Source organism: Argentina silus (assembly GCF_951799395.1).
Source record: "Argentina silus genome assembly, chromosome: 17".
Lineage (NCBI taxonomy): Eukaryota > Metazoa > Chordata > Actinopteri > Argentiniformes > Argentinidae > Argentina > Argentina silus.
This window is the reverse complement of record NC_139671.1, coordinates 6,192,990-6,250,489: the sequence shown is the minus strand read 5'-3', so window position 1 is coordinate 6,250,489 and position 57,500 is coordinate 6,192,990. Positions and strand designations below refer to the sequence as shown.

Genomic DNA, 57,500 nt, shown 5'->3' with positions numbered 1-57,500 from the left:
GTGTGGATGTTTCAATAACACAACCTACCTGCTATAGATATGCCATTTAGCTGACGCTTTTATCCAAAGCGAATTACATTGCAGTGAGTGCATACTTTTCAGTATATATGGTCCCAGCAGGAATCAAATCCACAACCTAAGCGTTGTTAGCGCCATGCTCTACCAACTGAGCCACAGAGGACCACTGCTATATGCTCACAGAAGACCACCTGCTATATGCTCAATCTTACCAACAACATCTTAACCCTATGAATCACATGGATACTTGTAAATATACCAACATTATGTATACACCCCTGTATCAGATTTTCGAATACCAAGATACTGACGCAAGACACTGAGGTATCCAATACATCTTTACATGCCTGAATTTCTCCCAGTCTAACATCCTCAGTCCCTGCCACTGACATAAGTGATGCACTGCTGCCATCTAGTGGTAACATTGATTTGAGAGGAGGTCATGTATGAATCCATCTTAGCCAGCAGAGAGCAGTGTCTTACACGTTTTACATTGTACATTTACATTGTAGGAGTTATTATTTTTTACTGTCAATGGTTATTACCTAGTAGTAATAAGAACACAGTAATAAAACGTGTTTCCATCAAAGATGTATTGAGGGCATTGCTCGCCCATACAAAAGCCATCTTAAAGGATCCAGTATGTTCATCCAATGTAACATTCAAGCTTTTCTAAAAGCTTCCTAATGGTTGTAATGACTATGTTTAATCGGTAGCAATCAGGAAATTAGTAGGAGCAGTTGCATGGCAGGTGAATGGATGCTCACCATCGGCTCCCATTCCTTCAGGTCAGGGAACTCCACTGCTGAGCTTACACAGGTGTGGCTTCCACCAGAAGCCTCAGACTTGACCAGGCTAGGTCTGTAGAGGTTTGGTCCTCCAGGGTCAGGAGCAGTTGCAGAGCAGATAAACTGATGCAGAACATCGGCTCCCACTCATTACTGGAGCCAAAGCACTCCACTCCGGAGCTCCCAGGGAGGCCCTGGGGAACAGTCATCAACCAGCTGTGGTTTTCTCTGCTGTAGGTATCTTTGTTGCCTCTGATCTATGGTAGGTTTCAGCAAAACATTTGCGCTCAAACCTCCTGGAGGGAATTAAAAAAAAAAAGGTAACACAAGGTAAACAAACCAACCATATCTGCACATCAACAAACTGAGTTTAACATCAAAAGCAAATGATAGCTTTTCTCTTTCTTATTCATTCCCTATACCCTATAGCTTTCTCCTTTCAACTATGACAAAGAAAAAACATTCCCATTCATAAAGCCAAAGGATTTAATGCAACTCTTCAACATAGTCATGTTTGTTATACGGTTAAATTTAACAACAACAAAAACATGAACAGCCAACAGCAATTCTAGGCTTATAGGTTTATTAAGATCAAATCGATCATCTCAACCTGCTAACTATAGATGGCGCCCACGTTACATGAAAAAAAGGTCTTCGAATTTCCTCCAAAATTTCTCCAATTAAAATTGTATCAAAATCTTTATTAAGTTACTGCGTTTACACTCAAGAAATCAGCATTTATGCACCCGAGCGAGGTAGCCTATTGATAAGTTAGATAGATGGTAACTATGTACAGTACTTTGATTAATGTATTCAGGTAGGTACATACATTCAGGGGTCCGGCAGTTTCAATAGAAGGACCTAGGAAAGGGAGGAGAGGAGTTTGCTTGTATTGGCATTGCATGGCAACAGCAGTTCCCTCTGTCAAATCCAGCCCTCTTCAAGCTGATAGCAAGATGACAACACATCCTTGTTATCCACAGGAAGATCAGATGGGGTCCACAGGGGTCAGATGTTCCTGCCCTAAAGTGTGCCCCCCACCTCAGCAGCCCCCGAGCAGCGTTCGCAGACCCCTCACCCCCCTGGGGCGCCACTGCTGTCTCCTTGGGACTCGAGTGGACCCCCCTCCGCCCCCTTCCTTCTCCGCTGCTCACCCCCAAGGGACATAAGTCAGCCTACCAAAGGTTTCTGATATAAGATCCAGCATTTGTGATGTCACCCACAGCTGACCTGTCATAAGGCCTTTGTAGGATGGGGGGGGGGGCAGGGAGAACAGGGACAGAGAGAAGGTTTTAAACGAAGAGAGGGCCCTATTTTCAATGACCCTTCAGCAAGAGAGCATTGAGGGTTTTTACATCAAGCTGCAGAGATTACAAACTGAATGACTGCCATAAGAGTGATTCTGTAATCTATTATAACACCATAAGCCAGGGGATCTACAGACTTTGACCCCTCTCGCAGGTGTATAATAAGCCCCATTCACTCAGCTGCACATGATGTGTGTGTGTGTGTGTGTGTGTGTGTGTGTGTGTGTGTGTGTGTTGTAGGTGAGGGGGGGGGGGTGCTCTTTACTAATTCTACAACCCCCGGCATATGTTTACCCCCTCTGCAACAAAGCGTTATATTCATCTCTCAGGGGTCCAGAGGTAGCTTAGCTTAGCCTGACCTTTAGCCAGTTAACTAATTGACAGCTTAAAGGGGGTTTGCGCAACATGTTAAGCCCCAACTAACAGTTTCTTAATATTGGCCTAAAGAAGGAAGCATTGGCTACTTCATAACGTGTGATGGCCAGAACATGCCAGAGAGGGGGTAGATGAGATCGGGAGGTATTAGCCCCTGAGTAGAGCGCAACCTTGTTGAGAGGACGGCAACAAAAAAAGCCATTAAGCAAGACTTAGGAGGAAGAAAATACGAAGGCCGCAACGACAAACAGTAAAAGTCCTCCATTCTATTTCCGTGAACAGTACATCCCCTCAAGGATCCTTTCGTACTAACTACGAAGGATTTCATTTCGGCTGCAGCCGTTCGTTGCCATCTACTCACGTTCTAAAAATGCTCCTTATGGAACGTTCTATGTCAATTTACTGTGTAATTTACTGTATGGCTTGAGCATGGATTCATCAGGTGTTTCGTCGCGTTTCGACGGTGTTACTGTGCTGTGTACAGTAGTAAAACGAGGCCTCGAAAAAAAAAAAACGATGTGCAGTGAACAGGTAGGCAGAGAACCTACTTAATACTGATTAGTAGCATCTGCAGTGTGCAGTTTGTAGCATCAGACCTCTACCAAGTCTTTAGTCAGTGGACTTAGTTACCACAGGTCACAGAGAAGGCCACGTCCATCACAGCTTTTCAAGGAGAAAAACACATTTGAACCTGGGTACAAGAGAGGTCGGCCAAGTACCATTCTGGTCCCTTGCTTCTACTTCCAGTGCAATTTAGTAGTATTTCTAGTGCACAGTGTTCCTGTGTTGTTCCCTTTAAGGTTCATCAAGGTCAACCAACAACACCTCGCACATTACGAAAGCAGAGAGCTCAAGAGGAGTGAAATGTAAGCCTCAGGTCTTATTTCCTTGCTTCCTTTGTTAAGGTCACTCTCCATTATACAGAGATTTTTTCATAGGCTCCACACTCAGTTTGTACAACTAACTGTTATGATACTTATCAGGACTTTCTGTCCCAGATTTAGGATCAACTTTACCTCCAGTTTTAACCTGTTCTGTTGATGAAAGAATAGTAAGAAGTCTGAAACAAAACACTCTGTTCTAAGGGCAAGGGAGTGGAGAATGCTTTAAAATGAAGGAACAACTGTTTCAACTTCAATCCCCCCCAATTTGTCAGCAAAGGGTCAGGCAATTATTAAAAGCTACAGATGGTAGCATATGGAGTCGGTTTACAGAATATTTTTTCCACATAAACTGTCACTAACTGTAGATTTATTTTAAATTATGTACACAGGAATTCTGCCTGGTGGGGGTTATTATGTAGGCCATGAATGCCCAATGTGAAGTTGCATCGTTGTTGCCATTCACTCATTTACAGGTAACGCTTACGTGTCATATATGATCTTTGCTAGGACTTATGGTTGAATGGAAGGGTTGTCTTAGACAATACTGAAGGGGAAACTATTTTTTCTACAGTTGGTTTGAATTACCCTCCTGCTATTTCCTTGTGTGGTCCATGGAGAAAAATGTTTGGGAGCCACTCATAGGCTACTGTACAAAGAGCATATGTCTGCTCCAAAACACAACTATACCAAAAGAGTGCTTGAATGATTACAATTCTGATTACGCAATTTCATCACGGTGGCTTTTGTTTAAAGCCACTGTGCTGATAGGGGCAAAAAACGTGACCTATAGGCCCAAAATACAGCTCGTAGGAACTTCAGAAACGTTGGTTTCCTCCATAGGGTTTCGTCCATCACGTGGCGGTGCCCTGTTCGCTTGCCTGCCCTCAAACGGCTCAGGAGTTCCATGACTTTCAGACCCGCTTAACGAAGAACCCGGTGTGCCTCAAAAAAGCCACGAGGCTTAACGGAATCAAAGCTGTCATTCTCGAGGGCTCGAGCCCCCGGGCCCCGGGTCCCGCACGAGCCGCTTATTTTCCCAGGGCGAGCGCGCGAATGAAAGGCCGTGATCAGCTGTTCTCCGGGGCGCAACGCGATCATATGATTCGGCATATCAGGGTCTAAACGGTAATGCTATTAGACCCCAGTGTGATAGGCAGTGGTGGCTGCTTTCCAGAAGACCAAAAAGCCAAGGGAGTTTAAACGGATGTGTTGCTGTGATTATTCGGCCAAGTATCTTTATCCCATATTTAGATTAGCTCCTAATGACGGAAGAAAACCGGTCCCGTTGCAACCCGAAAACAAGGGCCCTTACTGTGACAATAGCATTTTAACCAGAACACAAAACAGGCCTACTGAAAAAGCAGATCAACATGCAACAGCGCATACATAATTGCTCAGTCAGGGGTTTTTTTGTTCCAGAAATGTCCATTATTGAAAAGGAGTAAATACAATACAATCATTTGAATAAATCGGGCCTGATATTCAGGCTGGATAATTATAAACGAATAAGGCTTAATAAAAACAGAAAACGCATAACAGACATGGTCATACAAGCTTAGATGAATTAATACCACAGAAAGTGCACAAGTATTTTGAGGGCAGTGCCATATTGCATAAGTGCTATAGCACAAAAGCGATATATTACAAACAACTATTATAAATAATTACCTTCAGGGTATCTTCAGATAACAGTTTGACATATCAAAATATATATATATGCTTGAACTACTTCAGGGCAGCATTATCAGCATGGTAATACAATACATTTTACTAACAGTCAAATCAGACAATAGCTAAGAAAGCGCTTAAACCCAAAGCCGCTGAAGGTCTTGACCAACATTTGATAACTTGTTCCAGTTGAATGACTTAATTAATATTTCAGCAAAATGGCACCCATTTCTATGAGGAAATGAAACGGATTTCAAACAAATAACAACACATTTCGAATGTCGCATCTTTTCACACAAAGAATTTTCACATTTATTATCGATTACATCAAAAACACATTAAGTGGACAGAGCTATCGGAGCTCGTCCGGTTGGTAATAGCCATTATAAAAGGACAGAACAAGTCTGCCTGAAAAGAAAAAAACACACATATAAGCTTGAGAGATAAGGCTTGCTTGAGGTTCTGTTCTGTGATATTCTGGAGTGCTCTCTCTTTCTATTTTTATATACATTTTACTCCCATTTTTCCTCCCTCAGCTATCACCCCCATTTACATGTCACTACTAATGGACATCAAGTACCTTCTGTCCGCAGCTTTACAGCAGACATCACACACACTAAAACCCATTTCTCCACCCAGGCATATCTAAATAATACAAAAAGATACTTCAGACCCATATTGTTATGCTATCAGAGGCCATCCCCACTCAAACATGTCGTGTATCTTGTGTTATAAGGTGCAACAAAGTGGGGGGGGGGGGGGTGGGCGGGGTGTTCAAAGGTGGGAAAAACAGTGCAATTGTATTTCATCTTCAGTTAAAAATAGTCTTTTTTTTTTTTTTTACTTTGTACTAATGTCTTGGAAGAAAAAACAAAAACAAAAACACTCAATACTGACGGTTGGCATCGTCCTCCATACAATTCAACCTATAAGGGGCGCCCCTTTGAACCTTCTGCCATTGTACAGATGGTTGATTGACAACTGCCGTAGAGGTTTGACTGCATTAAGGAGAGGTTCGGAACACACCGAGGTACAGGAGGAGCGAGGACAATGCAGTGCTTTCCTCATCCTCATCCTCTTCCATTTCTTCCTCATCCCTCCCTTGGCTCAGCTGAACTTGTCCTGGATGTTCATGAGGCTGTTGTTGGACTTGGCTCTCTTGGCTGGAGAAAGAGAAGTCATCGTGTTAGCCATGATCTCTGTCCGCCATTTCAGGCCACCCCCAGACGCTCGACACAGAAATGAACAATAATGATACAGACAACCTACGTAGGGTTGCTTCAGAACAATCATGTCTGTCTGAAAATTAACAAACGGAAAGCAACTCCGACTTCCCAGGACCATCAGTCGTCCCTAACCAATCAATAACAAGGACACCCCAGAAAAAAACCTTGCCACCCCCACAGAACCTCCCGTCTACAACCCTGAAGAGAACTCTCTGACACTCTCCTTTAGGCCACCCTGTGAAGGCCCCCCCCCCCACAATGACAATTAATCTATATAAACCAGGAGTCTGCAGGAGACAACCCTTACCTACTTCACTAGCACAACCTGCGACACCCCAGATGCCTTACCCGATACCCCAGTCTGTCTATCCTCCCTCTCTCTCTCCTCCTCCTCCTCCTCCTCCTCCTCCTCCTCGTCAAAAAATCTCTACCCCGCAACAATGGGAGAATTAAGCTGGTTACTCACGGTGTATGAGCTTGCGTTTCTTTTGTTCAGAGTGAAGGAAGCTGCTCAAGTAGAAGATGATGGGCAGAAAGAGCATGAAGCTGGACACGGCGATGACAGGCACCGTCTCCTCCCGCGGGAAGGAACAATTGAAGTTCTTGCTCCACAGTCTACGGGTCATATTCATCTGAAACCAGGCAAGCCCCCCCCCCCCCCCCCCCCACACACACACACACACAGACAGACAACACAGGAACTCTTAAATAACGACAATGGAGGACAAAGTCTCTCTAACAACCACACTGGTCTGTGAGTGTGTCTAGCTCTATCATTAGCCTTCAGGCTTCTCTCTCACATCCACAGAGTAGAAGACTTCACTTCTTCAGTTCCGTGTAGCTCTCTCGGATCCTATCACCTTCTCTTGTAGCCCTCCAGAGGGTGCCATTTTTTTATCTCCCAATCTTGGAGTGGTCTCACTTCATTATTAAAAACTTGATTCCTCGTCTCCCCTCTTGTCTTCCACACGCTTTTCTTCTCCGAAAAACACTCAAAGCTCAATTCCAAATAACACGACGGTCTTCTGTGATAAATTGCTCGGGCTATTCTGCATAGACAGCAAAACTAGCACAAAATGGTTCCTTAATTAAACACTCCTGAAATGCATACCCCATCCTCGATGTCGATACACAGGGTGTGGTTCGTCTCCATCCGGCTGTACAGCTCATTCAGACCTCTGTAGGGGGCCTTGCATTCCTTACACAGCTCTGAATGGTTATGCTAATGAATAAATAAATACATATTAAAAAAGGGGACCAATAATACACTTACTTGTCTATAGAATTTGTACAATTTTTACAGTATTTAAGAACGGTATCGCTGGCAAGATTCATACAGGACATACTACTGTTATCCTCAAAGGCATCCATATGCATTTAAATGAAGGTAACAGATTAACATTAACGAATACTGTATGAATATGAATATGGGGGCTGCTGAATCCCGCCTCACTCGCAGGTGTCCAGACAGATTTGGTTACCAGCCAAGCACTCACCGAGTCTACATTTATCATGACTGTTTGGCTGAGCCTTGAGCCTCTCCTTCAGTGACATGTTTTTTCATTAGACCCACCTGTTGATATCTCTCGAAGCAGCTGAGGGATTCATTGAGAGTAGCCATGAAGTAAAGGGTGTCATTGGTCAGGCTGTGGAGTCCCTTGGTTACACAGCCTTGGAGAAGGGAAGATCACAAATCAGTCAGAAATTGTTCAATCAGACGTTTGTTTTACTTTTACTCAAGTAGAATTTGAATGGATGACTTTCACTTTTTCTTTTTGCATTTTATTTTTAAGGGTAACTATACTTTTACTTAAGTATGACTTTCGGGAAGGCTACTTTTTTCACCACTGCCTAACTCTAACCTTAAAGGTGCAGGATGTAACATTTAAGCTTTCTAATGATTCTAATTAAATATGTTAAATCGATAGCAATCATGGAATGAGATCCCTTGAAATAAATATTTCATTGATGAACACCGTTTTGGTCTCGAAAAGTGCTTTCTAAAGTCAAGTGTCTCGGGGCGACACAGGTTTGTATACAATTGGCCAGGGGCAACTAGGGGGGAGTGGCCTTGGCTGTCTCTTCAAATCCTGCACGTGTGCGGAATCGGAACAGCAATGTTGGACACTGCAAGAAAGCGACCAGCTTGTCAAACAGCTTCAACCTCAGCATCTCCTAGGATGTCGGCCCCCAAACCAACATGTTTTACAGATAAAACAATTAAACGTTAATAATAACATTATCGTTGTGTAAGACTGTGAATGAGCATTTGCTGCTCTTCATTCTCATTTGCTAGCTGTACACAGATTAAAGTTAGTAGGACGTGCATAGGGGGTCAGGGACCATGGCGTTGTTTTGAAAAGTAACTGAATGTCACCTCGGTGGCAGATTTCTAACAAACTAATGCCCTGGACCTTTAACCCTTAGTTTTAAATAAGTGATGTCCCAAGCATACCACTTAGCATTTATTTTACAGCTTATGGAGCCTCTACAGCATGAGAATATTGGGACAAATCAAATAGAACATGTTTATGAGTCACAGTCAGCACACTTACTGTCGCAATTTGAATTTTTCCAAATGCCATTCAGGTTGCTAAAGAGCAGGTACACCAGCATCAGCCGATCAGAGCGTAGGAGGCTGTCCCTGCAGCTCATGTTCCCTGGGCCCATCTGGAATCAGACAACCGGCAGAGTTTGAAACAGTGTTTAAGGTCCATATTAGTAACTGGCTAGCTATTCATTCACGTGCAAAAACCTAGCCAGATGTTCATGCATTATTACACTGAGCATGAGTTTAGGTTCTGCAACCTGTTGCTATATATATCAACAATATATACAGCAACAGGTAAACCTATGCACAGGCAAAACAGTGCTCTTGTTCTCATTTTGGCCACACCAGGGTTTTTTTGTGCCTTGATCACCAGAGACGTGTATTTGTCACTGACTTTCCATTCATTTTATTCTGGCCAGTTGGTAGCAGGTCTTGTGATCTCCGATTTCCCCAAATTGTGTCCAGCCTGACTAGTAGGTTAACTGTCACGAGACATGACGCATATGACACTGGCCAAATAAGAGTACATAACGTGCGTATGCAGGGGAAGAACAATAACGCATTATAATGTTCAATAGTGGGGACAAGAAAAATACGAAATAAAAACGTTTGAATATGGCTTTTTACCTGGTCGCTTGAAATGTTTGTGTAGATTTCGTAGAGGTCGCCGTAGCTGCCATAACAATTTCTGCACACACTGAGAGGACGCGCCGAGGACACCAAACAATTCGCATGGGTTACATATCGCTGTCCAAAGATGTGCAGTAGTTGAAAGCAATAATCGCTGATCTCCAGGTCTTCTGGAAAAGCTGACAACAGGTTGAGGGAGAAATAGGAACCGAGACTCGGCTGAAACACGGCCGACTCGGGCACATCTGACCGCTTCAAGCCACCGTCTCCGTTCAGCTCCGGAATGATCGTGTTTTCTCCGACGGCAGACGCGCGTAAACTGCCGTGAAATAAGAACGATATCAAAAACGCGCCCATCCAGGAGAAAGACATGTTGGAACAAGGCAGAGTTTGAAGCATCTCCTTGCCGTCCCTCACTTCATTTAATAACAGTCCACCACTTCCTGGTTCGCTCTGCCGTGGTCATGTGATAAGTAGACCCAGGATCTCGAGAGAACTGCGCCGAAAGAGTGCACTAATGTGCTGACTCAGGATCGGCTGATAGGAGTGCTTTTTCAAACATGTTGGGTTGGGAAAGTTGAACTGATCGCTAAACCGAGGTCATATTTCGAGGACTTGGCGCGTAAGTGACATCGTGGGCCAATTATGAGTATTATATATCAACAGAAAGCTCAAGATGTCTGTCTAATGGCAAAATGATGCGACTGAAATAGAGGGCAAAAACAAAGAACCCATTACAACACCATAGGTTCAGCTTGATGGCAAAAGGGCCTACGTCTATAGACTTTCCATTCAACTCATAGCAAAATGACTTGTTGGTGCGTAAGTGAAGCGTAAATCAATTGTTTATATTTATTTTACAAACCATGAGTCGTTTTAAATTGTTGTTTTAAATGTAATAAACACTAGGCCTCAGTCTCAGTTGTGGTTGTTCTGTAAAATTTGGAAAATTGGACCTGGATGTAATATACCACATGATTACACACTATCTATTAACACAGTAGCTTTATGGCGACTTTTGGACCACGTGATGTACTGTAAATCTCTTCCTCTCTCCAGGTGAATTTCCCTGCTGTGTCAAGGTCAACTTGGCGTGACGATTTGGAGACCGAGGCAAACAGAGAGGTCAGTGATCATCCTCCCACACACACACACACACACACACACACACACACACACACACAAACACACACACACACACACACACACACACACGCACATGTGGATAGTTTGAGGGAAGAGTACAAATAAACCTGATTAATAGCACAAAGGTTGTATGTGTGTGTGTGTGTGTGTGTGTGTGTGTGTGTGTGTGTGTATGTGTGTGTGTGTGCCTGTGTTTGTGTGTGTGTGGGAGAGAGAGAGAGATAGAGAGAGAGAGACATGGGGGGACAGATAATTAGTGAGTGTGTGAATATGAGTGTGTTGGAGAGCGCAATATGGAGATATCACCTTCTGATCCCTCGTCACTCGCCTCCTCATTATTTACCGCCGCGCGGTTTTGACACCATGCAATTTTTAAATGTGCGCGTGGCTCGGCGCAAATAATCACGAAGTCAAGGTAAATGATCTGGGCTCAAATTCTGATTGTGATAATTGTCAAAAACCCTCGAATCAAGCCACTGCAGTCAATGGTCTTTAATGCGAAATTAGTGGCTCTTGATAACTTGCAGTCCGCAGCAATTCCACAGTCATCAGAGCCTAATGAAAATAACGGGGAGAGAATGCGTGGCATTAGGGCCTATTCTAATGCATGCTCAGAAGTCTGGCGGTAAATATGCAGTTTTTAAATGGATTCTGGCCTCTGGTGCACCACTCAAAGCTGTACCACCGTCTGCTCATTAGAAACTCTATCATTATTTTTCGTCCAGTGTTCACTTAATTGTTCAGATGTTTCTCATGACCTTTTGTGATGTTTTCATTTTTGTTTCTGATGAAAGAGCAGGCCTATTGAATAGATTATGTAGGCTTAGGCTAGATAATAATATCACAACTTTTTGAATCATCAAATGTATACTTTATAAGCATATATGTAGGCCATATCAGTGGACGTGCTAGGAAACCATTATTTGATTATAGAAGATATAGGCCTTAATAAAAATTAAATTAAAAATGTAATAATAATAATACCCTGTTTGTTCCATAAGGCATTCATTGCATTATTGATTGATTGATTGATTTTCCATTATTGATTGGCATATTCATTCAGCTAAAATCGGAAAATAATTAGGCTATTTGAGATGACTGTCCGTTAATTTCACGGCGAAAAGGAAGCGATGAAACTGACTGAAGGGGTTCATTAGCGTGTGATAGATAGGCAACCAAACCCGGCTCCACGAGAACAAAAATCACTAATTAGGCTCGCAGAGTGTCTCCCATCGCCTCGAGGGCTCTTCAGTAAGGTGATGAGGCACGAGACTCAACCGGAGAACCGCCTCGTTATTCAGTAGACTACATTCGATACAAATTATTATCAGGCCAGAAAATGAGAGACTGTCAATGTAATCTTATTCTCGAATTTAGAGGCTAGAATTTGATGTAGGCCTTTTTAACTTGCTCAGCCTGAAAGGAAGAGAATGCACAGTGCAAGTGTTAGAGGACAGGCCCACATCATTGGAAATTCGATCTATTTAAATCAACTTTTCATTCTTTTTCGATTAAAATAGATGAATTGTTTAGTTTTCAATGTAGGAGTAGACCTGTGGAGCATCCATAACTTTTTTTTTTTTTTTTAATCTAAATCATTTTAAAATTAGGCCTATCTTTCAGAACACGTTTGTGTAATCCACATGCCTGTATGGCCTATATGCTATACCAATAATAATACCTACTTATATGTCGAGTCATTAATTTTAACATAGCAGCCCACTACTTTATTTGGTAGTCTGACTGGCTTTAGTCAGTCTGGCTTTAGTCGGAACTATGGATGTCAAGACAGTGCTATCCATATGATAAACACATGTTGAAGCTAATGTTTTGAACCCCAAATGGCCCTTTCCTATTTCTAAATAATGTAATTGGTCATTGAACAGCATACAGGAAATATTATAGCTTGTGCATTTAAAGCAATGTCTGAAGAGCTAATTTATTTCAGTTTGATCCGATTCAAATGAAAAATAAATGCGTCAAAAACGAATGTTTAACCTTTTGTTGAATTTGTTACTTTGTTTGGCTTTATGAAATTCTGAGAAACTGGATGCCTTAAAGGGTTAACTTAAACCGGTTTAGCCGTAGCCTAAACTTGGCTCTTGCAGGCGAGGGGGAGAAAATAGCTGTAAAGTTATGCAGAAGTTATTCTTCATCCTTCGGGCCGTCCCTAATCCGCCAAAACCTCATTCTTTCATTGGAAAACTGTGCCTCTTTTCTTGTTTTTCGCTCTCTATACAACATAAAGTCAGTCTGCATTAAATGGTTATGTCGGGATGTGAGGGGGGGGTTTGCAAATGCGAGGGCCCCTTTCACAGAAATATTGCCCTCAATTCGTCGTGTGAGTCTACCAACCCACCGCGACCCTATATTCTTCCCTGGGCATCTGACTCGAATCACAAACTAGCCTGAATTTCACTACATCGCTGGGAATTGCAGGGAGTAATAATAGAGATTTCGCTTTCATTTTTTACGCTTGACTTGGTTATTGTTGCTTTTCTCTTCCCCCGTGATTCCCTTTCCAGGGATTAGCCCTGACTTCGCCCACTACTGGCGGCCAAAGTGGCCCAAAACCCGGGATGACAATTGATGTGGATCAAGGCGAGGCTATTCGGCGCTATTCGGCGCTCAAAAGAAGTGATCTGAGCCGGAGAGAGAACCATCAAGTCGGAGCTCAATGAAGGCGTTCAGAGAGCTGAAACGCACTTTCACTTTCTAGAGAAAAAAAGGACGCTCCCAAACTGCTTCCCAAGACTGCAGGGACTTAACTGCCAACAGATTAATTGTTTTCACTGACTATTTCTAAAGTTAGAATAGATTGTGCCAAACCGATTAAAAATGGTTGTGGGAGGGTTGGGGCAAAAAGTGGTCCTTTTACTTTTAAAGACTCTATAGGCCAGATAAAGGCTTTAACAGAGAATTTAGAACAGTGACTACTTCAGACACCAATGATAATTAATAATGTCTTCTTCATCACCATCATCATCATCACCATCACCATCATCATCATGGGCAAATTGGATTGTTTGGGCCAATGATCAACAGACAACAGGTGTAATCCCTCATTGCTTGCGCGTAAAATGGGAGGAAAACGTGGTTTGACTTGAGAGTTATTTTCCCATTGGATAGCAGTTATAGTTCACACAAGAGAGGGTTTTGTATTGCAGTGTCTTCCCCAATCAGGCATCTCGGTGGCTCTGAGAGAAGTTAATCTTTGTTGACGGAGTGTTGTGCGCTCTTCCGTCGACTGGTTGGTTGGATCACTCTTGGAGCCCAAGTCTGCGCACACAGACAGGATAATTAACAAACACGCAGCCAGCAGAAGCGACACAAAAGCCGCTTTGACTTCCTCACTGCTGGTCGCCTCTAGGGATAGCCTTCCATCCATTCGCTCTCCCAGCTCGCCGCGACCACTTCTCGTCGCTCCCGCGAACTGGGAGGCAGAGACGTCTTGTTTCATAACAAGACACGAAGCTGACTTCTTTCAGCTCCAGTGAACTGGACATAAACCCCGGCTGACAACCTCCAGTGCCCAAACAGAACATGGGGGCGGGTGGGCGGGCGAGAGAGGGAGAGAGAGAAAAGTAACCGGGTGGGAGGGGAGGCGCACTCGGAATAAAGTTGCTGTTCCGCTCAAACATTGGCCTACTCTGTCAGTTATGTTCACTGATTAGAATTTCCTTCACTCCTTATGCAAAAAGTATTTGTAGATTGCCTATAACGTATAACCCTAGGCCTAGAAACTGACCACAGCCTTCTCAAAACCAGTCAGGAAAAAACTTTCAAAGTTAGGTCTTGGCTGGCATAAATTCTTATTTTTGTTTTTCACCAGTGTTTTTTTTACGCACGGCTGGTTCAATGATACAGCACGTCTAAACATGGTGTATAAGGGTTTTTGACCGGAGCAATATGGCAGTACCTTGTTAGTGGCTAACTCTGAACTTTTTTTTCTCTCTGAAGAGTTTTGTGAGAGTCGCTTCTCATTCACTCCGTGGTCTTTGTGGGCCGCCTCCCCTCCTCTCAGCGCATGTGCGTTACACCAATTAAAGCACGACGTGCTTTAAATGTAATGGCCCGAGGAGTGATTGTTTTTGACAAGCAACAAAACACATAGATCCTCCCCTCCGATTAGTCCGCGGGAGGGGGTGGGGTAAGGGGTTCATGTCAGTCCGACCCCCAAGAGACTAAGCATGGGCTGTGTGGACTACCTTAGGGGTCTCTCTCTCTCTCTCTCTCCCTCTCCCTCTCTCTATCTTTCTTTCTATCTTATCTTCAGGCTTATAAAACAATGCACATGCAATGGCCATCTTCATCATCGTCTTTGTCACCATCTCAGCCTGTTGTTCTCTGCCTTGGGTAGCTGTGTTTCACTATGTGGCTCCTAATAAACTGCACATCCGATATTGAAAGCACGGCAAGCACTGCATTTCTAGAAATAGACTCTTTACCCCTGGGCCCTAAATGCTTCTGCTACCTACAACCCACAACAGATAGTTAGTCCAAATTAAATTTGCATCTGAATCACAGTATTTGGATTAAATAACAGTATTGGGTAACATTAGTTTGAATAACAGTATTTGCCAAGTGAAGACATTTTTATTGCATATAAAAGGGAGAATAAATTAAAAAATAAAGTTCCAAATGTGCAACAGGTGCAGGATATGATAAATAAGCTACATTTCTTGTTTGGATTCATGCCCTCAACAAAAATAACACTGTGCAATAAAACAATATTAAATTCAACTGCATGAATGTAAATTCTGACCTACTGACATTGAATAGATTGCCATTTACGCTGCAAAGCCAGCAAACCTCCCTTTGGCCATACATAATAACTCAATAGTGATTTTTCCATTTCACATTTTAACCTCACACATTTAAAGCCCCTAAAATTCATGCTCAATGATTCAATCCTCAATCAGCAGCCCTATCAGGAAATACATCTATACACTAAGGTCAGTATTCAATCTATTACAAATAGCCGGTTTCCAGAAGAACAGAAAAACATTCTTCTTGGGCAGCAATGATGATTTTAATAGATTCCTCAATCAAACAACAGTCATGGTGTAAATCTCAAACCATGTTAACTGCATTTTAAATTGAACATGCTTTCTCTCTCCACAAGAATAATAATATTTTGCAGTTACTGTGGAAACCTGCTATATTGAATAGATTGAATCCCGGCCTCAGTTTCCAGACTGTAAAAAAATCCAAGTTGTTTCAACTTGAAAAAAACAGTTACCTGGCTGCCTTATCATTTTGGGTTCATTTGAATCAATTTAGGATAGTAAAATAAGTCTATTCAACTTCATAAAGTAAGTTGGGCTGACTCACTTTGAATCAGATAACGCATTGAATCAGCTCAAAACTCAAAGTCAAGTCAATTGCTCAGTAAATCAAGAACATATACATAAGTATATATATATATATATGTACCAAGAATATATATATGTATATTTTTATATGTTGGACTCTTTTAGGCTCCATGTTAAACACTCCATGTTAAACACAAGAGCAAACAAAACTTTTTATTTAGCAATTTCATTGTGTTGTTGTTGAGTTGACATTAGAACATGATTTGAAATAACTGAAAGGCAACATTATATTTTATAGTGCAGTTACATGTCAATAAATGTACAATATCATGTAAAAATAGCCAAATGTTTGAGAATAACCCAGTGAATTATTTTCCAGGCTGGTTAATCAATCGTGGTGGGCCATCGGGAAAAGTTCAAAGGCAGTTAGTTAGTTATCTATTTAGTTAGCTAGTTAGCTAGGAGTTAGCCCCAAAGTGGGGCTCTAATTTCTATACAGGGGTTTGGGAGGGCTGGTGGTGGTGGAGGGGGTGTATGCTCAGGAAAGCCTCTCCCAGCTCAGAAGAAAAGGACTTGGCCCAGATGCAGGCAGCGATGTTAACTTTGAGTGGCCCCTGTGGCTTCAGCATGGTGCCCCCCCCCCCACACACACACCCCTGCCCTCCCCCTCCACTCCCTCTTCCCAAGCCCCCAGGTTGCCTTTGCCATGACATCATCCCAAAACTATGTCCCCCATACCCATGTGAATCTTAGCTGTCACAATCGGCGGCTCCCCCCATTAAACTGTACCGCACTGGAAACCCATACGTTTCTTTTTCTCCCCTTTTTTTTTTTTTTCTTCCTCCCTCTCTCTCTCTCCTCCAACCACCAATCCCCTCCCTTCTTCTTCTTCTCCTTCTTCTTCTTCTTTTTTAACCCCCAGAAAAGGCATTGTTTGAGGAAGGGCTTGATCAAAAAACTGTTGCCCGCCAACCGCGGGGCTTTCTGTAAATTCAATAAGGCCACCTTAAAGATTTTCCTAATTAATGGATGACATCGTTGGCTGGAGGAGAGGCGAGGCATTCTGCTCTGGCTCGCTCTTTGTTAACCTCCTAATTAACTTTCGTAGGTCACTCAGGTCCCAGCAACCTGAGAGTGAAGAGCTCCCATTGAGGAGGGAGTTGGAAACGTACTTTTTTTTTTCTGCCTCGGCACTTAAAAGGGGAAAGAAACTATAGGGAACAGAAAATATCCTATTTAAGTCCTTTGTGAGTGAACTGCCTGCACATGTTCCAATAAAGGAAGTCTTCTAAATAAGCTGCCATGTTGCTCTCCGCTCCCCTCTACTCCCCTCCCCTCCCCTCCCCTCCCCTCCACCCCCTCCACCCTCCACCCTCTTCCACCCCCCCACCCCACCCCTTTCTCTTAGAGCTTCACAGAAAAGGTTATGAATGATAGTTCTGGGTTGGGGGGGGGGGGGGGGGGTAAAGGGCTAAAGGACAGCATCTGTGTATTGTTTGCATCTGAAACTTTGAGGGAATTTAAGGATGGGAAAGACATTGCTCCACTGGGTGGTGGGGTTGCATGATTAGGAGAAGGAAAAAAAAAAAGAAAAAAAAAGAGGTGAACGTATATAAAAAAAGAAAAAAAAAAAAGAAAAGAAGAAGAAAGTGCTTCTTTGCCGGCATTATTGTTTGGAGTTTTCTAAAGGCTGCCCCCATCCTTTGCCCCACCCCACCCATATCTCTCTGTCCCAGGAGTGGAAAAAATAAAAGACTACGCACGTTAATAAATTCAATCAACATGACAGTGCCTAACAACAAGCCAGTCAACAACAACAACAACAACAACAACAACAACAACAACAACAACAACTACTGTGTGTTTTTTTTTCTTTTTGTGATGAACAATAGAAGTAGCCTCCCTATCAGTTCTGACCCGTCCTGTTCCCCCCCCCCAGCCAGACGAAATGAAGCTTCCTCACAGAACGACCGCGGTGTTATCTTCCCACAGACAAGGAAGCCTGTACACACTCATGCCAGAATCAACTGAAAAGACACAGATTGAACATGCTTTGTTACCCACTTGTATTGTTTTGTATATTAGATACAATTGTGGTTCACTTGTGAGATCTATAACTGGTTTTTGTTTTGTTTGTTTGTTATATAATCTGCATCATTTGCATATTATTTGTGTAGTTACACCCACAGTTATGGAAATTGAGATGGAGTTGGGGGGGGGGGGGGGGGGGTGAAGAAAGAATAACAATACTTCAAAATGGCACTGCGTCATAAAATTCCAAACTCTGCCAAAGAGCCTTCACTGTGCCACAGAGGAATTTGGACATGAATGAGACTGTCCTCACTCTTTTGTGCTGTCGAAATAAAATGTTCGGAATTCTTGTGAGGAGCGTTTTTTTTTACACACCGTTGGCCAATCAATGAGTCAATCAAGTACATGACATTACAAAGCTGCAGTCTGTAAATGCATATCATCCTCATCATCCTCATCATCATCATCATCATCATCTTCATCTTCATCTTCAAGTCCATTAATCAAATATCGTCACTTCATACAAGGACTTGCAATTTAGAACCTATGCATCAGAAGCATCGCTGTTCTATTTCCATCTCTCCTGAGCTATGGATTGGCAGTCGCCAGGCATCCGGTGGTGACATCCCAGTGACGTTAAACGCTGTCGGACGCGACAACAACAGTAGTAAAGTAACGGTGGTGTCTCTAGACCCCCAGACCACAGACGTCTGGTCTACTCTGTATTAAGACACACTAAGTGATTGTGAGGGCCCCTGGTGACAGTTCCAATGCTGCAGGCTGACTGAAGGGGGTTAATGACAGGGGGAACCGTGACCCCCCCCCCCCCCCCCCAACGATAATAGTTTGACCTGGTCTGCTCCACCAGGCCTGATCTCCGATGCGTCCACGGTGATCTGTGCACACGACCGTTGCGGTCTAAACCATTTGAGGACCACAACCGCTACAGCTGAGCGGTGGGAGCTCAGAGCGACCCTGCGGACGGTGACTGCAGGTGAACCCAGGGACACGGCCGCGACCGTTGTTGTGGCTGAACCTAATGACAAGCATTGTTCTGCTAATTTCTCGGACAACCGCGACCAGAAACGTTAACACAGACAGCTATAGGCTGGTGGCGCTCACAGACAGGAATGGTAGCGATGGTATTTAGACACAGAGTGTGCGTGCGTGCGTGCGGCTTGCCCTAGTGTTTTCCAGATACATACAACAACATATTTACATGTCATGCTTTTTAAGAATAAAATCAAATAAACAAAATGAAAAAACAGTGCCTTTCACAATGCTATCGTCCATTTCAATCCCTATTTCAATATGGAGTTTCTCTCTGTTAATATATATATATATATATATAAAAAAAAAAAAAACTTCTTCTAGCATTGTGACTGCCTACGGCCCCTGGTCTGAGCATTGATGACTTTATCTTATGATGACTGATGGATAGATGATTCACTGACTTAAACAAATGTATTTGTTGGAAGTCGCTTTGGATAAAGGCGTCTGGAGTTATAAGTCAATTGTAACCATCATTGGACCATAACCATTCTCCACGTTGTATAGTTGTATAGTTGTATGGGGCGTTGTATAGTTTTAGCAAATAACACTCTACTACTACATCAGACAGACCACTGTTGTTGTTGTTGTGTACAGTAGAAACACTGCAGCACAGATACTCCGAAGGCACATGCAAAGAGACAGAAACAGCTCCGCGTCCTTCCTGCTACAGTACCTCCGTGGCTCATCGGGCCCGAACGTGTTTGTCTTTGCAGTGTGAACGGCCTAAGCCTCTCTACTCAGCTGTCATAATTTGTTAACGAGCCTTTTCAGGGGGGGGGGGAAGAAAAAGAAAAAGGAGAAGACGGAGAGAAAAAAAAAGAAAAAAAAAGAATGAAAAGAAGAGTCCTCACGAGTGACTGAAAGCAGAGGTCTGTCCAGAGGAGAACCCAGGGGCGACATCAGACCGATTTCAGACCGGCCTGTGATGGCATCTCTGTATATTTTAATATTAATGCCAGAGGCCGCAAAGCCGGCCCTAAGCCTCCAACAGGTGCCATCGGCCCACTCCACACCACTCTGAGAACCCTTCAGCTTGGTGAGGGGGGTATCCAACACCCCACTAACCCCACGTCACCCTGCGATAAAGACCCCCAGAAGAAGAAGAAGAGAGAGAGAGAGAAGAAGGTGGAAAAAAAAACAAGAAACAGAGAAGAAGAAGGAAAAAAAAGCACACACATTAAAAAAAACCAGAAGAGGAGTTAGCGAGGAGTTCGTCGCCCCCCCCCCCCCCCCCCCCCCACCCACGCAAATACGTTTTTCGAGTCACTTTCCCGAGCCGAAACACGGGTCGATATTTTTTCCCCCCCTTGAGAAAGAGATTGACTTTTGTTTGGAGATTGTGAGAAGTGGGAATCAGGAGTGGGACAATGGGACTCCCCACGGTGTGAGGCTGAGAGGAGCCATCTCAAATCAGGCAGCCAGGGGACTGACTAATCCGCCCATTGTCCCTCCCCAGCCACCGGCCGCACATCAACACATTCGCCCCCATTGTCCCCACCCTCATGCAGCGGGATTTGCTCTCCCCAACAGCCAGTTTTGTCCGAGGCAGTTCGAGCGGAAGTTTCTCACTGACAATTTGCCCCAAATAGATTTGTCAGAGCGTCCACTGCACCGTTCCGTACCACACCGACTTGTGGCTGGGTTTAGGGTTCCTGGGTTGGCGGGGTGGGTGTTTTTTTTTACAATATAAATTTGAGGTTTTGCAGATGTGTGTTTGTGTGTTTGTGTGTGTGTGTGTGTGTGTGTGTGTGTGTGTGTGTGTGTGTGTGTGTGTGTGTGTGTGCGCGTGTGTGTGTGTGTGTGTGTGTTATTTCGTGTGTGTGTGTGGTTCGACCATGGTGTTTGAGGGTTCACTGCGTGTTTCTACCTCTTTGTACCATTCCCTAAGACCCAGACAGAGAGGGGGACACCCTGCTCTGATCCCCTGCAAGGCTGGCTTGGGTGGAGGGGGTGGGGGGGGGGGGGACAGTGGGCTGGCTTGTATGGGGGGGGGGGCAGTGGGCTATAGGGAGGGTGGAAAGGTCAAGGGGTGTGCCATCCCACTGTCTGGCTGGTAATGAGGGATAGGAGTAGCCTACCAGGACACAGACATTGTTAGGGTATAGGGAGCGGTAACAGAGACAGTAGTCAGCCAAATACCCAACAGACGCACCCTCCCTCTGATGATGCATACTTTACTAGGCTCATAAAGTTGTAGTATCGTAATGTCTTACTGGAGAATCATAGCCTGGTCACCCAGATATACAGTATGTTATGGCTATGAGCCAACTCCTATGACTGCCATTGTCATAGCAAACAGTCTGTCATGACCGTGATAGTGACACCTGTTGGCTAAAATAGTGCAAGCAGATCAGGCGTGTGATCATGCTAAGAGACTATGTATCTGAATCGTACATGGAATGGGAAACTAGGAATCTGTTTGATACAATAACATGTTTGTGTGTGTTATACTGTATGCTGTGTCTTACTGAAATAGCCCAGGGGGAGGCACAGAAGTCACTTGTTACCCTTGAAATGGTCATTTGTGTGAGAGAGCATCCTCTGGAATGTGGGACTGTATACAGGAGGGCCCACTTGATTTTAGTGCACAGTGGTTTCACATGAACACAAACGTATGACAGATGAACAAACCCCTGGTGGAAAGGCTGACCCTGGGGGACAACCCACCCACCCACCCACACCACAGCACACCACGTCCCACTTCACTCGTAGCCAGGTACGTATCTCTTGCTCGTGTTTAACCGACTCTTCTCTGGAGCTGTCCACGGTGCTGAAATATTACCGATTATATTTACATGTATTTTAGTAATCGTTGGTTTGTTTTCTGATTGGTTATGCATCACGTGGGATATTAAAAGTTGCACTAGCGTAAGTTACAACAATCTCTATGAGAATGAATTCGCCTTCAATTAAGATTAATTTGTTTTTCAATTAATATCCCCATAGACCATATTGTTATTATTTTATAATAGTTTATAATATATTTTTCGATCGGCGTCTGTCATTATCTGAATCCTAGGGATTAAGACCTCTCAGGTCAGTTTTAAGGGATGACTCGTCCCCATTATGTTTGCTCGCTGGCGCTTAGTGACTTCCCTCCAAAGACAATGGTTTTCCATGGCCTTTCCGAGTCTAGTTATATGCCTATACCTTTCCTTTAGTTTTAGATTCAAAATAATGTAGGCATATCGTCGTGACAGTTAAGGACTGGCCTCTGCTACATTTAGGTCGATGCTATCTGCATTGTAGGGGCCTATATGTGAGTTATAATGACTTGTTTGGGACACTTACTCCTCTCGAATTTAAAAGACTATTTAAGTAGTTGCATACTGATGCCGTCAAGCCAAAAACCAGATCCACTGGTCCTTTGTTAACGATTTTTCATTGACTGCTGGAGAAAAAGGGAGTCACTAATACAAAAAGTGAAAGCAAGCAACCCGGGCAACCATGATGTTAGTTATATTTGTGTAAAGGCTATCAGTGAATGACGAGGATTAGAACGAGTTAAGGAGATTATCTCGCACATTCAACCGCCCCCCCCCCACCCCCTTACACATGCACATACACGCACACACGCACACACATACACACACACACACACACACACATATACATACACACACACACACACACACACACACACACATACATATACACACACACACACAACACTCTCCCTCAAATATTATTACAATTGAAAACAAATCTATTAAGCAGAAAATCTAAACGATATTAAGTGGAATGAACGATGCAATGTGTCATAAAGCTATCATGTCATTTGTGATCGTCAAGTGAAGAGAAGATTTCACTTCCACTCGTTATGTCTGAGGCACTAGTATTGCTTGCCAAGAATAAGTGCACTCTTGGAAATAAATGCTATTTGGGGTTCCATTTAGAGGCCATTTGTTTGTGTATTCAAGTGTGCCTCTTTCTTTTAATAACTCATCAATAAACAATACATAGAAATTGTATTATTTGATTATTATTATTGTTATTATTTGAAGTTGATAACTGAAGAAAGAACCTGGTCGAGCATGCATAAAACTGCCTTAACTCTGCTGAAGGCATTTTTTAGGCTGAAAGACATGACAACGACTAATTGCAATTAACTACGCCATTGTACCCCGCCCTTGTCCGTTTAAATCGACACTTTCAACGTCCATATGGCCTCTGGGGTACCGTGGGAATGTTCATAATTAAAAACAGAATATGTATTTCTGGAGTTACCGGACGAGAGCGCCTCAAGCTGTCAAGGTCAGGGTGTCAATGAGCGGTCTACGGGTGCGGTCCCGCGCCCCGGGTACCCAGTATAGGCTGCCCTACTCCTCAGACGGGCGGGTGCATGTTTCCGCCCCGGCGAGCGAGCACAGGGGGCCGAGGGACAGACCACCACACTCTGATCCATAGCGTGTGCTTCCCAGAACCCCTGCTTCTTCTGCACTGACTACAAAGGGACGCTGCATGGGAACCACTGTTTTTGTCTATCACATATACCCGTAGAGGGGGGATCGAAGTCCAAACGGTTTATCGTTGACAAAATGCACTAACCTCCCATCGATCAATAATCATCCCCTTGAGTCATAAAAGTAACAACTCACTTTCAAGTTGATCCATCTACATGCACGTTCGTGAACACGAATCAACAGGTGCGCAAGAAAGTGTGCGCTTTGCGCGCTCAAACCCTCGGGGTAAATGGATAAGCAGCCCGCACAGCAACACGGCTTGAGTAAACCGTTTCAATTGTACCACCTGACTTAGAAACAATTCCCGTTTGAGATCAAATTAAGTTTCAAAGAGAAAGTTGCACACAATAACTGAAACAATTACACGTAGCCCTAATAGAACGACATCTGAGACCCAGCAGTCAGATAGAAGGAAGAGAGAGAGAGGAGAGAAAGTCATTCAATAGCCCACAACAGCCCACATGAATTCACCGAAAGTCGCATCTATGCAGCCCGTGTTTTCTTTCTCCTCCCTGTAACAACCTCTGTGCGAGCCTTTGAAACGATCACTTCACTTGCCTCCCGAGCCCCCCTGAGCTGGGTGACGTCATGCTGGCACAGGAGTTGGGAGTAGAAAGCAGGGAAAAGCTAAGTGGGTGAAGGAAGTGGAGTTCTCCACCCTCCGCCTTCTCTGACACTTCTCATAAATATTAAGCTTTCATCTAACGACTCGCAGCAGAAAGTCACCTCATCTTCGGGCTTGAACAAGCATTCTTTAGTCGTTCTTTACCGGTTAAAACAGACTTGTTTTAGACTTATAGAGCATACTATACGTATAGTGCCGTACTGGACTTGCTGGGTAGTCCGTTTGATTTGGTGCGCGGCTCAGTGTTTAACTTTGTGCCGCCGTGTTGCGCTCCTAGCACCAGAGCTGTGCTCGCGTTCGCCCCGTGCAGACTGCTCTTCACACCGGCTACGGAGAAGCTTTCCACTCGGTCGCGACCTTGTCTGACTCAACATCCAAGAAAAGACTTACAGATACTCCAGAATCCAACGTGGCACCTGGAATTGTGTGATCCTACGGGAAAATATTGACTTGGGGGGACTCCCGGAGAAACTGTAAATTTCATGCTTTGTTCATCCAGCTGATCTTTTTGAACAAATAGCCCACAGGGTATACACCAACCGTGGATTTTCATTCTGAAAATATAGACTACACTGAACTTCCACGATGAGCAAACCCGCCGTTTCAACAAGTGGGTGTTTGGATATTCTGAATGTTAAATCAAGTAAGTGGCAGTTTTCTCTTCTATTTAGATAAGATAGACCTAGTTAAAATTATTTGAATTCATAAACGTATTCATCGAAAAGCATTTGGCTATAACGCAACAAAAAAAAAAAACACCACTGAATGCGTTTATTGAGTTGTAGCTTTAATTTAATGATGGACGGTCGTGTTACCCACATTACAACCTTAATTAGCACAACATTATATTGATTGAATGATTTTATGTCTTATAATAGCCTAGTTTATTTTATTCGTTATATTTCCACTGTATGATAAAACCCGGACTCCATTCATAGTTAGGAGCACTGTGGCTGAAAAGTAGTTAGGTTACATAAAGTCATAGCACTGTGTGTATGGGAGCGCTGTGTGTATCCAGTGTATTTATTTCTGATTAGGCTATGTGGGTTATAGCCTACATCATAATGCTCTTGGAAAGCTGCAGGGTTTATAGTTGTTGTGGATGCAATCAAACATTCCAAACAATTGTTACAAGGAGGTGACAGCGAGAAGAATATTTTTGGGAGAAACTGTGGGACTCTTTGCGAAAGAGACAAATAACATGATGTTTACAATCAAAAAAAGGCTTGTAATCGCCTGGTCTTGGACTGATGACATGCGGGTTATCGGTAGTGAGTGAGTGAGTGTGTGTGTGTGTGTGTGTGTGTGTGTGTGTGTCTGTGTGTCTGTGTGTCTGTGTGTGTGTGTAATAAAAGAATAAAATAAATACATTTTTATAAGCATTTTTATATAGCATTTTGTTTGAATGTATGATTAATTGTGGAAGTTAAAGGAGTTTAAGAGACTACTCACTCACTATATATGAAGTATATATTGAGTAGGCCCAACCATATTCAAGGCCTTGGATTCGTGAAAGCCTCTGTGAAATACAACTTGTACATTTGTCAAATTTGTCTCAAAAGAAAACATTTTTTGAGTTAGGCTTAACTAAGTCGTTCTCAGTTCATAATGTCGAAATATAGCCTACAAATTGGATGTGTATCGTTTTAGTAATTCCGCCATGTGATACAATCAGATAATATAAATGAGATGTAATATTATAGACCACATAATTATTCTATATTTTTCTTAGTGTTGCAAATGTAGGCAACGCTTTGCGTGTTATTATTTTTTCGACTATATTAATAGACGTCAAAGGGCAAACCTCAAGACTTTTATTTCAAACGTGTTCAAGTATAGGCCTACATTATAGCATTCAAAATAGTTCACATCAAAACTCATTAATCAAGATTGTAATTTTGCTTTTCTCCAAGTTCATGCACACATTGTGGGTGGTCACAAAAACATTTCCTTCTGTCAGTAAAACTAAGTCTAACTTCTTTCAGCAGGTTTTCGGGTTGATGGTAATTACGTTAATAGAATATGCCATATATATTTAACCAATTACGACACACAATGGCGACGAATGGGACCCCCATGGAGAGAAGTTAAAGACGTGTTCCCCCCGCACAACAAAATCATGCGTAATTTTATTTCACCTGTTTCCTTATAACATCATTATGAATACTTTCAGCCTATTAGTCAGCCTAAGTGATTATATTTTTCAACGGGGGTGGCATGAGGCTAGAGTAATATGTTTATTAATCTATTTCATATTAAGCTGCTGATTATGCTTAGCCTTTTCTATCAAAGTTTCAGGCGCCCAATTTTTGCACCATTGGAAATTTTTTTTTTTATTGTTTTAAAAATTCTAAAACTGATCCTAATCATAGCCTATTTCAATGCAAAATTTAAATAATTGATTTACAACACTTTACAACACCAACATTGATTTTATCAATTCATTTACTTAATTCACAAGCTAACTTGAGAATTATTTTTCATTCGTTAGTTTTAGCCTTGACATGATTTTTTCTCCAAATTAAAATGTTCCGCCTTCACAATATGAATAGAAATGTATTAGCAAATTCCCATCGTATTCTCCTTTGCGTAGGCTATTTGTTAGCCTGTATTGAAATTCCAGCTCGTCGCTTGTTTTTGCTCCTCTGTTTTATCAGGTCGTATCCGAATTCCCATGCTACCCTTTTTGACGGGTCACTGGTGAATCAATGAGCAGGTGGCAAAACGTCAGTGTAATTACGGCTTTTCCCTCCATAAAAAAGACTCCCTCATATACATACAAATATACTTCTTTTAAATAGATTTGAATACAAAATCTTTACAAAAATCACATTTTTTCATTTACTCCGAGGTCGATTTACATACACTTCATTTGAGTTCGTGAAACGAGTTGGTGAGCATTATTCTCGGTGCCGTGTCACTCCCTAATCCGCGGGCCTATAGACCTGCGGGATAAAGCAGCTGTCGAGTCCCATTATGAAGAGGAGTTGGCAGCTTGTCGAGATCGGGGCAGTCAGACGAGGTTCAATGGGGAAAATCATTAAGTTAACACTTTCCCTAATGTCTCCATTGTGCGCCCCCGGGCATTGTCTTAGAGACCTCAGATATGACGCTTCCCACCGAACTCACCATAAACATACGCGTTGCATTCCCATGGCCGGACGGCCTATGAAGGCGCGGGACACTATTGTCACGTTACTGTGTGTGTGTGTGTGTGTGTGTGTGTGTGTGTGTGTGTGTGTGTTTCATTCATTATAAGGCGGGGAAGGGTAAGGCGGGGTGTACAGTGCAGGAGTATGGGAATTTATTCAGAGCAGTGTTCTTGCGAGACAATTTTGATGACGCATAATTATCCTATCCAAGTTTCGTGATTTGCTATTTGGGTTCTTGGAACCAGTATACACAACATAACGACTGAAATTAGTTTTACCATGCATATGAACCTCAACACAAAAGTAGGCCAAATGGAATTGAATATTGTATTTTCGCCAGGTCGGATATTGGATATCCCATGCAAAGTGTGTGGGGACCGGAGCTCGGGTAAACACTATGGCGTGTACGCCTGTGACGGCTGCTCAGGCTTCTTCAAGAGGAGTATCCGCAGGAACAGAACCTACGTCTGCAAATCCGGCTCCCAGGTGAGTCTTTAGTGTGTTTTCATATCAATCGTACCTTTTAATTGTGTACTTTTTCCAAACACTAACTGTACGCCTATCTCTGACGCGTACGTGGTTTTACGCATGCTCATTATGGTCATTATGGGGCGCTGATGTTTTACGCGTGCATGGTTGGTTTTACGCATGCTTATATTTTGTCATATTTTGTCCTTATTGGCCAACCTTGAGTCTCTGTGTTGTCTCCTCGCTGGGAGGGCCCTGGGCACGTCCAGGCCTAATTGCATCAGCTCCCAGGCCATTGACTGGGGGGCTAAGCACAGTCCTGCTTTAATGTATCAGATGTAATCCAATCTAATGTAATGACACTAACGCGCGGATTTAGCCAACAGTGGGCGGGATAGCCTACTTATCCACTAGGATGAGACGGCAGCCGGAGCCGCAGGGGATCAAGTCAATGATGACAGATAATAACACGATCCTTCACCTGTAGATTGGCGTCCCAGGAAGATAATGTTTAAGAACCTCTCTCACTCTCACACACACGGTGCTCCTTTTGTCGTTCACTGTGCGAGAGCAATTCAACTGAACTGTAATTCTCTCTCTCCCTCCCTACCTCCCTCTCCCTCTCCCTCTCTTCCCTCTTTTCTCCATCGTAGGGGGGATGCCCCGTGGACAAAACGCACAGAAACCAATGCCGAGCGTGTCGCTTGAAAAAGTGTCTCGAAGTGAACATGAATAAAGACGGTAAATAGGCTTAATTGAATTATCATTTTGGCTGTACGCCGGCAGTGACATTTCAGTTTGAGGCGGCCAAATCGGATGGAAAAGTGTATTTAACGGAATCAGCTGACAATGAGGTGAACAGAGGCCGTATTCATAACGTTCTCATGAGGCAAAGTCTTTTACCTCATCCAGTCTCTACAAAATACACACTTTGATAAATGAAGCATTCACAGGCGAGGTATTTACTAAACAATCTTGTCCCTGCTCTCCCAATTGACAGCCGTGCAGCACGAGAGAGGTCCCAGGACGTCCACCATACGCAAGCAGGTCGCCCTATATTTTCGGGGGCACAAAGAGGTGAACGGTTCATCGAACCATTTCTCGGCTTCGTCTCTACCGGGGCCGCCGTTCTTCACCACGGTCACGCAACTCGAGCCGCACAACTTGGAGATGAGCACGGTAGCCAGCACGCCGGAGAGACAGACCATCGTGGGTTTAGCGCAGCCCACTCCGAAGGTAAGCCCCCTGTCCTCGGCTCACTCCTCTCTTACGAAGCAACGCTGTGAAATTAGCCAAGGAGCCCTTTCACGTTGCAAAGTGATTTCTTTCCCCCACCTTTAAGAGGTTTAAAAGTTGACATTCCGGACCCGACTCAGCAGCTTCGAGTCACAAATCTGTCATTCATATTTTCACCTAAATCCAACGCATGCAGCATGACCTCATGCTCATGGGGGTGTTAGTGCATAGCGTTTACGTGGCGTTACATGGCGTTTATGTCACCATGCAATTATAGGCTATTTCGTGATTTTAACGTGAGCCATTCATTCTTTATGATTAATGGATTCCCACTCACTTTAATGGGAAATCTATCATTAGAGTGTTGTGTAACTTATTCCACGTCTTACATCGCAGTACCCTCACGATGTCAGCGGCACGCCCACGTACCTCTACGAGGTCGCGACCGAATCCGTGTGCGAGTCTGCCGCGCGCCTGCTGTTCATGAGCATCAAGTGGGCCAAGAGCGTGCCCGCCTTCTCCACGCTCCCCCTACCTGATCAGGTGAGCCGTTATGTTCAGCAACAACACAAAGGCGTTCAGGGTGTACCAAATACAATAAGGATGGATAGCCTATGACACATCCAATAATGAGAAAGTTAGACATTTATTATCATCATATTGACACGTGATCTCTATATAATTCGTGATATTTAATTGAATGTATTAGTCCTGGTCATTATGGGGCACTGAGGTTTCTAATCCGTTTTGCAGCTGATCCTGTTAGAGGACGCCTGGAGGGAACTGTTTGTTCTGGGCATCGCGCAGTGGGCCATTCCTGTGGATTCCAACACCCTCCTCGCTGTTTCCGGTATGTATATCTCCCAGTTCTGTAGGCAGCTGTCAAGTTTTGGAATTAACATTACTCAAATTGCGTCGATAGCCTTGCGATGTCGGCCAAATGTTGCGTTAGAGAGAAAACGAAAACCTTTTTGTTTAGCCTACTGTTACGAAATGACATTCAAAGTTATACCCCTTCTTGTTATCTTTATATTTGAAGGCATGAACACAGACAACACAGAGTCCCAACGATTGAACAAGATCATCTCCGAAATACAAGCACTGCAAGAGGTCGTCACCCGCTTCAGACAGATGCGCCTGGACGCAACCGAATTCGCCTGTTTAAAGTGCATCGTCACATTCAAAGCCGGTGAGTTAAAGAGTGGCCATCACGAATGTGTGCTAGTCAAATGATACCCTCAAAGTCCACTACGTGATTAGAATGAAGCAAAAATACTAAACAAAACTGTGGCTCCTTCCCAATGCAGTGCCAACACACAGTGGTTCGGATTTGAGAAGTTTCCGCAACGCCAGCGCCATTGCTGCGCTACAAGATGAGGCACAGCTCACTCTCAACAGTTACATACACACCAGGTAACATTTTATTCAAGCTAGACAGTTATGTGGCCTACAAACTCTTTCAAATCAACTCAACAATAAGGCCTACACATTGTTCAATATACCCAAACACTAATGCTCAACAGGCGTATTATATTATAGGCGTCTACTATTACGCACATACAAACTAAGAAGTGGACTAACTATTTCTCTTGTTTTTGACACACTTCAGATACCCAACTCAGCCCTGCCGCTTCGGGAAGCTGCTCCTGCTCCTACCAGCCCTACGGTCGGTCAGCCCCTCCACCATTGAGGAGGTCTTCTTCAAGAAGACCATCGGGAACGTGCCGATCACGAGGCTCCTCTCTGATATGTACAAATCCAGCGATATATGAATTCCTGCCAAATGACGCGCCGGGGCGTAAGACTGTCCCCAAAGGCTCCAAAATATGCGCATGGCGTGCAGATTTCACTTGATTTTTGAAGAACGGAAAACGCACGGAATGCACTCCTCATCCGAATCATTTGACAAATTACAGGTATCTTGAAAAGAAAAAGCTTGATTTCACAGAGTAGACATTAATCGTTGCTTTAGGCTAAGTGTTGAGGATGTAACTTCCCTAATAGATGTGCCTGTATTAAAGAGACATTTCACAATGCTTACAACTGCAATCAATGGCTTACACACAATAAGGAACATCTTCAGTTGTAAAGACTTTTACTAAGGAATGAGCACCTGTGTGTGATTGACGAACTCTTTAACTTCTATGTTTCCGAGTGTCTAAGACCAATGAGCTTTACGACCAATGAGCTTTCAATTTTGAATTGCAATGTTCAATCCGAGCGAATGGAAGAAACCAAAAAAGAAGACGCGCGGTCCGGGGTCGGGGGATGTGGGTCGCTGTCCATGTGACCCAGTGCTGAAACCAAAGGCCGCGGCGCGTCAGAGGCGCATGCAAGGATGAATAACTGTCCCCTCAGGGTGGGAACGCCGACTGGCCCCCACGAGCTCCTGTGATCCCACGCACCGGAGGACTTTTAAAGTGCGGTTTTAAACTGTCTGTCGCTTCGGCTCTGGAAATGAAAAATAAGGCGTCTAATTTGAATGTGCACGTGTCTGTGGTGAAAGCTGACTGTTGCGTTTGTGTTGCTGTGTCCGTGTGTGACGCAATGTTAAAAAGTTTAGGCTACTTTGACGTTAGACACTAACACTGGAAAAGAAATATTCAGCACTTGGATTTGTTTGTTGGCTGTAAACATTTTTCTCTGTTGTACAAAGTGGGAGTCTTAATTTTGTGACAGTTGTACTGAAATATATTAGAATAAATGATATTGATATAATTATGGGCGTCCCATTGAGTTACTCTGAACAAACATGTTTATTTTACTTATTAACATGAATTTTGTTAATTGAATAGGCCACGCCAATTTTCTAAAACATAGCTGTTTCGGAATACAAACAACTCAAATGTTAACCAGAGAGGTTTTAAAATCCCTGAATCTGGTGGAACAAATGCCCCAGGTTTTAAGGCTGATGTGTCTGGTGCATATATCTAACCATGGCCAATACAATGCCCCAGACCTTGGGAGAAGTCTGTTGCAATAATACAACGATAATGCAAAAATAATGCTCTGATAAATGAAGGGCTTTACCCAAATTGTCTTTCATCTTCAGTTTTTTTTAATAAAATACCCAAGCACAATTATAAAACATTCTAGCTGCAGACAGTGCTGCTCAAGCCAATTAAACCTTAGACCACCGAAAGGACATGACCAGGATCAACAACCTCTTTACATCACCAGAAATTGAATATATGCTGAGAAGTCATGATGGTGGTCATTTGGCCCTCAGTAGAGAAAACAGACACACACACACCTAAAATTAGCTCAAATGCAAACAATTCATCAACAATTTACCTAATAAGTTGAACTGAGTCCAATGACACTAGTTCAAAAAACTTTTTTAATGTATAACCTGGCTTTGCAGGGCCCCTCATTTGAACAGGAATCAATTACTCACTCTCTTGATCAGGTTGTCACGACAAACTGAGCAAAGGGAGAGGAACAAAACTGCTCAGGAATGCTACCCTGACATGTGTGGAGACTTAGAAAAAATCTACAAAGTTGAACATGTGTTTTAAGACCAACAGAAAATTGAGAAATATGCTGAGTTGGTGCTGACAGCCTAATCAACGCTGTGTAAATTGATTCCTATTCAGATCAGGGAACCCTACAAAGACAAAGATATTAATTCCCAAATCACATACTAACTAATATCATTGCCCTCAGATGGACTCAACGGACTCAACTCATTGAGTAACTTGTTGAAGAAATGTTTGCATTTGAGCACATTTTAAGGAGAGCCACAGCAAGGGGGGGTGTAGTAGACTTTTGCAAACAGGTCTTCTCTGTTTTTCATGTGTAATCAATTATCGATTTGTGGAGGAATTCTGCTTTCACTTGGAAAGTGTCCAGTAGTGTAGTTGTTGTGTATATACACATTAGGAAAAATGTGGGAACAAATGGGGGGAAAATTATGAATTTAATGCATTTCAATTTCAGGCTCTGGGACAACCAAAGGTGAACATTTTGAAAGGGGGTGTATACATTTTATAGGCACAATATATAGTCCTGATACAGGTGCAGTTTACAAGTGAGAGAAGAACAAATAGACTTCTGCAATAGACTACTGTCCTGACACTGACAAAGTGCTAAATCTCATATACCTTTCCACACAAACCTCAAAACATGCATCTTTAAAAGTCGTTTCTGTTTTCAGAAAACTCAAGTACAACACTGTTCAGTCCTTCAAACGGCTTCAATGTCAACAAAGAAAAACATCACAACACAATACCTCATGCGTATGAGTGCGTTTCACCTGTTTTATTGGAAAATCTTTCTAAATAAACAAAATGGCACAGCAGTATACAAATTTCAAAACGCACATCGGTCGGTAGAAATGTTACGGTTCCCTGTGTGCAATTTTTTTCTCATTAGAAAATCATTTACAGGCTAACAGGAGAAGTGCTGGTTGGTTGGTACACACACACACGCTTCAGTTCGTGGAGGGGACAGTCGACAAAGTGTGATTTTCAGAGTTCAGGGACCGTCCACGAGGTGTGCGAAGTCACAGTTACGGTGAGGACATTCCAATTGGACATTGAGTGGAGACAAATTGGGCCATATTTGCTCAGCATTTGCACCTGATTTCTTTTCCAGATGGAAAAGGTCAAATAAAGTTATAAAAACAAATATGCCAATAAATCAAAGTATAGTTTATTGTTTTAGCTTTCTATTTGGCGTTTTACTCCCTATTGAAACAAAAGGTGCAAAATGGGTAGTAAATCTGGTCCAACTCGTATGGGCTTTAAACGTGAGGTCTGCATACAAGGAACGTTCTTTTGTGTTTCTTTAAAAATGAAAATATCCAAGACATACCTCAGTGATATATATATATACAGATAACATAAAAATACCCAGGTTAGTGGCATTTAGAGACGAAGAAAAACGAAACAAAAAAAAAAAACGATTATAAATTATTCTTTTCAACCACAGTTACACGTAGACCACTCTTAGTTCTTTCCGACTGGGAGTTGAAAACTAGCGCTACATGAGATTACTAAATCAGACAGGAATAAAAGACAGAAAGTGATTGCAAACAAAGAGAGCGAAGATCATTTTTAAATGTTTGTGGTCGAAAGGGAGCCGTTAGCATCAGACAGAGACACAGAGAGAGAGAGAGAGAGAGAGAGAGAGCTTTGGGTTGTGGGCGGGGCGGGGCCCTGCTCTTAAGCTTGCCGTATCTTGGAGGGCGTATAGGTCTTGTCTACAGACTCGTCCTGTAGAAACATGTGCAGACAGCGCTCGTTCTGGGCCAGGGGGTGACCAGCCACTCTGAAATACACAAGACACAGGCAGGTTGAGAACTTTATACACTATATATACACTCACCGACCACTTTATTAGGTACACCTTGCTAGTACTGGGTTGGACCCCCTTTTGTAGCCCATCTGCTTCAAGGTTCGACGTGTTGTGTGTTCAGAGATGGTCTTCTGCATACCTTGGTTGTAACGAGTGGTTATTTGAGTTACTGTTGCCTTTCTATCATCTCGAACCAGTCTGGCCATTCTCCTCTGACCTCTGGCATCAACAAGGCATTTTCGCCCAGAGAACTGCCGCTCACTGGATTTCCCTTTTTTGGACCATTCTCTGTAAACCCTAGAGATGGTTGTGTGTGAAAATCCCAGTCGATCAGCAGTTTCTGAAATACTCAGACCAGCCCGTCTGGCACCAACAACCATGCCACGTTCAAAGTCACTTAAATCACCTTTCTTCCCCATTCTGATGCTCGGTTTGAACTTCAGCAGGTCGTCTTGACCATGTCTACATGCCTACATGCATGGAGTTGCTGCCATGTGATTGGCTGATTAGATATTTGCGTTACCGAGCAGTTGAACAGTACCTAATAAAGTGGCCGGTGAGTGTATACTGTACACCTGTACACAGTATATGCAGGTACACAATACTGTAGTGCATGCACAGGTTAGGATCAGGTCAGGTGCAATATATATATACATTGCTCAAAAAAACTTAAGGGAACACTTAATCGTCACAGTGTAACACCAAGTCAGTTGAACTTCAGGGATATCAATCTGCCCATTTAGGAAGCACAAGTGATTGTGAATCGACTCCATGAGGGTGGCATGAGGGCCTGACGTCCTCTAGTGGGACCTGTGCTCACTGCCCAGCACCGTGCAGCTCGATTGGCATTCGCGAGAGAACACCAGAATTGGCAGGTCCGCCACTGGCGTCCTGTTCTCTTCACAGATGAGAGCAGGTTCACACTGAGCACATGTGACAGGCGTGAAAGAGTCTGGAGATGCCGCGGTGAACATAATGCTGCCTGCAACATCATCCAGCATGACCGGTTTGGAGGTGGGTCAGTGATGGTCTGGGGAGGCATATCCTTGGTTCCCCTGACCTAAATCCAATTGAGCACCTATGGAACGTTATGCATCGGTGCATCCGACGCCACCAAGTACCGCCACAGACTGTCCAGGAGCTCACTGATGCCATGATCCAGGTCTGGGAGGAGATCCCCCAGGACACCATCCGCCGACTCATCAGGAGCATGCCCAGACGTTGTCGGGAGTGTGTACAGGCACGCGAGGGCCATACACACTACTGAATCATATCATGAATTGCCGTGATAAAATTCACACAAGTTGGATCAGCCTGTGATTTGAATTTTTTACTTTGATTTTCGGTGTGATTTTGAATCCAGCCCTCAATGGGTTGATGATTTTGGTTTCCACTGACCGTTGTTACGTCATTTTGTTCTCAACAAATTATACAATGTACATCAGTAAAGATTTTCAACTTGAATAATTCGTTCATCAAGATCGGACGCGTCCCTTAATTTTTTTGAGCAGTGTATTTTTTTTCTTTTTAAATAAAACAGACCCGTGGATAATGCACGCACACAAGCACACGCACCGTACACACAGGAAACGGGGTAGACTTTCCATCAACCCTTTTTTTAATTGCCAATAATACATTTCAATGTCACATCTGCTGGAGAAAGCAGCAAAAAGATTCTAAGCACTTGCTAATAACTAGCCATGTCGATCTGAGGGCAAAAGAGCAAGGGATGGAACATAAAGGGACAGAGAGAGAAGAGGAGAAGATAAAAACAACCCAGAGCAGATAAACGTAGGAATGAACGAGAACGGAGGGAGAGTAGAAGAAGGTAAAAGGAAGGAAGGAAGAAAGAAAGAAACAAGGGGAAAGAGAGCTAAACAGAGGGAAAAAAATAGCACGCAGGAAAGAGAGAGAGAGTGAGGAAGGAAAAAACGGCGGAGAGAGAGAGAGATCATAAAATGTGAACGGGCAAACGCACCTGAGCCCCACAACATCTCATTGGTCTTTACAGTTGCAATTTTTTTCCCCATAATAACCGAGTCTGACTCACAGCGCAGACATATCACAACCAAAACACACTCCACTTATGGGAAATATTTCAGAGAGGCAAGCACCTGTCAAAGGCTACGAGTCCAGATATAAGGGATTTATCCACCGGTCAAACATGGGGTTTTATAACTGGTATTCAAGCTTTACTTTCCTGTGTGGCTCAGTTGGGTAGAGTTGGCAGGTCGCTAGCAAAGCTAAGGTTGTGGGTTCGAATTCCCACTGCGTCCGATATATACCAACAAAAATAATGCACTCACTGTGCTGCGAAGTCTGCTAAACAGCACGTTTCGTGGCGAAAACAACTTTCGTACCCTGCTCCTGTGTGGGCGACAATAGAATCCTCGAAAGTCGATTGACCCAACGACGAACGATTTGATACCGTGATGGCAACCCAGTGGGTCTCTTCAGGCCAGCCTGACCTGACCTGGCACAGACTCTTCTTCCACATGCATTTCCATGTCTTTTCCAACCTCACTCTCATCTCAACCCCAACTTTAGAGGAAAGATGGCCACAGAGACACTCCTTCAAAACTTTGCTGATCTCTACTCTGCCCTCCTCTGCTCTCCTCCCCTCCCGGTTTGTTTGGCAGTGATGATAATCATGTTTACCAGCAGGTAAAGAGATTTCCTCTCCACAATGCTCTCAATCACAGATTTAACAGTAGTGAGAAACCGGCAGCTATTAAGTCTGAACAATGAACATGATCAGTATCGTTTAGGAGAGGAAAAAAAATCTTAATTACCAACGCATTCTCAGCTCCCTCGACAAACCAAGTTATGGATTTTTTTTTTTTTTTTCTCACTCACTGTCTTCGCGTACTTAATATTCTAACAGGTAGCATTGGCGGAATTTGCACATGAAACAAAGATAATAGCCCAAGTCTGCAATCAAAGCAAATAATTACAGTCCCATGGTAACTTTTATTGTTCTCCAAAGGGAGGTGAGGACACCTCAGATCAAAAATAAGCAGGGGTGCACACACCATCCCTCAAGGAACCGCGTGGTGTAATTTGAGACGCAATTATCATAAATTACACATCTAAATTAAAACCAATGTAGGAGAAAAAAAAGTAGTGAAGGGGAAGGGGGGGGGCGCACTTGCGGCCTCTTTGGCTGTTCTTCTCGTTTACGATGTAATTAAGACTAAGAATTAAGGAAGAGAATGGGAGGGAAAAAAGACGTTTACCACGGTGTGTGTTCAATTTGTTGACAACTCTGAAAGAAGAGAGTATATCAAATCTCTCTCCTGATTTATGCCAAGTGTTTCATAAGTTCCTTAAGGTTAAGATGAAGTAGTAGCTGATTAAGGTAAGAGTAGCTGCACTTGAATTTTGGACAAAAACACACACAGACCCCCGCACACACTTTTAAGACATTAAAACATTTCACACTCAGACTCACTTGTTGAGGAACTGCTCCAGACCACTTCTCCTCTCCTCGATGAATGAGTCGTCGAATATCCCATCATCCCCTCGGAACGGAAGCTGCCGGAACAGAGCTTTCCCTGGGAGAGGGGGGACCACCACCTGGGACAGGTACACACACAGGTAGTACGGGTGTTTGTGTGTGTGTGTGTGTGTGTGTTTCATTCAGAATATCAAACTGATTAAGAGCTTTGAATAGTTAGCGATTCATCCAAATGAAACCCTCCATCAACACTACAACCGCCACCGGTAACGGGTCAATAACGGCTGTGGCCTAATGGCCTGACTGACTGTGAACACCCAGATGGACTGACCTTGCTCTCTCTCTCCAGCTCCCCCCTGAGCCACTCAAAGTCGCTGTACCGCCTCCGCACACGAGACTCTTTCAGCTTGAAGATGGGCAGGTTAGTCTGAGGAAGGACAACAGGAGAAGCACACACACACACACACACCGTTAGGACCAGAGAAATAGAAACGGAACACGCCAATGTGTCAGTTGAGTTGGCTGGTTGGTTGGTTGGTTGGCTGGTTGGTTGGTTGGCTGGTTGGTTGGCTGGTTGGCTGGTTGGCTGTTCATGAAGCTGTGAAACTAAAACTTCCAAGTGGAAGGTACACCGAAAAGACGGCCACCGGTACATCCGCCATGGCATGTCGATTCGGAATGGGCACATCCGTTCTCTGCTCGTACCAATTCTACGGTCGGAGAACAACTCAACTCGAAACTAGTTCAAAAGGTGTGCAGACTATACCGAAGGAACCGCGCGCTATATTGGAGTCTCAAGATGCCATGGCTACTTCCACCATACCATCCACTAGCAATCTGTTGCCAGGCAGTCGCTCAACACATATTGGCTATGGCAGTGCAGAGGTGGGGACTGATTGGGTACATGTAAAACTGGGGACTGAGTGAAATCATCCCCCCCCCCCCCCCCCAGGCTGGCTTTTGTGGGGTTTAAGGCCTAGCCTTGTGCCTCTGTCAAATGACTTTATTAAAGAGCCATACAAACTGAATTGAATTGGAAATTGAAAGAGGCCTCGAAGAGAATGCTTTATGATGCTCACCAAGGTCTGATGCACTTTGGACATCCTTGGACTGGTTTTTTATGTATGTGCGTGTGTGTGTGTCTGTCTGTGTGTGTTCACGTGTGTGCATATGCGAGTGTGTGGGCATGTTGTGCACGTGTGTGTGTGTGTGTGTGTGTGTAAACGCTGTTGACATGAGCACTTGAGAGTACATTTCAAATTAAAAGGAGAGACAAGAGACGCTTTGGCATTGACAGAGAAACAGTGAGGCGAACGGAACACAATGTCAAAGCTCTTCACCAGTCAGAAAACCATCTGGACATCTCACCACAATAGCCAGCCAAGGTGGAAAAAAAGAACATTTCCTATAGACGGACGACAATCGCAGAATGTCAGAATTCGAAGCCCCATCGAGCGGGCGACAGACTGATCGATGGCTGAGTAAATAGCTGAATAAATAGGGGGGGGGGAGAGCATGCAGGCATAAAGGAGTGAAGGGGGGGTGGGGTGGATATGTCTGGTTTGTGGAGGACTAATTGAGAAGGGAAAGCAGAAGTGGCCTTTTTTTTTTTCTTCTCGTTCTCATGGTCTCTCTCTCTCTCTCTCCCCCCCCCCTCCTCATATTTTCCCTCTCTCCCTCTCCCTCCAATAATAAGTCAGTTTAATGCCCTTGAGACCCCTCTCGAGACTTTTCACTGTGAAAACCACAGCCCTTCCTCTCTTCTCCTCTCCTCTCCTCCTCCTGCTCCATCTTTCAATTTTGTTCCCCTGCTCTGCGGTAATGAGCAGAAGGAGAGGGAGAGCGAGAGAGAGAGACATTATTTTGACAGGATTTGACAATGACAACAAGATGCATCGCATCCAGGCCGTACCTTTTTCACGACTGGAAGGAACAAAACACGGTGAAGTCAATCCGAAAAAAAAAAAAAAAAAAAAAGAATCAGAAAACGAATCAATAAAAAGCCTAGTGCTTGGAAATTGTGCAAATGAAATAGATAAAAGATGGGAAAGCTTTTCCCTCATCATCACAGTGACGTTCAACTTCAAGTTCAAGTTTATTTGTCGTTCCATCACATACAAGCACACGGCGCAAAAAAAACGTTGAGGCAGAGCAGCTCTACAACATCAACAATACAGCGTTACAAGTAAACATCAATCAAGGGGCGCTCAGTGGCGTAGCACACTAAGGCGCATACCATATCATCACAAGGCCCCTGGTTCGATTCCGGCCATCGACATATCCTGCATGTCATCCCTCCTCTCTCTCACCCATCCTTCCTGTCAATCTCTACTATCTCTATCCCAATAAAGCAGAAACGCCCTAAAAAAACATATTTAAAAAAAATAACAAACAAAAAAACATCAATCATAAACATAAATGTAAACATACAGTACCAGTCAAAAGTTTAGGACACACCTTCTCATTCAAAGGTTTTTCTTTATTTGTTTTATTATTTTCTACATTGTAGATTAATATTGAAGACATCACAACTATGAAGGAAAACATGGAATTATGTAGTAACCAAAAAAGTGTTCAACAAACCAGAATATGTTTTATATTTTAGATTCTTCAAAGTAGCCACCTTTTGCTTTGATGACAGCTATGCACACTCTTGGCAAGGTGTGTCCAAACTTTTGACTGGTACTGTAAATATAAGCACTAAAGTAGTAATTCAAGTTAAAAAAAAAAAAATTGAAATATACAGAATGTATTTTTCTGACTGTTGATAATGATTTGAGTAAAGTGATCATGAGGTTCTACTGAATAAATGAAATGAATCGGAATGCGGTCGGAATAATCCGGATTTGTGATTAGCGCTAAAACAAACAAACAAACAAACAAACATATGAATCTCTGAATACACCCATGCGTCACCTTCGCCTGTGACCTTATACACCTGACACACCACCTGACCCATAACCCAGGTGAGACTGCTCTCTAGTGGTGGAAAGTGACAGCCCAAACAGACAAACATGTACTCTACCAAAATAGCTGTTACACTCTGTTCCCCCCCCCCCCCCCCCCCGCCGCCCCCCCAACACTTCTCTCTCCCTCCCTCTCTGAACTTACTGCCTTTCACAGCCTGCTCCCTCCCTTCCCATCTCTCTCCAGGTGAGGTTGCCACCCCCCTCCCCCCCTCCCTCCTCCCGGGTCACAGGAGAAGTGGATTAGCCTAGCTTTAGCGCCCCTGTGCTGTTAGCTTCAGCTCCTCTCCCTGTGGGCCGTCCCCCTGCGTTCTGTTACCTCTCAGCACGGAACGCTAGGAAGTTAATCCCCCACGACAACAGATCATGGTTACAGGTAATCTGCCACCGCCGCGATGCTAATCCCATCAGGCAGAGCGCCGCAATCCCAGATAGAGTGAAAACACACACACACACACACGAAAGCAGGGCTGTGCTCCACACACACGCAAAAAGGTGTAAGGAGGGAAGGTTCAAACTTGCACTTGCTGACACACACACACACACACACACACACACACACACACACACACACACACACACACACACACACACACACACACACACACACACACACACACACCTGCTTGAATCTCACTGCTCAGGACAAAAGGGGCAAAAGTGAGAGAATAAAGACAGAGGTAAGGAAAGTCACCTTGGCTTACAGCCCACCCCATCCAACCCTGTGATTAAGAGATTGGCATTACAGGCTGAAGCCATGGAAGAGAAGAGAAGGTGAGACTGCTTCCCTTCCCTTCTCTCTCTCACACTCACACACACACACACACACACACACACACACAATCCCCCATGTTAAAGAGGCGGTGCGTGAGAGCTCTACAAGTCAAAGATCACGTTTCCCTCCCTACTGTTCTCTTCACGCCTGATTGGAGGTTAGGGCTGGGGGGGCGTGGCGTGGGGGGTCGGGTTACGGGCTCAGGCCGTGATTGGGACAATCACAGAGGTAATCTTTAGGACAATCTGCGCCACCCTCCCCCCCAAAAAACCTGTCCTGTATTACCCCCCCCCCCCCCCCTTACCTTATTTCCTCCATCATTTAAGAAGCACACTTTGTCTCTCTCCCTTTCTGAGACCAGGGGGTGAGGTGAGGTATGGGGCAGGGGGGAGGAGGGAGGAGGGAGGGGGTTTGTAGTCGACTAGACAGAGACAGAGCGAGGGTAGAGGGGAGGGAGAGAAAGGAAGAGAGAGAAGGAGAGAAATAAAGGTTCTCGGAGAGACACACACAGAGAGAGAGAGAGAGAGTGAGAGAGAGACACAAAGTATCTGGCTTAAACACCCAAGGTCAGCCCGACAGAGAGGTAGTGAAGATCACTGCTCAAGTTGGGAGTTTTAAGAAACACATACGCCTACAGCTGAAGATGTGCTCTATACACAAAATCGAGTCAAAGAGGTATTTGATTGGTTTTACATGTGGCGAAGGGTCACTCATTTCCAAACGGGTTTCCCACCTCATGTAGCTACTTTCTGCAAAGGATTTCCCCGGGCTTTCCCAAACTAGGAAAGTTTGGTCTCAACGATGTTATGTACTGACTCTGACTCAGTACATAACGTTGGACTCTGACTCAGATCCAACGTGATTTCATTAACACTACGAAGTGAAATCTCACACACCTGTTGAATCTCTCCCTAACATGAGCGTACCTGCCGAGGCGGCAGTTCCGTGTACAAGGACCCATGAGGAACAAAATGTGAAATTCATCAGAGCATATCAAATTGGGGTGTCAAATGAAAGCTAAGAGTCTATATTTTTGGGAAATGAAGTCCGAAGTACATTTCTCAATCATCTTCCATCATGAGAATAGGGATAAGCAAAGGCTTTGATTTCTGGTCAAACATATGGAAAAACATCTAGGCTACCAGGAAAAGCCTTAAAAAGGTGTTTTTAGAAAAGAAATCTAACCTCATGAATGTTCAAGTACAGATCCCGATCAACTAATATCAACACTTATTTTTCGTTTTTAGGAAAAGGTTTGGCCAGTCTCGGGGTCATTCTGTTACCAAAAACCCACGTAAGTGTAAGATATTTAAAAATGTCTCTGCCTCATGGGGACTGAGAATAGTGAAAGTTAACAGACCTAAGTAGTATAGGTAGACCAACCTAAGTAGTACAGGTAGACCAACCTAAGTAGTATAGGTAGACCAACCTAAGTAGTATAGGTAGACCAACCTAAGTAGTATAGGTAGACCAACCTAAGTAGTATAGGTAGACCAACCTAAGTAGTATAGGTAGACCAACCTAAGTAGTATAGGTAGACCAACCTAAGTAGTATAGGTAGACCAACCTAAGTAGTATAGGTAGACCAACCTAAGTAGTACAGGTAGACCAACCTAAGTAGTATAGGTAGACCAACCTAAGTAGTATAGGTAGACCTACCTAAGTAGTATAGGTAGACCAACCTAAGTAGTATAGGTAGACCAACCTAAGTAGTATAGGTAGACCAACCTAAGTAGTATAGGTAGACCAACCTAAGTAGTATAGGTAGACCAACCTAAGTAGTATAGGTAGACCTACCTAAGTAGTATAGGTAGACCAACCTAAGTAGTATAGGTAGACCAACCTAAGTAGTATAGGTAGACCAACCTAAGTAGTATAGGTAGACCAACCTAAGTAGTATAGGTAGACCAACCTAAGTAGTATAGGTAGACCAACCTAAGTAGTATAGGTAGACCAACCTAAGTAGTATAGGTAGACCTACCTAAGTAGTATAGGTAGACCAACCTAAGTAGTATAGGTAGACCAACCTAAGTAGTATAGGTAGACCAACCTAAGTAGTATAGGTAGACCTACCAAGGACTTGTAGGGCTGGTTTCATGGATGCAGATTAAGACTAATCCTAGACTAAAAAGCATCCGCGATGGAAATTTTCCATTGCAAGTGTGATTTAACCCTGGACTAGGTTTAATCTGTGTCCAGGAAACTGCCAATGTAGTGTTTTTTACTGATATCAATTTAGTTAACGAATTAATAACTGATTAAAACAGGTCATTCTGTTGCCAAATCAAATTGTTAATGGAATTACTGAAATTTAATTGTATACATTCATTTATTACATTCTCTTTTATTTTTTAATTTGTTTTGCTTTTGTTTTGTTTTTAACAATGTTTCTATTTATCTTTTATTTAATGCACTTTGAGATTATTGTTGAAAAGCGCTTTATAAATGTAAGAAATTATTATTATTATTATTGTGCTGGATGTGCATAACCTTCTTCGGCTGTCCCTGTGAGAGAACCCTTTAAGAAACCCTTTTGGGTTCCATGAAAAACCCCTTTTCACAGAGGGTTCTACATAGAACTTAAGAGTTACAAAAAGGTTCTTCCACAGGGAAAGCCCAAAAACAGTGGGAAATCATACAGGACTAGTTACAAACCACTGCATCAACACTAACCCTTCCTGTCAATCTCTACTATCTCTATCCCAATAAAGCAGAAATGCCCTAAAACATATATTTAAAAAAAAAAAAAGAAAGAGAAAAATCGTCCCAGCATCATTCTGTTACTGTAGGAACTGCCCTGGTAATAATAGTATATCTGGACTGGGCCTGAGCCTGGTAGAAATATAAAAACTAGACTAGACAAACCACATCAGCGATACTCAGAGTAAGACCTACATCTGATCCACCGGAAGAGAAAATATAGCTTCGGTTATAATGTGAGAAAAAGGGTGAGATACAGAATTGAATGTTATTAGGAGAAGATTAAGTCTCCTATGTGGAGTCTATGCTTCATAAAGAGAGGAAGCTAAAGAGCAGGACATGTAAAGGAGATGGAGGCGAGGGAGGGGAGGGGGGGGGATGGGTTGTATACAGTACATCCAGGCCCATTTCAGAAACAACACAAAAATATCAACTAGGCTACTCTTCACCAAGCTTTTGGTCTGTTAAAAGCTTACACGTGGCAGAAACCCACGCCTAGCATTGGGAATGCATCATGTGTACAGGACACAATACCGTGGTAGCTCATTAAAGCACTGGGGGGGGTGGGGTGGGGTGGGGGAGAAAAGAGCCAAAACCCCCTTGAGAGCGAGGTCACCCTCTCCTGCGAGAAACGGTTCATGGCCGGCTATGCATTAGCTTTTAGCAGGATGGATTAAGTCAAGTTTGAGAGTACGCATCCCTAACCCAACCCGCAACCCCCCCCCAACCCCCCAATACCCCCTCCCCTATCACTCCTTTCAGAATAAAAAGTATTAAAAATGCTAGCACAATGCCATCTCATTGCATCATATTCCAAAAAGGGAGAGAGAGGTGGGAACAATGGCGTTGGGGCCATGGGTCTCTCCTCCTCTCCCGGTGCACTCTCACTCTCTCTCTCTCTCTCTCTCTCTCTCACACTCACTCGCCCCTTTAACCCAACAGCCTTCCCTCTCTCTCTCCCTCTCCTCTCTACGTCTCGCCTGGCTGGCAGAAAGCTGCTTTGTTGCCATAGTATCAACTCCCACTTTTGATACTGTCATTTCAAGTAGGATATGGTAGCCTTGATACAATATGTTCCCCATTTCCATTAAAATAGTTGTCAGAGAGGATGCTGTAGTTTGGATTACACTTGACTGTGGCTGACAAGCCTCCCCCCCTCCCTGAATGAGAGAGAGAGGGGAGGGGGGGGGGGGTGTGTGGGAGTGGAGAGGAGGAGGGTGGAAAAGAGAGAGAGAGAGAGAGAGAGAGAGAGAGAGACAGAGGGAGAGAGAGAGAGAGAGAGAGAGAGAGAGAGAGAGACAGGGAGAGAGAGAAAGAGAGAGACAGACAGGGAGAGGGAGAGAGACAGGGAGAGAGAGAGAGAGAGAGAGAGACAGGGAGAGAGAGAGAGAGAGAGAGACAGACAGGGAGAGGGAGAGGGGGAGAGAGAGAGAGAGCTGTGAGAGGCCTATTTATACTCCTGTGCGCGTCCAGCCTGTCCATAAACAAAGTGAGATCCCAAAGTCCACTCTCCCATGTGTGCTCTCTGAAGAGGGAGATGGAACCCAGTCTACAGGCAAGGTCTAATGTTGGTGATGCTTTTTTTCTCTTCCTCTTTGTTGAGTTCAAAAACAAATAGGCTACACTACTCTGCTAGAGAGGGGGGGGGAGGGGGGTGGGGGGGTGGAGACCTCTCATTCTCACATGAAACCGGAATCCATTTCAGAGACATTAGAAGTCTGCAGGTCAGCTCCTCATTCAGCAGTGGGAAAAAAAACCACACATGAAAAACACTCTACTATATAAAGCACATGGATGAGAGGCAAAGTGAACTAACAATCCAACCCTGTCGTCAAAAATAAAGGCTAATTTGCTAGCTAGCTTTCCCTCGTATTCTCAGACGGTGCAGCCTATTAGAACTGTGAACATGAGAAGAAAAAAAAAAAACTTTACAGGCGAGTAGAGACAGCATTCCATTGTTTTACTCAAGACTCGACGCGTTTCAAGTTTTACACGTCTGCACACGCCAGCTGTGACTCCTTTAGTTCAATTCCCCGTGGATATGACATGTAGCAGAGAAACAGTCGTTACTACACGCCCAACCCTGTGAGCTAGAAAGATTTACTAGGAAAAATACACAGTTTCGCATATTTAATAACTAACATATCATAACATACAGGCCTGACCATTGACCGTGACATTTCCGCATGTGACAATGGAACAACCATTGACCGGAAAATGACTGCTGACCATGGCATTTTTCACGTGACCGTGAGTCGTGCTATACATTTAGCCTACACCGAAGTTAAACCGAGGCCTAGAATGACCTGCAGGACAACGGGAAAGAGGTCAGGAACTCAGAAGAGCCACCAGGAGCCACTGCAGAGGGGACCCAAACGACCCTGGGCACTGGCGTGACACAGCGAACCAACAGTCCACCTGTGGAGTGACACATGACTATAGAGTCATCTTAGGCCAAGGTGACTGTTCTCTGGGCTACCCGCTGCACACAGCTGGGTGAGAGAAAGGCGAGGGTAGTGAGGGGTGAAGGCAGAGGGGGGTGCCTTTGTGCCCTCCCATGGGTGGGGGTTGGAGTGGTGGTGGTGGGGGTGGTGTGGAGGGGGGGGGGGGGTCGTGGATGTGGACGAATCCCTCACGCGCCTCCCACCCCCTGGCCCGATTCATTCTTCTCCCCTCTCAATGAGGGGATTAGGTAGAGTCTCATTCCCTCAGCGCGGCCGTAAGGCCTCTCACTCCATTTGGAAGAGGTGGTGGTGGTGGTGGTGGGGGGTAGGAGAGAGGAGGGGATTTGGGAGAGAGTGTGGGGGGGGCTGATCTACTAAGATTGTATGGCATCATTAGGCTACAACAGGGAAAAAAAAAAAAAAAAAAACATCGAAATATCACGAGCCGGAGAGAGAGAGACACCAAAACACAAGCAAAACCCCTCTCTGGTGTAAGCACTTCAAGCCAAGGTACCGCGCCTATCACTTCTCGACGCCTCCGAATGGGGGGGGGGGCAAAACACTTCTAAAGAAAGGAGAAGAAAGGAGGAGGAGAGGGGGAGAGACGCGAAGCAAAGTTGACACCGCATTTGTTGAGGAGTGAGGGATGCTCCCTCCTCTTCTCCTCCGCTCTTATGCAAAGCGGGGTCAGGGAGGGCTATGAGGCGCACAATAATGCTGATTACACGCATATGCTAATTATTACACGCTAATCAAGTACAGTAGTCTTATATTGGCCGCTAACGCCTGGAGACGGCTTTCTCTCGCTCCTGCTTCTTTAGGTAACCGGGAAAACTATAAATACTATAGGGCCACAATGCTAACCACGTTAAATACACCAGGCAGGCTAACCACAGGGGACGTCAGTCAAGGCTTTAGACTCGGGAGACTAACAACAAACGCAGAAAAGAGAAAGACAATCAGATCTGGTGGGGGGGGGGGGGAGAGAGGGGGGGGGGGGGTGTTGACGGTGGCTGAGAGATATTCCAGGCCTAACTAACTATATCTTAGCTCTCAATGAAGAACACATGGCAGTTATCCAGTGGCATGAGAATATCCGTTCAGTAGTGTTTCATGTTTGCCTCTGAAATACAACCGGTGTGCTCTCTCGGTTAAGTAGGAGAAAGCATTGTGAGAGAAAACGGTACAGGACAGAGCATAGGTTCGAGATTAAAATGCATCAGGTGAGAGTCGTTAGCGGAGCTGTCTCTGAAAAGGTACTGTTGGTTATCCATTTCAAAATCATGAACACAAGCCTGTCATATTGTGTGGGCCTCAGGAACGATTAGGCCACATGTGACACAAACCAAACCACATATCATCACTCTCACACCGTGCCATTGTTGGTCTGCGACTTTCACTCTTCATAGAACAGTTTTTGAACAGCTGCAAGTTGTTGACATCGGGTTACTTTGTGAGAACACATGCATTTGTCCTGTTTAGCCCCTGGACCTCCTGATCCGACCCAACCCTCCCCTCCCCTCCTTCCTCTGTAGACCAGGAAGGAAATGTGTGGGGTGAGTAGTCTTGGAGCTGTTTGCTGAGCGTGCTCTGTACATCCTGTCAGTGATTCCTGACAACCTGATCAGTACAGTTTATATACACTTGTGTCATCGTAACTTAACTTTACTACCCATTATAACGCGGGTCGTCTTCGCTGGAATTGCACTGCAATGACTAGTAAGAGAGAAAGAGAGCCAAAAAACACTGCACTCACCTCTGTATTTCACAATCCCTGAGTAAGCACAGACAGGAGATTGCTTCACTGTGGGTGAATAGACAGTGAGCCCTGCTCAATCCCCCCCCCCCCCCCCCCCCCCCTCCCTTAGCTGTGTGATAAAATACACCGTTGTTGAGCAGTACTTGATAGTGTGTGACAAATTCCTTTATCTACCCGTTACGCCCGATGACAGGGCAGAGGTGTGGCTCCCTGGAACAACACCACCCACTTGCATAGGCCTAACGCTTAATTTGGGACAGTTAACTACCCTACTTGGTCAAACGGTTAACAGTGCCGAATATTATGAAAGTCACAAACACTCAACTCTCTTATCTAGTTATCTACATGGCTCACAGGAGTTAAAGATGCGATATATGGGTCACATACAAATAATACTCAGTGTCAACATCGACGTCACATTCATGTTGATACCTCAAACTTGCTGGCTAACAGACAAGCGTAGGCTAGCTAGCTGACATACTGGATTCCAATGCAAGAAATACGACTAGATATGTTAACCTAACCATCGTGTGTCTAATAATACACAATTCAGTTGATACACCACTAATATGACGCTACAGAAGTCCAAAAACCGTCACATACCACAAGTCTCATGACGCTAGCTAAGCTAAAGCCCTGCCTGGCTAACTTAGCTAAGGCAACAAACTAACGAACAAGCCAGAGCTATATGGTATCTCTGATTGATCAGTTTCGGTGAGAAATGTCATTTATTGGGATTTATTTATGCGAAAACACGCAAATATATCAGTATCGTGGCTTTTAGTTTGGCCCAGCCAAGATGAGCAAGTTGCAAGTTCATTGCCCTGAGTGACACAGGACAGAAAGCCAGCCAGCTAATGATTTAGCTGGTTAGCTGCTAATGTTTTACGCTCACCTTCAGTCTGATTTCATACGTGGTAAACCTGGTCCTGCCGACACCGACTGTCTCGGGGTTGCTCACATCAATCTCTAGAAAATTACTTGGGGGTCCATAGGCGTCGTTTAAGTTTTGAGGCTTGGAGAATAGCCTCCTTGTATCTGCTATGGTGTCAGCCATTCTCCACCTCTTAGCTAGCCTGGTTAGCCTCAATCGCCCTGTCGTTTACGCATACGCGCTCCACTTCCGATCAGCTGAGGTGCAGCTGACGGTTGGCACCAAGTACGTGTTTTGTTTACAACCGAGAGCTCAACGCGGTTGCTCTTGATTGGTTGAGAAGTGTGCCCGTATAAATATCAACGAATTAGAGTTCAATGCGCCGAAAAAGCGCTGCAACATCTGCCGCAGACAGATTTTGACAGGCTATTCGGTAAGGTAAATTCAATACGCTTTGTATGCTCAAATGGCTGTCAGTGACATTGTACAGTCAAACGAGACATTCAGATTTGACACTCTGAGTGACACTGGGGAAATACATTTTGACTGGTGTGATTAATCATCAGTCAAATGCATGTAAGGCATGTTGCACATATTGCAATAATGCAACAAGACCCTAAGAACATACTTACTAAAACAGTTAACCAACGAGCTCAATCACATTGCCTGGAGTAATTATGTCTCTTGTTGAATGAAAATAGAAACACAATAGACTGTAGTACTGGGAAATACACGACCAATCAACTCTCTGTAAAAGCTACAGACTTCGTTACAATTTAGTCTTAATTCCTGAAAAATGTTTTTAGTTTACAATGTCCCAAAATTGCGAAATGAATGACTCTCTGTGTCTGTGTTATAACAGTGCATGTGACTCTTGTCGACGATGAATAAAGTTTCACTGTATTGAATCAAGATGGCGACATACGCGTTGCCTTTGGCGACCAGATGTACGCTTCGATATTTACTAAAAAACACGTTTCTCTGTCATAACAACATTTGCTATCCCACAAGCAGCATTGTAAAAGGTTAGTGTGTGCCTTAGGTGGAAATGTTTAGTTTTTGTAATCACTGAGTAAAACTACAGTGTTGCGCAAGCTTGCATGTTAGATAACTTGCAGAACATCATAACACTGTACTGGCTCCAGTCGTAGGCTATCTGTGATAGATCAAGTCCGTTGCATTCGTGTAAATACTGCAGCATTAAATAAACAATGCAGCATTGCTCGGACAGTGCATCCGTATGCACTATCAATGCTGAAGTGTTATAACAGCGTACTAATAGTGTATTTCATGAACATCACATTGTTTAAACAAGAGCGCATGGGCTATGGGTTTGTCAGCTGATGTAGCCACAGTTTGATGGCTGTGATAATGGTCTGGAGCACTGTGTCTTTATGACTGTGTTATTGTCAGGTTATACAACACGAACAGGTGATCCACCCGCATCACCGGCCCCTGTAAACCATCATGCAGCCTCAGACACCTCCTCTTCAAGCAGATCTATTGAGCACTATGACGGTCTCATCCGCGGTGGCTCGCTGAAGGAGGATGGTCAGCAAAGGGACGCTCTCCACCAGCTGGGCCAACTGCAGACACTCCTACACGGCTATTCTAACAGCCTCTACCTGATCCCACCCAAGCCAAAGGTGAAAGCAAAAGATGGGGACGCTAAAAAACCAAGAGACTCCAAATCAAACACAACGCAAAGTGAAGCTGATGCTCCTGCAGAGGAGGTATACAGACTTTATTGCTATTTTTTTAGACGTCAAACATGATTGCTCGGAATGCCCACTGACATTAGAATAATGAAGCATACCGAATGTCTGATCATTCAAGGACCAAACTGTTGCTCCTCCATTTCCCTTTCAGCATTCAGCTCTCTAATTCTCTTGTACCGTAGGTGTGCTTGATTTTCATGTTGTGGAAGTTTCCTATTGGTCCTGAAGTACAAACTCTGTCATTTTGGTGTGCCAGGCGAACGAAATCAAGGGCCCAAGCCCCCAAATATTCTCCGCTGTTGGCAGGACATCTAATTTTTCCACCTACTGTGTCCCACTTAGCAAACAAGCAATTAGTCACTTGATTGTAATGCTCCTGGCATTTGGCTTGCCCTCACAAAATCGTATGGCCCTGTGCTCTTGAGAAAGACTGTGGCACAAAGGCTACAATCGTCGTACAAACACTCAAAAAGTGTATCATCCATTGGCCCGATGATAAGGAGTCCTTACACGTGACAAGACGGCTACACTATTTCTATTTTGCCTTATTTGTAGTTAGGGATAACCGCTGACTGAACACTGAACATGACATGGCTCGGTTCTATGATCGGTTGGCGAGGCGTCTGGCCTCTTAGCCATAAAGGCCCATTGACATCTCACATATGGGATCACTGTACAGAGGATCCTCACTGTTCCCTAATGCTGCTGGGGTTGGGTCAGAGTAGGTGTCTGGGAAGTGTATTGTGCATCAATTTGTGTGTGTGTGTGTGTGTGTGTGTGTGTGTGTGTGTGTGTGTGTGTGTGTGTGTGTGTGTGTGTGTGTGTGTGTGTGTGTGTGTGTGTGTGTGTGTTTTGGGACAATGTAGGGGTTGGGGGGGGTGTTTTTTTATTTTTATTTTTTTTTAGGTCAGGGTAGCTGTCTGTGTTGGTGGGAGTTTGGGGGCTGGCTGGCACAGTCACAGGGCTAGGGAGATGTTTTGGATGGTAGGACAGACCTCCTGCTGGGATGGCCCCAGCTCCCCTCTCACTCTCTCATCGTCCCAGTGCAGTAATGAGGGGATCCCCATTGTCTGAAGCATTTTTCTTTTCATTTTGCCTTTGATTCTGGACTCTGGAAAATACTGTGGTGTTAGGCTGCCCCACCACCCCCCGTCCCCTCACCCTTGTTTCTCAGTCTGTCTCCACACACCCACACACACACACACACACACACACACACACACACACACACACACACACACACACACACACACACACACCCACACCCACACCCACACACCCACACACACACACCCACACCCACACACAGCATAACTAAAGTTCTTATGCAATTGCAATTTTTTTGAATTAGGTCAGAGCTGTCCTCTCGATGTGTCTGCTCTTTTCGCAAGCCCCGCCATTGTCCTCCTCCGACTGACAAGTGACATAGTCTATTAGGCGACTTGACTTAATATTGACCCAATGTGGCGTGTTTGTGTAGCGGCTAACAATGGCACATTGTTGAGAAAGGAACCACCCCATTCCAGTCAGATTTGCCTTCCATGGATTGGTCTTGTCTGTAGTGAAGCAGGCCTTGTTCGGTTCCACCACTTGCTCCAAAGAGGTGCCGTCGTAACCTTTGTTGACCTTTCTAACGATTTGAGGCCGGTTGCAATGGCAACGCAGCGTAAGGACGGAGCATCCCATCAGGGCTGAGAGACAAAACGTTTCGCCTGTGAGCGAGGCTATCCTATAAGTCTCTGCCACTGACCGGCAGAGAGTGGGCAACGTGGGTGAAAAATAGGCAGTTGAGCTCAGAGCGGTGGGCCGCGGGGACGGACTGACGGGAGGCCTTGTCCTTCTCCACTCTGCCGGAACATGGCCGCCGGCCACCGCCGCCAATTACCCCGCGGTGCCAGAGAGCAGCTTGGGAAGTCAGCGAGAAGTCACACACTGTCTTGCCAGCAGTGACAGGAACGGCTTGTTGCTCTTCCAGCGTTTCACCCCAGTGGAGGACAGGACGGGACAGGGAGAGGAGAGGAGAGGGGGACGGACGGAAGGAGGGAGGGAGGGATGTTTTTATCGCTTGTGAATCATGACTAGCTAAATCAAATTTAAGCACATGGCTGTTAGTACTCAAAAAGAATTCAAAAACAGCTTTATTTCCCTAGCTAGTTTGCTTCCCGAGCACAAATGATCCTTTTGTTTACGTAACACACTGGTCAGTGATGACAGGGTAAAGTCTGGAGTGAACAACTCAGGAATGACTTCGCTTGGCCCTGCACACACGAGTACAGCACCGTACTCCCCAGTAGCCAAGGAGGGGGTGTTTAGAAGACCACTCCACCTCGTCTGAAGCCCCATACAGTCCTCCTCACTGTTTTGTCGGACAAATCCCCCCATTGTTCTGCTGATGATGCTTTTCTTCGTGGGAACCCTGTCTTGTCTTGTTGATTAGATGTCCTTTGTCTTGCTCCGCAGCAGTGGGCTGGAGCTGTCTGGAGAGCCGCAATCCCCAGGCTACAGGGGTGGCTTAATGCCCTGACAGAAATAACGCAATGAAACAATGATTGGATGTCATATGGTAATGAGTAGGGTTCGTTACCATTTACTTTCTTTCGTGTTGTTTGCGTCCACCCGGGGTAGGCTAGTTAATTTATTCATATACTCTGTCATCCGCTCTTGAGATTGGATGCTTCTCTTTTATTGTGAGGATGCCGGAATTGCTGTTATGACAAGCATCTGTAAAAGAGTTGAGAAAAACAAACACGATAGAGTGATAAATACATGTGGAAAAATATAAACTTTTATTGATTTATTTGGTCACAGGAGGAGCCCCCTCCACCCCCACCACCACCCAGAGGGTTCTATATTCATGGAGATGTCGGTAAGATACATTACCACACATTATATGACACATTACATTGACTTTATCTTGATGCGATTTAGTATTACTATTTTATTCACGCTTTTTTCAGACTGCTTTTATGAGCTAAATACTGTATGATATGTCTTTCTTTTCTGTTTTTGTGTGTGAATTCCAGGCACAGGGAAGACCATGCTCATGGACATGTTTTATTCCCATGTGGAAAACGGGCGTAAAAAGAGAGTCCACTTCAATGGCTTCATGTTAGACATCCACAAAAGTTTGTATTATCTCCTTCCATCCCCTGCTGTCTCTAAATAACTACCATCGTTTTGTTTGCTTGACTTTGAGTAAGTTAGATGTATCCCAAATTGTTTTTATCCTATATTTACATCACACTGCATTTGTCCTGGCACTGTACCACTAATTGTGTACCATTATGCGTCTATGTACAATTATGGCTTTAGTATGTGTTGTTAGGGGGTCTAGGGTTGCAGATGCAGGTGTTCTTTAAGACGTGCCTGACATCTGTGTAACGTTTAAAGGGATCCATCGGCGGAAACAAAGCCTGCCTAAACGGAGGCTAGGGAAAATGTTCACCTATGACCCCATCTCGCCGGTTGCCATGGAGATCAGCAATGAAACCTGCCTCTTGTGTTTCGACGAGTTTCAGGTGAGCTGGTGTGTTGTGTGGGTGTGGGTGTGGGTGTGGGTGTGGGTGTGGGTGTGAGTGTGGGCGTGGGCGTGGGTGTGGGTGTGGGTGTGAGTGTGAGTGTGGGCGTGGGCGTGTGTGTGTGTGTGTGTGTGTGTGTGTGTGTGTGTGTGTGTGTGTGTGGTGTATTGTGTATGGTGGTGGCTCAATCAGAGGGACACAAGCAAACTATAGGTTGCAAACAGTGTACAAAAGAGACTGAACAACATGAGCTAACACATTCATAACACATTCATAACACATTACACTGCCTATTGTATTTACCCTTAGACCCTTTCAGGTTTACCAAGTTCATGAGCCCGTCTCAATAGAAAATGTAACCTTAGTTTGTGAAGATGTGCTTTACATAGACTACTCACTTACCGGACCCCGGTGGTTGTAAACACCACAAAGCAGTTTGTCACGCTCAATCTAATGGACCTAGAGTATGTCCTCCTGTTGCTCACCGAGCCAGCCACTGAGAGCTTGGGGTTGAGCCTGGAGTCCAGAGACTCTCACACAAACAGGGCTGGAGCCACCTAGTGGTTCATTGGAGCGTAGCTTCAACTCGGGCACAAACGGACACTAAAAACACTGTAGGGAGACAGGGATTCGATTAGGACCTCACAGACACTCGCCAGAGGAAGCCTGTCTATCTCTTTCGCACGTCTGACGTTGACTCATTGTACTGTACTGTCCTGTAACATGTACAATACACGCTTCAACTGTGCTCAGAAGTCGTTGTAAGTGATCTCGAATGCCCATCTGCTCCTAAGTAACGACTCTCATGGTATGCCATGTGTCCCTGCCAGGGCTGTTCGAAGATAGCCACTTGACCTTGCATCACCGAAGAAGCGGGAATGATCCCCCTCCGCTATCAATAACCCCCCAAAAAAATAAAAAAAATCCTTCAGGTTGTGGTGTATTCGCCAGCATTCTAGAACCTACAGTTGCGGCGTCTCGGGGCCTTTGTCATTTAGCGAGGTCACATCTGCGATGCGGTGAGGGGCGTACAGTTCGCTTGTCACAGCGGAGCCACATGGATATCATTATCATTAATCCCTGTAGGTCAAAGGCCGGGCCTGGGCGCGTCTCGCTCTCCCTCTCTCTCTAATCACTCTCTCGGTGCATCTGCGAGGATCAAGAGCTCCTGCTTTCATTCAGCCCTTTTCACATTCTAAACATGCGCACGTCGGGACGCGCATTCTCATTGATTTGTTTTGTTTGCCGTTGACCAATTTGCTTCTGCTTTTTATTTTTTTTTCCTCGCTCGTCGACCGTTGCGGCCCGGCAAGTAGGGACAACAACGCACACGTGCGTGTTGTTTGTGATGCATAAACAAGAGGTTGGGGGGGGGAGAGAAGTGGGGGGGGGAGAGAAGTGGGGGGGGGGGGGGGGGGGGGTGGGCGAGTCAGAGCTCCATACCAATCAGCGCCCTCCTCCACTCAGCTATGCAAATGAGGCGGTGCGGTATCGGTCGCCCTCTCCTGCTTCCTTAAGTGAGTGGCGCTAGAAAGCGACTGCGGCGCAGCGGGTCAGGACGGATCTTATCCTCTTAAATGCTAATGACATTTCTCCATTCTCTTCATTAGCACCGCGCCATTATCAGTAATTTGTAGCCTCCCCCCCCCACACCCCTCCCTCACCCACCCACCCACCCCACCCCTCCCCTCCCCCATCCTCTTTGTCCACCCCAGGCTCTCCTAATGAATACTAGCCATTTAGACGTCTGAGACGAGGGGGGGGGGGGGGGGGGGAGGAGAGAGAGAGAGAGAGAGAGAGAGAGAGGGAGGGTGAGAGACGGGGGAGAGAGAGAGAGAGAGTGGGTGAGAGACGGGGGAGAGAGAGAGAGAGAGAGAGTGGGAAGAAAGCGCTCCAGCGTCATTGTCTCGGGACCCCCAGTCAGCGGGGGTCCTGCGAGATTAGTCATCGGTGGTTGTGTACGCAAAGAGGTGTAAGATCAAAAGAGGCTTCATTTGGCGTCTGCGTGCGTGCGTGCGTGCGTGCGTTCGCGGTAAACTGACTCCCCGGCGGCGGAGTAATTGGATGCTCATTTGAATATCGGCAGCGGCCGCCGCGGTGGATGCACCCTTGTTTTTGTGTGGCACAAGTGCTGGATATTAGCCCCCCCCCCCCTTGTTATTCTCTGGGCACCCCCCCCCCCACCACCCCTTCCGGGGCATTCAGCAATCAATATCACCCCTCACAGTGTGTTGAGGGCACATGAATAAACAAATACGGGTTGGATAAAAGGTCATAATTACATGATTCTTTTGAAATGAAGATAAGAAAGATAATACAGTGGTTGGAGGAAATGGAGGTCTATTCAGAGGAAGATAGGGCCTAGGCACCTTGGCTTTATGTGGATCCTCATAGCGTACAGACACACACACATACACACACAAACACACACCTCAATTTGCTGTAAGGAGAGTGCTCCTAGCCGCCTCCCCCTTAGCTAAATCAAGGCTTTACCACAGATGTTAATGGAGCAGTGTATTGGCTGGGGTCAGAAGGGTTAGTATGCATAAGCAGAAGACCACTCCAGGTTAAGAAAGGCAGCATATGCTTGGGGTATGGCTGTCATAAGTGCCTGTTTTGAAAGGGGAAGTAGAGAAGAGGTAAGGCAAGGAGGAGGAGGGACCTTTAGGTGACAGGAACACCCCTTCCTCTTAGCCTTGACACCCCAGCCCCAGGCTACATCCACTAGCATCGGCTCTGTACCCCAGCGCTAGGCTACATCCACTAGCATCTGCTGTGCACCCCAGCGCTAGGCTACATCCACTAGCATCTGCTGTGCATATAAATGTATCCCATAAGACTCAATTATTCTCACCATACCAATGACACTGAGCAGCTATGGGGAAGGCTGGAACTATTCTATGCCGCTTTCACTAAATGGCCCCTCAGTTTCTCATCATTTAGCGAGTAACCTCTGAACTGATACAAGATGTTTTCGATTCATCTCCACTGCCATTCAGTTCAAGGCAATGCTGTTGTCTCCCTCTGGAGATGGATAAAAGAGCAATGAGAGAGA

The 57,500-nt window shown here is 44.6% G+C and overlaps 4 protein-coding genes across 5 annotated transcripts; 2 read left to right on the top strand and 2 right to left on the bottom strand.

Moving 5' to 3' along the window:
• Nucleotides 1–4,762: 4,762 nt before the first annotated feature.
• On the bottom strand, nucleotides 4,763–9,878 carry ostm1 (osteoclastogenesis associated transmembrane protein 1). The gene is made up of 6 exons (XM_083688890.1): nucleotides 9,445–9,878; nucleotides 8,822–8,936; nucleotides 7,840–7,937; nucleotides 7,378–7,488; nucleotides 6,733–6,898; nucleotides 4,763–6,203 (listed from the first exon to the last, which is right to left on the bottom strand). The coding sequence occupies exons 1-6, from the start codon at nucleotides 9,844–9,846 to the stop codon at nucleotides 6,148–6,150; spliced, it is 948 nt and encodes a 315-aa protein (XP_083545016.1). The 5' UTR covers nucleotides 9,847–9,878; the 3' UTR covers nucleotides 4,763–6,147.
• A 14,787-nt stretch (nucleotides 9,879–24,665) lies between these two features.
• On the top strand, nucleotides 24,666–30,708 carry nr2e1 (nuclear receptor subfamily 2, group E, member 1; the record flags this gene model as incomplete). Of its 2 annotated transcripts, none has more annotated exons than XM_083688485.1 (9): nucleotides 24,666–24,690; nucleotides 27,573–27,718; nucleotides 28,354–28,441; nucleotides 28,701–28,936; nucleotides 29,333–29,479; nucleotides 29,690–29,786; nucleotides 29,976–30,125; nucleotides 30,244–30,349; nucleotides 30,546–30,708. In XM_083688485.1, the coding sequence occupies 9 exons, from the start codon at nucleotides 24,666–24,668 to the stop codon at nucleotides 30,706–30,708; spliced, it is 1,158 nt and encodes a 385-aa protein (XP_083544611.1). The 2 variants fall into 2 exon arrangements, with proteins under 2 accessions (XP_083544611.1, XP_083544610.1); XM_083688484.1 differs by having other exon boundaries at nucleotides 24,666–24,723.
• A 2,128-nt stretch (nucleotides 30,709–32,836) lies between these two features.
• snx3 (sorting nexin 3) lies at nucleotides 32,837–49,442 on the bottom strand. The gene is made up of 4 exons (XM_083688877.1): nucleotides 49,231–49,442; nucleotides 38,023–38,118; nucleotides 37,686–37,810; nucleotides 32,837–34,207 (listed from the first exon to the last, which is right to left on the bottom strand). The coding sequence occupies exons 1-4, from the start codon at nucleotides 49,390–49,392 to the stop codon at nucleotides 34,102–34,104; spliced, it is 489 nt and encodes a 162-aa protein (XP_083545003.1). The 5' UTR covers nucleotides 49,393–49,442; the 3' UTR covers nucleotides 32,837–34,101.
• A 680-nt stretch (nucleotides 49,443–50,122) lies between these two features.
• afg1lb (AFG1 like ATPase b) lies at nucleotides 50,123–54,502 on the top strand (the record flags this gene model as incomplete). Its single annotated transcript, XM_083688799.1, has 5 exons — nucleotides 50,123–50,234; nucleotides 50,623–50,942; nucleotides 53,736–53,793; nucleotides 53,951–54,052; nucleotides 54,318–54,502. The coding sequence occupies 5 exons, from the start codon at nucleotides 50,123–50,125 to the stop codon at nucleotides 54,500–54,502; spliced, it is 777 nt and encodes a 258-aa protein (XP_083544925.1).
• Nucleotides 54,503–57,500: the final 2,998 nt, after the last annotated feature.

Excerpts from the sequence above, each read along its gene's own strand:
- ostm1 (XM_083688890.1), bottom strand. The coding sequence starts at position 9,846 with ATGCTTCAAACTCTGCCTTGTTCCAACATGTCTTTCTCCTGGATGGGC. Across the intron at positions 8,937-9,444 it reads CAAACATTTCAAGCGACCAG|ATGGGCCCAGGGAACATGAG; the intron begins GTAAAAAGCCAT and ends GTCTGATTCCAG. Across the intron at positions 6,204-6,732 it reads GAAACGCAAGCTCATACACC|CCAAGAGAGCCAAGTCCAAC; the intron begins GTGAGTAACCAG and ends CTCTTTCTCCAG.
- snx3 (XM_083688877.1), bottom strand. The coding sequence starts at position 49,392 with ATGGCTGACACCATAGCAGATACAAGGAGGCTATTCTCCAAGCCTCAA. Across the intron at positions 37,811-38,022 it reads AGCTGGAGAGAGAGAGCAAG|GTGGTGGTCCCCCCTCTCCC; the intron begins GTCAGTCCATCT and ends TACCTGTCCCAG. Across the intron at positions 34,208-37,685 it reads CTGGAGCAGTTCCTCAACAA|AGTGGCTGGTCACCCCCTGG; the intron begins GTGAGTCTGAGT and ends TGTGTATTTCAG.